The 72089-nt window shown below is 39.8% G+C and overlaps 2 protein-coding genes across 2 annotated transcripts; one reads left to right on the top strand and one right to left on the bottom strand.

Annotated features, from left to right (window-relative positions):
• Positions 1 to 45280: 45280 nt before the first annotated feature.
• Positions 45281 to 56068, top strand: POU1F1 (POU class 1 homeobox 1). Its single transcript, XM_050333348.1, is given in 8 exon segments — positions 45281 to 45422; positions 48175 to 48324; positions 49239 to 49356; positions 50344 to 50485; positions 50487 to 50586; positions 52300 to 52464; positions 53888 to 53948; positions 55813 to 56068. Coding segments are annotated over 8 exon segments (1092 nt in total). The 3' UTR covers positions 56027 to 56068.
• A 3499-nt stretch (positions 56069 to 59567) lies between these two features.
• Positions 59568 to 70456, bottom strand: CHMP2B (charged multivesicular body protein 2B). The gene is made up of 6 exons (XM_050333349.1): positions 70317 to 70456; positions 67613 to 67704; positions 64565 to 64759; positions 62657 to 62759; positions 61524 to 61630; positions 59568 to 61383 (listed from the first exon to the last, which is right to left on the bottom strand). The coding sequence occupies exons 1-6, from the start codon at positions 70348 to 70350 to the stop codon at positions 61270 to 61272; spliced, it is 645 nt and encodes a 214-aa protein (XP_050189306.1). The 5' UTR covers positions 70351 to 70456; the 3' UTR covers positions 59568 to 61269.
• Positions 70457 to 72089: the final 1633 nt, after the last annotated feature.

Consider the following 72089-nt stretch of genomic DNA (forward strand, 5'->3'; position numbering starts at 1 on the left):
ATACTTATGGTTCCATTTGGTTGAAGTTCTTTGCAAAAACGTTTCTGCTTTGTTCAGGAACCTTTTATAATTTATGACTGAATGCTGCTGTATTTTATAACTGGACTCTGATGAAATGCATTAAACAAACAATTCTGGTGGTTGCTCCAGTATTCACTGATGCCACAGAAGTACTGTTGTTTTCAGTGGTATGACTAAAAACTGAGGCTGGTGCATGTCTTACCTGTATCCCTTATGGTTGAGTAACATCCTCTGTTCTTGGTTAAGTAACTCCACAAGTTCCATTGGGTAGTATCTGCTGGAGGGTGAAGCAAACAGGATCTAGCCCTTATTGATCTGTGGTTCTGTACCTTGGACTTTTGCCAGTAGCATTTAATTGAAAGGAAGACTGAGATAAAATTATAGCCCTTTGAATGCCAGTGTGTGCTTGCAGCTTTGTTAAGCCACTTGCTTTGAATCTCAATGAAGATTTCTTGCGTAACACACTATTATAAAATAATTGATGCACAAGATGTATTTTATGAAACTAAATAAGGGATAACAAATTGGACTTTATTAATGGTCATATATGGCTTAGCTATCTGAAGTTCCAAAACGAAAAAGTAATGTATGTGAGGAAGTTCCTTGCCAGGAACAGCATGAATAGAAAGGTTGCAGATGAAACAGAAAAATTTACCTGAACAGTTTATGTTCTTGAGTACTCAAAATTAAACATGATAATTGAATATTAAGCCAAATCCTGACCATCTTTTGTTTGGAAAAATTTATCTGGAACAACTGGCAGCTTTGGTACCAAGAAGCCTGTCATGGCTTAGATCCTTTATGGTATATTACCTGAATATCAGCTCTTTACTAGTCTCTTGAAGGACAATCTCAGCTATTCCGTTCCTTTACTTAATAATAAGACCACCAGATGGCTCTAACTGAAATGATGGGTGTGGCATAAATACATAAAAAGAAGGCAAGAGGGGAGGGAATGCAGGGAATTATGGAGCATTCTTTCTCCTGTTAACTTTTAGGCCTACTTTAGTTCTTGAGGACAAGGAGTGTCAGATCCATTTGATTTTAATGGGACAGATAAATGTTATCTTACAGATTTAGCATGGCCATCAAACAAGTCTGACACCTGATATGAATCCCAACCTTTGTCATTAGAGGAGCCAATCCAGCTTTGTAAAAATGGTATTTCGTTGTATATCACATGGCCTGGAAGAGTATCTCCCTGGTACCAACCCAGAGTATCGGCACAAAGGCACGACATACAGCTGTGTTTATGAGGATGCATTCTCTAGTCTGAATTTCTTGCTTAATTAAAAGGTGAATTAAGTGCGTACCATATCTGTTGTTGTTTTTAGCTACAACAAGTAGAGAACACTGAAGGCCTTTGAAGAGATTGGTTAAGAGTCTTTGCATATAATAACATAAATTTTATAGATAAATATTTCAATATTAGCAAAACTGAAATTACTGTATATATAGCATTTGCAGTCAGTCATCATGATTTATGTTAATACATAAACAAAAAAAAGCCTTCAGCCTTTGAGACTTTAAGCTGCTTGTCAAAACTTGAGTTGTAAAATAAAGAAAAATAGTAGATGAAGATAGAAGATAAAATAAATGATAGTATTTTTGTAAAGCATACAATCTTTGATCTGCGCTGTTACAAATTCCAATAAAGTTTTTTTTGTCATGTACTTGGGAAGTCTAGAAATTGTTTTGCATGAAAGCAAGCAGAACTTGACCAGTGTTAAAGAAAACAAATATGTAGGCCTGGGGCAGAAGGAAAAATCTGCCTTTAAGTACATACAATAGATTTTGTTTCTAATGATCCCCAAGAGTACTGGCAATTAGGCAGGTTGCACAGAAATGTGCAGTTGGTTCATGTCCTAACTGCAGCCCATAAATCAAAGAAATATTGCAGAGTGAGTTGCTTAGTTGTGCTATTCAATAATTGCAGCACACGGGACAGTCTGGATGAACTTCAGGTCTCGGAGAACAATGTATTTAGCGATTTAAAGCCACTTTGACTCTATTTAAGTATACGATGGTTAGAGAACCCTTGAAGAAGTGAATGTACAGTGTGTAACATAATTGCTTAATGGTGAATGCAATGTACTTGATAGAGACTTCTATTGATTAGTGGGGAGAAAAATGACACTTTTATGAGACTTGTCCTCTAAATGAGCGCAATGAGGTCTCTCACTTCTTGTTCACCGTAATGGGCACCTCTTCCCCACACATCTGTCCTTGCCCTCTGAAGGTGTGCAAAATGGTCTAAAAGTCTAATAAGGATATGCAGCATTGCAGGTGTGACTGAGAGGAGACCAGGAGAGGGAGAGAGAGGGGCTAAAAGTTTATTGAGAAGAGAAACTATTTTCCCATACATTTTATAAACTTCATTAATATGCTTGTTTACTATTTCCCCTTTCCCCACAGGAATCTTTTCTTAAACGCTGTTCAGACTAAACTGCTCAAACATTTATTTAATGAAGGCTACTCCTATCTGAAAAATAGCTCAGTGACTTTTTTATCACAGCCTGTTTCAAATTCTGTTTGGAAACTTCCCCTGAAATTTACTTGTTAGAAATTTACCGTCCCCAAATCATGGACAAAGCAGTTCCACCGTTTCTGAAGGAGATGAAGTACTACTGCTCTCTCATCTTAGAGACAAGGGCCTGAAACAGAAAAAGATTTACATCAAAAACATTTCTAAATTTGAGTACCTGATGAAGATGACTTTTTAAGCGATATTATTGCTAAATAACATGTTTTATGTTCACAAGGTAGCTGTTACTGACTTTCAGTGCCCTGGAAAAAAAAAATCTCAAACAAGCCTGGTAATACTGCTATAACCTTCCAGTTCTGATGGTCTGCTGGTTCTGTGTCAGAATCCTAATTTTAACTCTTAGATCTCTCCCTCTTCTCTACAATAGGCTCAAGAAGCATTACATAACTAAATGCAGGCATTTACAACGGGATCTTTCACATCTGAACCAGCACTGATGTCCTCTGTGCAGACAAATGAAATAAATGATTATGATGCAACTGATCTCTCACAAATGGCATCTAAAATATAACAAGGGAATTGAATTCTAGCAGCTCCCTCTGAAAGAAGGGTGAGTTAATCCACAGATGGACATCTAAAACTAGGTGAAATTAATCCCACATTCTGTGTCTGGCCCAAGTGGCTCCTCACTCATCCACCTGTGCCATGCTTCATCTCCTTGGCCAGCCAGAGCTGGCTTTGTCACCAACATGGCCTACGTTCTTTTTCTCCATCTGTCTGCTTTGCCATCCACATCTTGCCTTTTATTAATGTAAGGTATCCTCTTTTCCCATGCCTTGCAGGGGTCCAGAAGTGGCAGACTAATCAAGAATGTGAAATGGCCTTTGTGTTCCTGCTTCTCTTTCCCAGTTTGTGAGGGTTGTAGAGAAAACCCTGCCCACCCCTCGCAGCGCTGCTCACTGCACTGCAGGGTAGCAGTGTGTGTAAAAGGGTCACTCTTCAGCTTCCCCAGAGAGCTGCAGCTTGTCTAATGCTGTTGATGGCTTCTGAAAATGAGTTGCTTTTTTCGTGTTGTCTGCTGACTATGTATGACCTCAAAGTTTTGAAAGTCACTTAACTTACCAAATTTGAACAGATAAAATGATGCGTTTTCAACATCAGGGACACACTCTTTCTGCTACCCATCCTTCAGCTGGCTTTAAAGCAGACATGAGAGGTTTTCAAATTAGAGAATATTTTATCCTTCCTAAAAGAATTGGAACCCTTTTCTTCTGATTTTTCTCTCTGAAATGCTTGACTCCTTTAAAAATAACCCCCATCTCTCCCAAGGGGAAGAAAACAAAAGCACTTACCCCAAAAATTCAATGTTGGGAAGCAGTATGATACAGATAGCATCAGCCTCCATGATTTGATCTGTTAGATCAATAAAATAAACAGCCTGACAAAATCCTATGATAAAAACAGGTAAGATCTCTCTAGATTTGATTTTTTGTGTGTGTGTATGTTTATAAGAATGGGCTGCCCAGGGAGGTTGTGGATTCTCTGTCCCTGGAGGTATTTAAGAAGAGAATAGATGTGGCACTTAATGCCATAATCTAGTAACTGTGGTGGTCATGGATCAAGGGTTGGACTTGATGATCTCAGAGGTCCTTTCCAACCCATCTAATTCTATGATTCTATGCAGTGTCGTAGTTTTTTGAGCTGACAGTCATCTCAGTCGAGAAACATGGGCTTTAGGTAATGTAAAACTGCCCATTAATTTAGGATTATGCTTATCAAATAGTTTTAATTAGGAAAGAAGTCTTTACCAGAAGATCAAGTTTTACCACATACTCAGTAAAGGATATTGAGGAATACTGAAGTTCAGTGTCCTTTTGTATAAGAGGGTTTTTTAAACTACTGTTTTCTAACTCCAAGGAAAACTCCCTAATCTCTTTTATACCAGATACCCTGGTATCAGTTGTTCTGGCATTTCCAATTCAAACCACTTCATTTTCTCCAAATTTAGCATTCTTTTCTATTCAGCATGAGTAGTGAGGGCAAAGAGGAAGCTGCTGCTGCCTCCGCCTTATCGCTTTATTTCTTGGCTTCATTTTGTTCCAGGTGGCTGAAGATGAAATGCTTTGATTCAAGTCAAGCAAAAATACATATTGAGGAGAATGCCCTTCCATTTTAAATAGTCTGTAGTATTAAGTAATATTAAGATAGTGGAAGTGCATCTTCCATTAATTTTTTGGAAGGTTTGAATGATAGATGTTCTCCTGCAAATGTACATGATGAGAAGCTCCCTTTGGTCTTAAGAATATTATTTATTGTATTCCTGAATAGACATGCATATCTCTAAGTAAGTTGAACTATGAAAAATGACTAATTATCACCTTTTGATGGTAACAATTAATCATTGAGATATCTTCTGCTAATAAGATGTATTTGCAAAACAATTATGTGTATTAAAAACTTTTGTTGAATCTTTTAATTCCAACTGCCCCCTACAAATTTCTATTTGCACTGAAATTGTGGAACATAATTCATTCAAAAAAATTTAATCAATTCTTCTGTTTAATGAGAAGCTAAAATAAAGCCCAGAGGAATCTTCTGTTTTTCTTGTGCCAACTTTTTCAAGTTCCTTTCTTTGTGATTTGTTTACCAGGATTAGAATAATGTTTGGTTTTGTCATGCATATAGTTGTTCACTATTCCAAAGAATTAACACAACAATATCCTTTTCCAAACAGCAGAATTCTTGTAATTGCTTCAGCGGGACTTTTGGACAAAGGTATCTGTCTGGGAATGGCATTTTTTTTACACTCATTTCAAAGGCTGGGTGTTCCAAGGCACTACACAATCACTTGCAAAGTGAGACTTACCCTTTGGCAGTGTACCATTAGCTTTATATACAAATACATAAATAGGTGTGATTTCATTTATTCAACAACATATGCCAACAATTCAATAGTAATCCTGGTAGATTCAGAAGCTTATTACACTTAATTGGTGACTGTGGAGTATGTTATGCCTACCTTATAAACCAGTCTTCTATGGGTCAAGCATATTGAATTAATTTGCAATTGTTTATCTTCTTTTGGGACACTCTTTTTAAATTATGTCCTGCTGCATATATTTGTATTGTTCAGTTGTCATACCTGTGGGACAAAAGACTATTTGCTTGTAGACAAGCAAAGAAGAGAAAAAAAAAAAAAAGGAAAAATATTTAATCAACCCTTCAAGATAAGGAGGTTCCCCATGAATTTGTATATCGAAGGTACAAACATATTGTGGGCGAGTAGGTTGAACAGCTTCTAACAAACTGTTAATTCAGCCAGAAATTAAGCTGTAGAAGTATGGAGTGAGACAATGATCCGTAAGGCCTGAGTGGAAAGCCTTCCACCGTGGCCACATGCCTTGCAAATAGTAGCTCTCTTGGTCAATTGTGCAGACCTCAAACTCTCAGCTCAGAGATGAGCTCTGTCCCTGGGCATCAGAAGGCACTTTCTAAGGTCCACTAGCAAATGCCTCAGCTGGCCCTATAAATTTTGAGGTAAAGGCTTCTATTACTCTGTAATATAATTATGAGCATAAGGTATGAGTCTTGTTTCCTGCAGACTTTATCATCTCTGGCTTTAAGAGCACAGCATGCTACTTATAACTAATTAAATATTAGGAGTCTTGACTCCTAATAATGAGCATACTTTCACTTCTAATGCTGGAAAATTATCATGCAGTAATTTTCTTATGATAACGCCTCTTTTTCATATACTATGAAAGTAATCTACAGTAAGGAAAGTTATCTTGAAGTGTTCCTTAGAGTTTTGCGTAGATGAATAAATTGTCTTGGACTGTTACTGATCACTGATGGCTTGTGAGAACTTTGTGGAAATTCTCTTGGCTTAGCAACAGAGTAAGAGAAAACTTTAGTTGCTTTCTTTTCAGTGAAGGGCAAGTAGGCCATTTATTTTCTTTTTTTTTTCTAATCTGAAAATGTCAGCATGGTGGAAGAAAATATGTGAATTTAATGTTTTGATGAAAACCATTTGGAAAAGCTTTTCAAGACCAGAATATGAGTGTATGTGAGACATTTTTCCTGCAACAATCACCAAATATTTATAACTATAGTATTTGCTATAGTGCTTTTAGAGGCTTGTCTAGGAAGCAAGACTGGAAACCCCCACAATGTTGCAAAGTGGGGACTAATGGTCTCTGTCAGAGCCAAAATGGGCTTTTTGGGTCCATGGACTGGGGCAGGACAGTAAGGCCTGGCAATGCCCTCAGGAGCCTGATGCTGGATTTCCCTACCTTGGAGAAGAAAGGATTCAGAGAGTTTGTAATTGCTGTCCTTAAGTATCTGAGGGGTATTGGAGAGATGGTGTTGTCAGGTTCCCCTTGGCAGTGCACAGTGAGAGGACAAGAGCAAGAGTCATAAGTTGTGAAAAGGCAAATTCCAGTGGAAAATAAGAACAGAAGTTGGGGATGGGTGGGGGAGGCCTAGTCACTGTGAAAGAAGTTTAATACTGCAGCAGATGCCCAGGGAGGCTGTTGAACCTCCATTCCTGGAGGTGTTGAAAACTCAACTGGATGAAACTCTCAGCAATTTGGTTTGACTCTAAAGCTTGTCTTGCTTTGAGCAGAAAGTGGGACTGGATGATACCCTGAGACCTTTCCACCAGAGTCATCTGTGGTTTTGAAAGAAGGTAACTCTTGTCTCAAATACCTGGACAAGTGGTCGAGTCCCCTGGTATGGAGGGAAAGGGTATATAAACCAGCATGTTCTTTCTTTGAAAGTATAAGGGGAAAAAGACAAGACAGAGTGGTTAAAGGTCTCACTTTGTCCTCATGTGAAGTAAAAGTGTGCCTGAAACCAGACTTACAGATTGAGAAAACTGTTTATTACTGAACTATAGCAGCAAAAGAAACTACTGAAATCTCAGCTTGCTACTCTCTACCAAAAGCAAGCAGACTTCTTCCTTACCCTTTCAGTGATTGCTGCCATTCAGAATAGCCATCTGAACAAAGAAATTGCTTAGATCTTCAGTTTTAGCTCATTTTTCAACGTCCCTATTCAGCCATCATCTTCAGTACTGGTTATCCTATTTCTTCCCAAATCCCTTAGCAAAACCTAAAAGAAAATAATCCTCCCCAGTATGGCTCATTGCCACCTGTCGTTATCCCTGGGATTAATAGCATTTGTGATAACTGCAATAAATTGGACCATTTCATGTTACCATGGCAGCCAAGTTGAAAGTAGCAATTTTTTCCCCAGGTTGGCTGCAGATGCTGTTGCAGGTAGAAGATATAAGCTAATATTGATTAATGATTTTCATCTGTGTTATACCAAAATATCTTTTTCTAAATTTCTCATTCTCTGTGATAACTACCTAGGGTGTAGGAATATCTCATTAAAGAGTAACTGGAGATAGAAGTTCTTCCTGTTTGAATGTATCAGTGATTAAATGAATTTGAAATTTTGTCTTGAATGAAGGTGAATTTAAAGTACTACTGTGAAGAACTCTTACCAAGCATATAATTGGAGATTGTCAAAGAAAACTTCCTTATATTGTTCTTTAAAAAACCAAAAAAATCAGGGTAAGTTCTAAATTAAAGCAAAACAAAATGGAAAAAAAATCATCCAAAAGACAGAATTTGTAATTAAAAGCCAGCTGTCTTTTCTTTATGAGCAGAAAAAACCCTGAAAAGTCTTAAAATAAATCTCATAGAATCTTATACAGATGATTATAATCTGCCTGTTCTATACAGTCTCTAGTCCTCTGTCACAATTTCCATAGAAGTCTCTCTTAGGTCATGCTGTAGTAGCCACCTTCATGTATAAGAGACCCTAAAAGTCTGCCATTTCTGCAACCAAACATGTAAAGTACTTTCCTTGTGCATTCAACAGAACTAAAAAAAATTATCTGCTTATAAAGAGAATTTTTTTTAGGGTAGTCTATTGGAAGAGTAAAAAGAAAGAGTAAGAAAAGAAGTAAGAAAGAAAGAGTAGTAAAAAAATCCTAATGAAATATTAAGGTAATAACTTGATAATTGGGGTATTTCTGTAATTTTTAATTACTTAAGTAGAGTCTGACCTTAAGGCTTCCAAGTTTGGAAAGGGCTGAGAAGCTAGAAATGCTTATGATTTTACTTAAATGTGCTATCAGTATGATAGATTTGTATGTGCTAAAGAAGTAACATCAACCCCAGCAGCGGGAAGGCGATGGTTTGATGTGCACGTGGGAAAATAAGTGAATTCACTGCAGTGTAATGTCTTTGCAGTTCTGGGTTCCCTTCTCTTGTGCAAGCAGCGTGTCCAATGGCAAACTGTGGCAGTAGATACAACGTGCTGACACAAAGCTTAACCGGAGATTAAATGGAAACATCAAACTCAGATGATTGCGTGTTCCAAATGTTTACCTGATGGCTGCTGTTCTATTTATTAGCTTCCGAAAATCCACTGTTTGGGAGAAGTGGTTCAATGTTTAGTAGACATTCAGCACCAGTAAAGCAAAAACTTCTGAAGTGTTTGGGTCAGTCTGGCTTTCTCAGGAGTGCAGTGGAAGGTTTTCTGTGCTGTTTTGCTAATCCCTTTCAGGTTGGCTGTGGGGGTTCCCTTCTCATAGTGGTTTTTAGCCAAAGTGTAAAGCTGTGTGACTTCTCAGCCTACGTGCTCTCTGAGGTAGGTGGCTGGCAGCTCTTGGTGGTAAGCACCAAGACTACTAGGTGCTTATTGGTGCCCTGTCATGAGGGTGTCAAGGCCCAGTCCCACTCTGAAGATCTGCCTTTAGAACAGAGTCAAGTTGCTTGTTGTTTATTATGTAATATTGATCACAATGCACAAGGTCTACATGTAAAATTGTGTTTCCTTTCCAACACTGTCTGCTCCTTGACCTTCTGCATTCTCCTAATCTAAAGTAAAGACATGGTTATCAATTGACCTGTATATGTGGGTCTGTGTGTCTGGCTCTATATAAATTAAGCTCCATCTTTACATATATGTATATATATATAGACTATATATGTATAAAATATACATATATATAAAATTTTATATATATGTTATTTTGCTTCCTACTTCCTACCTAAAAGATTTGTTTGGGAGTCTCATTATTCAGATCAATGGAAAATAAATTTTAATTTCTGATCTAAACTTGATGTCACCAAATCCATGCCTCTACTTTTTGTCTTGGTCTTCTGCCATGGACATTGCTGGTTTTTCTTTGTTTTATTTGCTGGTTGTGAGCGTAGCCACTCTTACTTATGTTGACTAGTCAGAGAATCATTTCAGTGGAAAGGCATCTCTGGAGATCACCTGACCTAACTCTTTGCTCAAAGCAGGATCAATTAGTACAAGTTATACAGGACCACTCAGGTTGTAAGTAGACTCTTTCAGAGCTCCTTCACTTGGGTGACTCAGAGCCTGTTGGAACAGTTAGAAAACTCAGGTCCTGTTCCTCAATTGTTTTCAGACAGTAAAATCCCATTTTATGTTAGATATTTTCTCCAGTCCCTGGGTGTCTGTATTTAAGAATCTGTAGCACTCATCATGCTTTTCTTCCTCTGATCCAGCCTCATAGTGGAGTTTGTCCTGAAACAGAATTCTTCTTCCTGAAGAAAAATCAAGATTCATTTTTTTGGGGGAATACAAGGGATGAGTGTGATGGTGGGACTGAAAAGAGGGGAAGCTGCAAAATTGGTGTGGGAGAGGCAGGAGAAGAGGTGCCTGTAGGTAAGATGGATGTTAACTGTGGCTTCTGTTTCTATGATGAGTTCTTAATGATGTGCCTGCTCTTTAGAATTATGCACTTCTGATCAAGCCTTTGATATGTGAAGATGGGTGTCTGGTGTTAGCAGTACTACCTAGGTTTATGCATAATCCTAAACACCTTTTTTATCTGTGCCAAAGTTACTGGTGTAAAAAAGCAGGATCCCGCTGGCTGGCCCTGGATGAACAACATTAATGGTCCTCATCATACCTTTCAATGCTACTCTAATCACAAACAGTGGTGGAAGGAGGTTCTCATTCTTGCATGAGCTCTGCTGCATCCATAGCTGTGATATTTTTCCATTGTCACAACTGTTTTTAAAAATAACCACAAAATCTTTGCTTGGTATTCAGTCAGTTTCACCTGATTATATTTGCCTGCAGTTATTATATCTCCATCTTTCATCAATATATTCTGTGGTCTTATGTCACTGGAGCTCAGGATGTTTAGGTTGCTTTGAACAGAAGACAAAAAAATGTAAAAGCTGACTGATAGGGTCACACATATCTGTCTCATATTATTATGTAAAGAACTTTGGTTGTTCTTGACAGCCCTTTGGTCTTGAATTCATCATTTCCTCCTATAGCTGTTTCCAGCAGTGTTTTTTTTAACTCTCCTCCTTCAATATCGGCATTTTAAACATTTGCCCTTGTGTTTATATGAGAATGCTGGGAAACACTCAAATAGTTTAAGATCCTCTGGGAACTTTCTAACATCAAGTGTGCTTCTATTTCAAGGCCTAGCTGAAATCTTCCTGTCTGAGCTGCAGCTTCCTCATACAGCTGTACTTTTTCCCAGGTTGTCTGGCAGGTGCTGTTCAATAAATGTATGTTGCCTGCCATGATGCCAATTTACTTTCCTGCTTGTCTTACTAGTAAATATTTTTCTCAGAAGGTGACAGTTGTTAGGGTAGAGAAAGATTGCTGTATTTTGAACCGATTTTGCATTAAGTGTCTTAATAGTTTTGGTGTTCCTTTGTTTAAGGCAAAGAAATGCCCCTGCATTGGGTTTGGATGGCAAATCTTGCCTGGAAACAGTTGCTAGGTGAAACTTACTTTTGTTGATGAATAATTTTGGTGGGAGCATCTATCAGTACGAAAATGTGAAGCAGAGTTGTAGGTGTGGAGGCAAGAAGATGGGAACAGTAGGCTGTGAGTAGTATGGACTTGTGTAAAGAACCACCTCTAATTATGGAGAATGCTTAAGGCTAACTTTATCCTGAAACTACCTAGGCTCATCGTTGATTTTTTCTTTTTTCTTCCTTTTTTAGGGAGTGGCTCCACTGACTATTGGCAGCCTTTGCTCTTAAGTGGCATTATTAGGTGTTGGCTTTTGTTGTTGGATTTGTTATGTTTTGTTATTTAAATTTTTTTTAGCAATCTTTTCTTACCAGTTGTCTCAGTTGAGCTCAAGTTTCCATGCTTCACAAAGAAAACATCCTGATAATTTGACAATAAAGTGACAGGCACATGTGTCCAGTGGATTTGTGAATAAAAGGCACATACATCTGGCATAAAGAGCTGTCATAATGTAAGGGGACAGAGGAATAATAGGCACATAAAGTGTAATATGAAGATATCATCTCTAGGTGATTCTGTCAGCAAACAAGAGAAAGACAGCATGCAGTGAATAAAGAAGCATTTGTTAATAGGCCAGCTCTGAAAAGGACTTTTTCTGACTGCCAAGGACAGAAAATCTCACAAATAGCTCAAAGTAGCAGTGAACAACTGAACTATAAGTGACTTGCTGTAGAGGGTCAGCTTTAAGGAGCTTCTGAGGTGACAGCCGTGACAATACTTGATACTGGAACTTTATCATCTGTAGCCTTTGCTATGTGGAAACTGAACCTAATTACCTTTCCTGCCAGTGCATGCCAGTTCTTCCTGCCTAACTTCAAAGTGATCCTGAAGACTGCCAGGTGAGAAAGTGTGTAATTGCCTTCCCTCAAGAGGCAGCAGCTCTTCAAGTGTAAAGAATTTACACACACAAATTCTTGAACTCTCAAGGAGTCTTTCTCAAGCGTTTCCTCTCCTTCTCTGTGCCATCTGCACAGTGGTTTCAGCAGGTCTGGGGTTGTGGTGCCTCAGGATGGGAATAAGAGGAAAACTTCAAAATGGATTGCAAAGTCATCATGGCCTCCTTCTCAGAATGAGGGAAAGCAGAGTCTGTCTTCCCACTCTGCCATGGTTACCCAATCTGTAACCTACCTGCCTTTTCCCATCCCACCTTCTCCTTTATGGTTGGTTCTTGGATATTTGCAGATGAAGTGCCACTGAGACCAACATTTGTTTCCAGTGGAAGTATATGAGCCTGGGGATTCAGTGATACTGTTCTGTTTGTCTTTCAACTTCTGGAGGGGATAATTTGGCCATTTGAAGACCAGTTCTCTTGAGAATTACTGTTTTTTAATATCATCTCTGTCTGAGAAGGTTCATTCTTACTCAGATTTGTAAGCAACCTAACTTATTGAGACTTTGGGTATGAATGGAAGTGATCAGGATCTAGACCATGCAGAAGCATCAGGACTGTGCTAATGATTTTCTTCAAGAGGAAATATCACAATTACATAATAGTGACCCTCTCCTCCTGAGCAAATATAATGTGCAATTTCTTAACCTGTGACAGAAGGTAACTCATAATATATTATAAGTTTTTGGTCTTTTGGGAATCCTTCAGAGAGAATTTTTTTCACTGGAGATGGTAGAAATATTTAAGGAGGTTCTGTGTGACTAAAAGTGGCAAGTTTTATTTGTGTATTTCTCTTCAAAACAAATCAGTACTGCCATGCTCTTGGTTTTATGTAGGGGACCACAGACTTGAACAGGGACAACTTTCACTGGCTTGATGCTCTACAAGGCTTTTGAACAACAAGGGGAGATTTCTTCATCCATCAGAGATAGCATTACTTTTCTGTGTGCTGATATCAGTGGGAGAAGCTGACTTCTTGTTTCAATCATTTCTTAAAAACAGATGATGAGTCCTTGTGCTGCCTATATGTGCCTTTTGGCCTTTAAACATCTTTTGGAAATTGGGTTTTAAACTTCTAAATATAGTTCAGCTCACTTGTTTCCAACTTTTAGGATTTTCATGTATCTCCTTACATGCGATAGAGAGGGCAAGCTCGTCGAGAGAACATTTGTGTGTACAATGTGAAGGCTATGCAGACTGATATGGTCACATTTCTAACATGTGGAAAAAAGTACTGAACTCAGAGATTTGGTTTTTAAGATGTTGATAGGCCAGCTATCAACAGACAGAAGATGATGGTCTTTTGTTTGGGGTTTCTTTCCTAGCAAAACTAGAGCTTCAAGTGCAGAGCCCTCTGTGTGCGTGTATGAGCGAACGGAGCCCCTCCTGTGTGGCCCATTGAAATAGGCTAAAATCTCTTAATCTTTTAGGGATGCAACCACCCTTCTTTCTTCTGCTGTCTGTTCCTCATTTTCTCCAGTGGTCCCCCAGACACGTTGCGTGTTTGCAGTTTCTTTCTCCTGACTTTTTGGAACGCCATAAGGGCCTACCAAATTACAAAGGAAACAGGCTTTTCATTGCAGCCAGCACTGTCCTTGCTTACGAGCATATTTCACATGGAGGTAGAAGGGCAATGTCTCAACTCTACAGACATAGAAGACTATGAAGCAGTAAAAGGCACAGGAGCACAGCGTGTCTCACAAACCTGTGTGTGAGTACAAGGCTCAGCAACGTTTCTTACGAGTCGAAAAAGTCCTTAGCTATAGCACATAGCAGCCTTCCAAGCTGCACAGCATAATTATTTTCCTCCTTCTCAGTCTTCCCCTCCCTCATCCCAGCACATGATATGTTGTATTTGACATTTATGAGGGAGAAGATAGTCAGCAAAATCTCACGTTTTTTCTATTTAGGGTATTTATGTCTTGAGCAAAATTCTTTGAACATTCCTGTTAAAATAGAATATTATTTAAGTGCAGAGAAACCTGCAACATATCCAATTTAGTGTCTTACTCAGAACGTATGTTTTAAAGCCTTTATGTAGTTAAAAAAAAAAAAGAAACTGAGAAGTTGAGAGAGCTGTCATAATCTGTAGTATAAATCAGTAAGAAGAATTCTTACCACATGTGTATGTGAGAATGATGTTTAGATGTCAGTCAGGCTACTTAGGTTGCTTGCCGTGGTATTTGAAGCAAAAAAAAAAAAATCGCTAGCCAAACAATTAAAAAATAGTTTCATAATCTGTGTATAAAGAGCCCACCATTAACATCAAACTGGACTGAGACAGGAACTCTGATGCAAGAGAACCCAAAACACTTAAGAACCTAAGGGTGTAACACCAGGGAACATGTTCTCACTCAGAAGACTTTGCAGTAAGTAAGGCAAGGGAAGAAATGTGAGAAGACCAACATTTTCTGTGTGCTTGGTGCACAACTAATTTATATCCCGTTCACTGTCGAGAGGAGAGACCTTGTGGAAGACCAGGGGGTAGGTGTTTAATGGAAGGTGGTACAGGATAATATCCAGAGTTCAGCTTGCACAGTATTTTCTTGTGTTCTAGCCCTGGATGACCTGTGCGTCTGACTTTGTAACCAAAACAATCTCTGACTGTTTGTGTGATTGTGCTGGGTGTTTTTTCTTCCCCCCAGTGGAAGTGGAGTGCTCCGGGAAGTGCAAACTGCCTATTTTGCCTACGGATAAGCAGTGCTCAAGTAATGTTACTCTTTGAAATCTTTCTATGCTAAAATGTGTGAGTTGACATTAAAATTAGTTGATTCAAATTGATCCTGATTTGGTGGATCTTGTTTCACTGATGAACACACTTAAGACATTGACTAAATATTAGTATACCACTTGCAATTTCCTTTCAGTGCTGATGGTGGAAGCATATTTCAGAAGCAGGGTATCAGCAAAATTGTTGATTGATATTTGCTTATAATGAACTCACCAGTAGTAGTGCATTAAAGAAGAATATTTGTTAGAGAAGGTAAAAAAAATTGGATGCCTGCAGAACAATTAATTTAGGAGAAATTGTTGTTAGCAAGACCAAGAGCGTCTTTTTCAATAATTACAGTTGTCCTGGAAACAGGTGGATGTTTTGGTTCTGTTTTCAGTCATTTGAATTGTGTCTGCAGTGATGTATATCTCATGTGAAATTCAGAGTTCCAAGGTTAATGTGCAGGGCTTTATACAGTATTACAATATAAACTTTCAGTATGACACTGACTTTTATTCTTGAGAATACCTGAGCTTAAAAAATACTATCAATCTGAGAAAATTTTTTGCATGGTGCCTGTTTCAACTACTGCCTATACAGTGAGAGGAATACAATGCACATGAATGATTTATTGCTAGAATTTGAGTTGATTTTCAATCACTTCAGAATTCAATGCAGACAGGTAGTGGGTTGGGATTTTTTGTGCCTTTTTTTTTCCCCCTAGTCTGAATACACAAATATGTTTGTAGCTTGTATGCTTGAATTTGAGCCAAGAAAAAAGAAGAAAGAATATAGCCTGTAAAAATGCCAATTCTGAGTTTCTTAATTGGTTATGTCATTCATAATTTTCACTGTTGGTGGTTTGCAGCATAAATAGGAGTAATTAAATCAAAATAGTAATAACCAGAATACTGTGCAACTTATCGAGGAAATCAAATCTAAGCTTTATTTTATTTCTGGTATGAAGTAGGGGGTTGAAATTTCAGCGTAAGCGTGCATTTTGAAAGTTTTGTATTTCCCTAGTAAATGAACAGAAGTAAATCAAGATATATTCTAAGAAATTATCTGCGTTCTTTTGATTTTGTGCCACTGTTTTAGGTATGCTATAATTTTTTAGATTATGGTACATTAAGAGAAGACCAAGATTATTCTGACAATTCAAAGCAGAAATTCTGTAAGAGATTTGACTTCTCATGCTATGAAATTATCCATACCAATCAACTATTAATTAAATACATATTCTTATACAGAATCTGAACCTACATTCCAAGAGGGACAGTTTGGCTTTAAAAACATAATCTGCTTAATGCTAGATGGATAGATCTGATCCGTTCTGCTATGCTGTGTGGGAACCATAGTATGGGGGACACAGAGTTCTCTATGGTCCATAGAATCACATTATTCAGGGAAACTTCCTCTCCCAACGGGATAAAATTCTGACTTCTAGTACAACCCTAAAAAAATTTAAAAATCCAATAAAAATATATTTCCAATGTTCATCTGTGTCTCCCACAGAATGGATCAGTAGTGGTACATAGTTCTGCACCAGTACCAAGCGATTGTGTAACCTTCTTTGTCGCGCTACATTATATTTACTGCTCAGAAGTAAAAGAAAATTGTCGTATTTCAAAATCACTGTGTTTCTAGTAACGATTTCAAGAAGAGTGGGAAGAATATCCACTTAAGAGATATGTATTTTCTACCATTGACGTACTTAGCAAAGTATGGATTAAACGGCAAATTGCTAGGAATTTGGGTAATTTAAAGCAGTGTTTTAATACCTTGTGGAGGAATATATTAGCACCTGTCTTTAGGATTACATCTGATATTCCCACCTTTGATTTAGCCTAATAATGAACAGGTGAATGCAATTGCACCACGAAAACAGGGCAGGATGACCTTGCAAATGTGATGAACAGAATGGTTGTGAGGTTGATCCCTGCCTGCTGCTGCTGTTATTTACGGGAATGTCCAGAAGAGACAGAAGCTGTTATTTGTGCCTTTGTTTACAGAGCATTTTATAGACCTACAGTCTAGGTATGCAGTTAAGGAAAGTGTCAGCAGACATAAAAGCGACATGTTTGGTTTGTTATTTCTCTAAAACCACTGCAATCTAAGTATGAATGATTTTGAAGTCTTCAGTCAACTTCAATTCTCATTTCCATGACAAAAGCTCGCTCAGTTTAAGCTGTCCTCTCTAAAGAAATAACCTGCTTATTTAAGGACAAGGTTATTTTACCAGTCAAATAGGAATCTGTGGATGTCTTCCCATTCTGGCCTTGCCCATGACACCTGACACTTACTTGGTGAAATATCAGTGAACTAATTAATGTTATGATCTGCTTCCTACAGTAGTCAAACTTCTCTCTCTCAGCTTCTGACAGTCTCCATTTTGTCCATGAAGTGGGTAGATGTCCTAAGCACCACGGAAAGAGTTGAGACACTGATATCAATGCTACTTGACCTATCAGCCTTTTTTGCATCTATTTGTGCCGTCAGGAATTTTAAAAATGGCACTTTCTAGTTGTGTCTGCTGTTTCCAGTATAGCCACAATGGCAGTGATTAGTAACTGGTTGTCTTATGAGCTCTGATATATAAAGTCCACAACAGCTCTGTCCCATCACTGTTAAGGCTTCTTAGTCACAAACAGCTCTCAAGTGAATTATTTTGTCCAGCCTCGTAGAAAATGTCTTGAGAGGGGTGTGTGGGTGTTAAGGACAACCATTTCAAGGTAGGTAAAAAACGTGCTTCAGTGCAGGCTCTTAAGACCAAGGCAAGTTAAGGAAGGTAAAGGGAAAAATTTCTGCTTCGTCATCCTTCCATCGTGAGTGTTTGTCACTTACACAAGTGCTGTGCCATGGACAGAAGACAGCCACAGCTTATCCAGACACAAAGAGCTCATGGCAAACAGAAAACCACCACGTGTTTGGCTCCTAGGAGGCAAGTGAAATACTGTAGGAGACATCTACAAAAAGTAATAGCCACAATGCAGGCAAAGTTCTTCCTGTCCAAGCACCTGAATATCGACAGCCTGGGAAGCAGGTATCGCTCATCATACACTGACTAATGCAACCACTTCACTGCATTTGCTGCAGTTTGGATTCCAGGTTTCAGTAGGGCATGACGGTCTTTTTTTAATGTGTCATCTATTGCATAAAAATGAAAAGCAGAGGCTTTGACAAGCGCATTTGCAAAAGACAGGATACACCTTTTGGGGGGGGGGGGGCTAGAAAGGAAAGTGGTTAAATATACTTTGATTGAAGTAGTTGAAATTTGAGGGTTATTCAACTCCTACTTTTTTTTCCCCCCTTTTGCATAGCATGGAGATGACTATTTGAAAGGCAGTACTCTTCAGTACAAAAGGATAAGTACTCTTTGATAAAGCCTGTAGTCATTTTGTACTGTTCAGTGCTACAGGACAAACAGATGTGTTTTTGCTGTGGGTGTTGTGTTTGGGTTTGTGGTGTTGGTTTTTGGTTTGTTGTTTTTTTTTTTTTCATGGAAACACCTACATAGCTTTTCTTGCTGGCAGTAAGGTGCCAGCAAGATACACATCAGCAACGCAGGGACTTCTCCTTACTGGATGGATATATATTTTTTTGTTATTGCTCATACTGTTTATGCTTGGAATTAGGTTCTTTCTGTATGTACAGGGAAACAAATAACTAGTGCAATAGGAATTAGAGGCCAGTAGGTGCCTTGGGGATGAAATAATTGTCTGAAAAAAGTTTTGACAAATAAGTCTCTTGAAAAGCTGGCTAACAGTGAGGAAATAAAAAACAACTATATATATATATAATGGCCAGTCTTCGCGAGTGAAGATCCGGGGAAGGTCTTTACACCTTCCAGCCTGCGCATTGGATTTTTTAGGTGAGACACAGTGTGCGCGGAACTGAGCCCACCCTATAATCCTAAGGTTCATCTGCCGGGGCCAAGCGAGCTTGGACGGTGGCAGCGAGGTCCTTAGGACGTAGGTGGGTTGCCTTTAAGGGCTAACGAGCTCCACCTGCCCGGGAGTGGCCCTGACCGGGAATCGAACCCGGGTCTCGGCGCTGATAGCGCGGTGCCTTTACCACTAGACCACCAGGGGCTCCAAAAAAAAACCAAAAAAACAACTAAGCATCTTGTAAAGATATTTGATGTTTCTAGTAAAGAGCTCCTCTTCGTAGACTAGACATATTGATTTGTTGTACTTAATGTACTTCTGAATTCTGTATTACTTCATGTTCCAGTATAGTTGACTTCAACACAAAGTACAGAGTTGTTATAAAGCACAAGTAGAAGAATGTTCTGCTTGGGTTTTTTTTGTTTTGGTTTGGTTTTTTTGGGTTTTGTTTGTTTGTTTTGTTGGGGTTTTGGTTTTGTTTGGTTTTTTATTTGTTTGGGGTTTTTTGTTTGTTTTTTTTTTAATTTGGGATTTTGAGCTACTGGTATTTTTGGGGTGGAAATACTAATGGGTGAATTCTGATCCACTAGAAAGAAGGAGGCTCTACTTGTATATCAAAGGCTGTGTTTAACAATGAATACTTTTTTCCTCTGGAGTTGCAGGCATACTTCAGCATCAGGGAAACACAGTCTTCATCTTGAGAAATTGCTCCACCAGGGATAGTTCTAGGAAAAAAAAGAAGATCCAAATTCAAAGCTGTCTTTGCCACAAGCCAAGATTGTAAAAGCAAAATACTGCACGAAAGTGATTCCTGTTTAATCACCTGGAATGCCCAGCAATGTGATGAGAATGACTTTACCAGAGAATTAAATGAAAATCCAGTCCTTGAAACTGCCTCCACCACTCTCCATCATGCCAAAATGACCAAAATAGTGTAGCAGATCACAGAATGGCTTGGGTTAGAAGGGGTGTTACAGATCACCTAATTTTTAACCCCACTACTGTGGCCAAAGATCAGATTTCTCAGGGCCCCATCCAGCCTGGCTTTGATATGTGCTCTCTTCCTGAAACGTTAATTTAAAATAGCTGAAGAACCATCCTGTTCTGCTGGAGTCATCCCTCTGATGGGAAGCCCTGGGATGACTTTGTGTTTCCTTTGCAACTTGGGGGGGGGGAGTAAGGGCAGAGAGCCCAGGGTGAGGGGCTGCCCTGCCTGAATGGGATTTAGCAACCTGTGGGCCAGAATCCCTCAAAGATAAGGGATGGGCTCATCTGCTCATTAAGAGAGCAGTGGAAGACAAAGTGTTGCATTATTCCTCTCAGAGAATGAAAAAGGGTGTTTTTGAAATCTGTAGTTCTGAGACTCCAAAAGGGAGAGGGTAATTTCAGGGGATTTTTTGTGGTGTTTTTTGTTTGTTTGTTTATTTGTTTTGTTTGTTTTTTTATGGCATCCCACACAGAAGACAATTGCAGGCAGATACCTGTCACTGAAGCTGGTCATAATTTCAGTTCCTGACATTAAACCAGGATTCATCCTAAGGCTGTTTAGTATATTTTTCTTTATTTAAAGGGAATGACAAGTTATTTTGCAGGCTTATTTTCTGGCATCAACTGTAACAGACTTCTCTGCAGGTTTATCTCTGTTTATAGAGAATTTCCTGTTAGGGCATGACCTGGCAAAAGAAGGTAAATAATGTAGGGCTAAACAAACTTAGCAGTCAGCATACCCAGAGCTGGCACTTTGAAATCTGCAAGCATGCTCAATATTACCGTGTCTTTTGTCTTGGTATATCCATTTTTAACAAGATAAAGGCAAATAACAGAACAACAACCCCTTAAAAATATGTTTTTATTCTTTCAAATTGATGAGTTTTGGAAAATAAAGAAAATAATGTAAGTGACCGATGAAGGGGGAAAAAAAAAAAAGAAAAAAAATAGAAAAATTATTCACCTAACATTTTCTGTGCAACTTCCTTGATATGTATGTATATATTTGAATGACTTTCATTCAAAAGGAAATCATTACAGTATTGAAGTTGAATATTTAGGAAATTTAAGTTCCATAACAGTGAAGGTAGTAAATCTGTTTACTGCTTTGCTTTGTTTCCCCATTTCTTCCCAGGTCCTGAGGTACAGGAAAGAGCATTTCTTCTGCAGAAAACAGAAAATGTGGACAGATTTGTAGACCTGTAGGCTTGCAGAAAGGGGAAATTTGCTCTACTGAAGCTAATAGCTCCCTTGAAAGGAGCTTAAGAACAAGTGAAGCACTAGAACAGTGCTTTCATGAAAATAATGAACAAAGCAGTCAAGGTAAATAGTATGAAAGTGACACTGATCCTCTGAGCACGAGGAGATGGATTCTTCAGAGACAGGCTACTGTGTCAGGAAGTCAGCTGCTTTGCCATGGAGGAAGATTGCAAGGAAACATTTCCGTAGAATTCCAGTGGTGTGAAACTACAGCAGCTCTGCAACACGATGCCGAGTGAGGGTTGTGTTCATCTCTTCCACGTGCTGCCCTCTCACTGTGGTGATGAACAGAGGTCTAGGACAGGAGAACAGCAGCTAAGCCCTGGAGATGCACTTTGAAGGCCCCCTTCTTACGGGGCACCTACTGCTGACCTTGCAGCTTCCTCTTCTTCATTCAGACCTAGAGGATTTGCAGCATTCCAAAGTCCAGCCTTGTGCTGTTCTCTGGTGAAGACACCTCTTCCATGAGTGAGAAAGTGAATTGGAAAAGGGGGGCTCCAGGACCTGGGGTTTTTAGCCCATTACCTGGAGGGGAAAATGCTCCCCCCTCCCCCCACCACGTGGTCCCCAGGGAGCCTGACAAGACTCACAGCGGAGCGAGAGAGCGATTTATTGGATGGGTAGGGATATATCTGGGTTTTGGGGGGATTACAGAATAACCAATTAAAAGTTCAGGGGGGTCTTGCAGAACTACCAATGGCAAGGAAGGGTTAACAACCAATAGAAAGGAGTAGATAAAAGCCAACGAGAAAACTTCCTGATATCTCCTCAGGACATTCCTGAACAGAGATAGCGCGGGGGACTTTGGGAAGAAGAAAGTGAGTTAGCAAAAAACTACAAAAAGCCATTTTGAAACTGTTCACTTAAACAACATTAAAAACTTCTGGTTTTAGTACATTTGGGCTGGTTTCTTCATTTTCTTCACAAGTCCGTTTCTGACAGGACTCTTTCCATTCTATATATTGCAGGTCCATTGCCACACATGAGTACAGAACTTTTTGGAACTGCCATTTCAATCTTTCTGCTGTTATTGAATTTATAATCTGAATTTTATGTCTTACATGATCTAATTATGTAGTTAAGGTTGTGGCTTGACCACTGTTTTCAGTATCCTCTCTTCTACTGCTTCATAAGTAACAGAAAAGAGTAATTTTGACAGTTATAGTACTCTTGCCTTTTCCTCTGACAGATTTCAGTTTCTGGAATGTAAAGAACAGATGCTCCTGTTGATTTGTGTTTTGAGTTTTGTGTGTTGAGGGAGAGGAGGAGGGGTACTTGAGCATTTTCCTGAAAACCCTTTCAGAGTTCATCCAATGTCAGTTTTCCCTGTTCCAGAACACTTCAGCAGCACTGAGGGGTCCCATCTATGAGTTATCAGGTGTTTTTCCCTGTGTTTGTCATACATTGTTTACTTCTTAGCAGTAATTAAATATAAATTATGAAAATAAGATAGCAATAGGTAAGTGTCCTACCTAAAATCACTGAAGAAATTAAACTTTTATTCTTTCACTTAAAAATAATATTTTGGTTTCAAATGGCTTTTCATCTAGGGATCTTAGAACTTGTCAAGCATATACAACTCTTTTCAGAGATGGAACAACTGAAGGTCGGACACACAGCTAAAATCCCATCCACAGAATACAAGAAAAGTTCTAAAAACCAATGGTCCCTAAGTCAGGTGCCCATCACCCCACTAAAGGCATTGAGTGGTGCTCAGGAACCTGAAACTTTTAGAGGAGTGTGGAACACACAAGCATAGGTAGTAAATATTTTGCTTTTTCCCTTGGACATGCTAATTCCACATTCTGGGAGAATATCTGACTGTATTTGGGATGACCTGCAAACTTTCCTTTCTCTTCTGCATCTCTGCTGAGACGACTGGGGAGAATGCCAGCATTAATTGGGATGCAGTTTTGTTTGTGATCTGGATACCTGCCTGTCAGGAAATGAGTTGGAACAACTTGGTCTTCTAGGGATTGAGCTGAGGGAGGAAAAAACAATCTGTCTGTTTCAATCATATTTTTTGCTTTGTACAAGAATTGATTTTCCTAAGTCCAGATTGTGAATTAATTGAGAATAACATTTATGGGTTTCAATGACAATTTTTCAGGAGCAAAAGCCATATTTCTATATATCACATACAGGGAAATGTGGTTGCAGGGTAAGACAAAATTTAAGAGAAGAACTTCTAAAATGTTTCCTTTACTGTTTTCCTGGAGAGGAAGAAGTTTTTCAGAGACTTGATAGACCTGAAGTCCAAGAGTTTGCAAGACATCATTTAAGGGCAACACTGTCTTATACTTTATGCTTGGGTTTGTGGTTGTTGTTTTTAATCTACTGAATAGTTTATATTCTGGAAAACACATGTGTTTGCAGCTTTGCCAAAATGTTTGCTTTTAAATAAGAAAACATTAAACAGAACTCGAAATATTCTCTTGTCTTTATTTGTTCCTGTTTTTGCTTCTTTTCTTTCCTTTTTGTATGAGTATGTGCGTTTGGAGCAGGGGTTGATTTAGCAGGCATTTCACAGATCACCTTCTGTGGTTTTATGAACCACCAACAGTTCATGAACTACAGACTGAAAAACAATTTAGTGCACTGGGCTGGAGCCCTGTCCCTGTTTAACCACGCAGAGCAGTAGGATAAAATTCTGGCCTGATATTCAAAACTGAGGGGGGAAATAGAGGGAGAGATTTGACTGGTCATTTTTTCTAGTGTGCTATGAGTCCTGTTTTCTTGGCTAATGGGTAATAGCCAACTTATTCCCTGTACAACTAGAGGATTTGCTGCATAAGCTGAGGTGCCTGGTGGAAGGTATACACACGTTTGTGTATGTCTTTGTGGCCATTTCGCTATGTTTTATGCAGCTTATGATCCAGAAGTTGTGAGCATTGCTGTATAATTAATTCCTGATTCACATTCGTTGAAGAGTATTTCTTTTCTAATTCTCTTTCTTTAACGCATTCTGGATACTGGTGCAGCTCTCTGGAATGTTAATTATTTTCTTCACAAGCTTGTTATTCTGTTAAATCACTGAGATTCAGGAAACATTCTTAGGGTTTGAGATACTCTGCCATTGCTACTACGACATTCACCTTCGTGGTATTGTTTTTTGAACTCTAAGAACATCAATGAATTTCCATGAGAGTCATTTCTATTGAAGATCTGCTTCCTGTGCTCAAAAGAGATGATGGTTTCTCACTGTGTAGTTGGGAGGAGATCACAGTGCTAATATGAAAGCAAAAGCAAAATAAGTACCTAAGGGAAAGGACTGGGGAAAAGAGCCAAGGTTCAGGAGCTTTCAAGTCTAAGGAAATCCTCAACAAGGGAAACCTGAGGATCAGAACGGTAAAAATAGGGACAGATGGTCTTTCTTGTTAAAACCCTCGTAAACTATGGATTTCCTAGCATCTGATCTCTAGTTATTATTCTGTTCTGTGCCCAGCAGAGTGCAATACTTTCCTACTCCATAACTAGAAATCAACATGCAACTTGGATGGAGTGGCCTGCCAGTAGAAAGAAAACTGACTGGACTTCCTTAAAACAAACCCAACTCTTTCAGCTAGTCATGCTCTTTAAAATCACAAAGATAGCCATCTGGATGAATTAGAAAGAAGTCTTAGAAAGCATAAGATTTCATTAAAATGTTCATTCAGGTTAGTATGGTAAAGCTGCAAAATGAGCATATTTGGTGTTAGACGTTGGGCAATCAAGGGAGGAAAACAAATACTACCATATCAAGGAAAGTTTCACACATGAACCAGTAATCCATGAGAAAGCAGATTAAATTGTCTTGCACAAGAAAGGAGTTGGGTTTTTTTGGAGAGGCTGTAGTTTGGTGTCATTAGAATTGGACCTCTTATTTTATTAAAGTTGCATTTGAAAAAACTCAAGGATATGTTGCTTGATGGATGAGATGGAGGCTCAGGTCAGGCATGAGATGAGCCTCATGCTCTGCTCCCACAGATTTACTCCATGACACTGAGCTGGGGCTTCTTCAGTGGAGCTCCTTCCCCAGGGCACCCTGTGTAGGAGTGTAGTGTAGCGTAGGAGTGAGAGGAGAACACAGAACAGGTCCTTGCTCAGGCCCAAGAAGAGAGTTTTGGCAGTCACTGTGTCATTCGGTGTAACTTGTGCCTCAAGGGTCTCAGTTAAAAAAAACATTTGGGGTTATAGATTTTCCAAACTGCTTCCAGGCAGCACTTAGCGTTAGGAGAAAGGATTTTGAGAAGCACAGGTGACAAAATCTGAGTGGCTATTACACCTTAACTTATGTTTTCAAAGTTTTCTTTTTGTGGAGGAGAAAATCAGATGTGTCAGAGACCTCAAACTGGAGGGAAGCAGCTACCACTGTAGGTTTCATAGTTTGATGGCATCCCCTTAAAATGACTGTTGTTCTTCCCAAGTGATCAACCACTTTCCTCATTTGATGTGAAACATCTCTTTTTTTGACAGTGTATTTCTGTACATAACAGTGGGGATTTTGACTTCTGGGCTCCAGCCGCTGTGATAAGAATCAAGCAGTAAAATTGCTGCTCATTGCTTTGAAACAGTGTTTTGTGTATTCTATTCTGTCATATCTCTGCTCAGATACTCTATGATTATCACCCACTTCTCTGCTACAGATGGACACAGAGGTGTATCAAGACCTGGAAAACAGATCTATTAATTTAACCGGGTAAACAGCTGAGTGTGTGGTGGCAGCCACTGCACGAAGGTCTGTGAGATCAGAGGATGCTTTAGAACTGATGTGAAAGTGTGCTGATTCCTTCAAAGAGAGGTCAGAATGGAAGTTCTTGCACTTTTCTCCTCAAATCAGCACACACTAATCTTTGTTCTGTGCCAGTGCAGGAGGTTTACAGAGTGGGAAAAGCGGAGGTGTGAAGAGCTTAGTCCTGAAACAGAATAAGGGCAGCACATAAATGTGGCACTGCAACTGTTGAAGTCTGAGTTGAACACCCACACAATGTCTTACGTGACACCTGGGTTGGGATGGCTTTTTCCTGCAATGTTCTTGCCCAGTGCCTAAGTTTGGAAGCAAAGCCATAGTGACATAGGACATAGGGGGTAGAGGACGTGTCTTCAGTCTGAGTCAAGAGAGGCGTTCAGGTTGAACATCAGGGAGAACTTCTTAACAGAAAGGATTGTTAAGCATTTGAACAAATTACCCAGGAAGGTGGGGTAAAAATTACCACTCATGGAAGTGACCAAGAAGCAGTGTCTCTTAGTTGATGAGGTGGTGATCAGCTGAAGGTTGAAATTGATGATCCTGGAGGTCTTTTCCAACCCTGATGATTCTGTGATGCTGTGACAGTGATCCCTGTAGTGATATAGTGTCCTTTCTTCGACCCACATTAAGTTTTATTCAGCATTTAAAGTTCTTTTTCTGTTTGTCTGCAGAACAATCAGTCAGTGCTGACCAGTGTTTGTTTATGCTTGTAACAGCCCTCCTACTGCTTTTAGAAAATGAAGAACTGTACACCATTCACAATACCACTCTCTCCTTGCCCTTGACTCTTCAATATGAGAAGTCTTTTGAGTGGTTCACTGACACTTACATGATTTGGCTAGTTCAAAAGTATTTGATTCTTTAAGCACTCTCTTAAAAAAAAAGAGTATTCACAGTGCCAACACATTAAATGACTGTGTGTAGAAACCTGGTGGGGAACCAGAACCATATCTGCCAACTGGTGTTTGGGAAGTCTTGCTGGTTATGGCTAGAAGTCTTGCTAAAAATTCTCTAAGAGAAAAGCTAAAGAATACACAACTCTGTAGCAGAAATGTCTTTTATTGCTCACACCCCATCCTTTTCTAGGCAGAAAATGTGGAAGAAACTACCAGGTAGTAGCTTCCACTCACTAAATGAACCTTTTGCTGGAGCTATTAAAATTTTGACTGTTAACTGCACTATGGATGGACTTAAAACCACTCACATCTTTGGGGGAAGACATAACCCACATGTACTAGTTGTTCTTGGAACTTCTATCGTGAAATGATGATCCTAGCATTATGGACAAGATCTGCACTAACAATAATTGTTGTCCCTAACTGCATTAGAGCTGGGACTGACTTGGATAAAGGGTTTACAGAGCACTTAGGTCATCTTTAAATGATGTTTCTAAGTGATTCTGTGATTAGAGTAAATACTATATTAAAATCTGAATGGACAAAGAATTGTAATTGTGGTGTGGTTGAGATGGATTAAACTATTCCCACAGGTTTATCAGCTTATACTCCATGAGATAGAAATTAATGTGCTAAGCTAAACATTGTGAATGGAAAAACTTTTCCTCTCAGTGAGCAACATGCTCATCTAAGAGCAATTATGGTTCAGTTCTGCAAGACACCAATTAGATCTTTGAGACCACTCATGATGTTTAAAACTTTAGAGTGTTGAACCCTTTGTATTCAGAACATGGTCTAAGGCTAAGAATTTAGCCCAAGAGAGAATTAAGTTTGTCCTGTTGTTCTTTCACTACTTTTACTATGGATATGTACATGAGACACTTCTATCAAAGGATTAAATGAAATACTTAGAGGCTAAATCTCTCAGCTTTACTGAGGTAGTCAGCTTAATGTATTGTTCTTGGCTTATACAGATAGTAGTTCTCACCATTTAACTGATTCTCTCAATAGGTGGTCACATAATTAAACTGGATTTTTTTATTGCAATGACAGCATGGAATTTTTTGTGTCTGCCCGTAATCATTCATATTTTAAATCAGTTCATGAGAGCAGTAAAAGTATTGGCGTGGGGGGGGGGAAAGGGTGATGGAAATGGCTTAAGACTGTTGGAGAAAAGTTTTCTTCCTTGGAGCATCTGATCTCTGCACATGAACTGTACTAATTCTTCTCCTGACTATCACACTGAAGTCTCTGTGTTGGTTCCCTTGGCACCTCACCCGTGTTTTGCCTTGGCTGAGCTGGTGCTTGCATTGCACAGATAAAATCACACTGTATTACAGGTTCGCTTGCAAAAGCTGCAGTGTTGAATGACTGTTTGTACACAAAGTAACTATGAAGGAGTTTGGTAAAGAAAGAATCAGTGCCTATTGACATATGCACTGTGCATGTCTATGAATAACCTCTCAATGCATTATGAAGATTTCATGGAAAAGCTCTCAAGGCAAGTCAGGTCATCTGGAGAAAGGCGAGAAATCTCCACCTGCAAGATGTGAGTCTTATGAAATTATAGAAAAGAGATGTGTTGTATCCTGAGACAATTGCCCAACACCACACTGGTATGCCTTGAGTAGCTTCCTGAAACACTGTGTTCATGTCCCAAAAAATAATGCTAGGTTTACGCTATCTTGATTTAAAAATACAGGTGGTGCTTTCATGTGCCTCTCTTTCCAACTGCAGACCTCTTCAAACCTTATCTGAAGATGCTTGTTTTTCTGGGGAGATGGAGAAAGGTTTTACAGGCACGTGGCCAGGTTGCTTTTGAACTGATGATGTTAATTGTGCAGAGAAGTGTTAATGGCTCTTCAGAGCTCCTGGATAGGGAACAGTTTTCACTGAGAAAATGTGTACATAGGCCTATTATGTCTGACCCTGTTGTCCTGCATCTGTTTTATGGTCAATGGAGAGAAATGGGCACTTCTTGTTCCAACTCATCTCATCTGGGGGGGGGAGGGGGGATAGTAGTTTAAAGTGGATCAGATAATTGGGCCCTGAAGTACTTATTTCTCACTATTGATTATGAAGAGAGTCTGAGGTGACAGGCTCAGCTACTGGCACCTTCACTGTAAATTTCTAAAAGTAAGTGAAATAAATAGGCTTTAGAAATAAATGAAAAATGAATCTGCTCCTCTGGTTTTTTTTATCTTTCTTACAGTCTGTTAGTTTCTTGTATTGTAGGGCTTGAAGTGGCTTTTGTTTGTTTGTTTGTTTTTTTGGAGGTTTTGTTGGGGGTTTTTTTGTTGTTTTGGTTTGGTTTGGTTTTGTTTGGTTGTTGCTGTTGTTGGATGGTTTATTAGTTCGAACAAATCAATTATTTTAAGGCCTGGAAAAAATTTAAGAATTAAATGGATTTGAAGGTGGTAACATTGCCTTTGTGGTCAGAGGTCGTTAGCACAACCCTCACCTGTCAGAGAATCGTAGAATGGCCTTAACGACCATCTAGTTACACCCTTCTGCCGTGGGCAGGGACACCTTCCACTGGCCCAGGTTGCTCAGAGCCCCATCCAACCCGGCCTTGGACACTTCCAGGGATGGGGCATCCACAGCTTCTCTGGGCAGCCTGTGCCAGGGCCTCCCCACCCTCACCCTGTCCTGAAGGCTGGGGACCAGGAAGCACCAAACAGTCCCGGGAACAGCTGAAACGGCGTGTGCTGAGCTTCAGATCCGCGTCTGGCGTTCGAGACGGTGAGTCCTGAACGAGCTGTCGGGTCCGACGGGCTGAGCTCACGCCTCGCTCCCCTCTCCCCCGCGCCCAGCTCTGTGCTCAGCTGCCCGTGTGTTCTCAGTGGGACCGGGAATCATGTGCAGCACCGAGACGGGACCCCTGACGTGCGAGCAGGGGTGCGCAGATGTGCTCACACGCGGAACGCCAGCGCTCTTCCCGCGGGCAGCCCGGGGCAGCGCTGGGCTGGCTGCTGGGGGCTGCTCCCTGCTGCCAAGGACACGGCACGACTGGCTTTCCTGCCTTCCAGGGGGCAGACCGAAGCACAAACGGGCTGCAAAAACCACGTGGGCATCTCTTCTGATTAATTAATTAATTTCTTTTTAAAAATATATTTTAAGTGTGGTTATGGTTTCTTTTTTTTTTTTTTCTCAAATATAATTTGCGTGGGTGTTGCTGCTAGGGTTTTTTTTGCAGATTATGCAAATTGCCAAACTTTTGAAAGCAATGCTTAAATTATATAAAATTCCAAGGCTCGGTTCTCATTTATTGCGGGTCTTTTTAATCACTTTAACAACTGCTTTTTTTCAGAGGGACCTAAAGACCTGAATTCAGCAATCTCCTTAAAGCTCTAGAATTTCAAATTGCCTGTAGGTGCTTTGGAGAGCTCACCCTGACATACCTTTCAAAAGCTGCTAAGGACGAAAAGAGCACTTTTTTTGTGCCCAGAGTTGAAGTCAGCATGCAAAGAAATCATATAATACACAGCCTTTATTTTGTCTAAGGAAGATGCCTGTCTTGTTCATTTTTCAGTTTTTCAATGTATCATTCTCCAGAGCATGACTAAGATGACAGGAAGAGGTAGGTGCTCTGGATTTCCTCCTGGGATTAAGTGTGACCACTTAACAGCCCATGTTGTTTCTACCTCAAACTCAAACGTGAAAACTGTGTTGCAAATTGCCATATTAATATTGTAGTCACTGTGTCTGTTCCATCAGCTCCCTTTGCCTACACAGCCTCTGGCTGTCTTGAAGATCTTATGCACCACAAGGCATTAACAACTTGAATTTCTGCTGTTCAAATTCAGAGGTGCATAGCAAACATGACAGATGGGTGAGGAGGTGTTCTTTGCTCTGAAAGGTGTCAGGTGTGGTGTGTGCTACAGCTCCCTGCTGGCTGCTGCGAGGTCAACACAGACCTGCTGGTTGAAGCAGGTCAGCTTTGAGAAACAGGCAACTGAGAGTCCCAGGGAGGTGCTGGTGGAGTTTGGTTTGGAGTTTCACAGGGGGCTCTGCTAGCCCCCAGTGAAAGGGATGTGCATGGGAGAGGGGGCCTCAAGCATCACATTGCTGTCTAAATGATTACTTGTAACTCCCGGCTTAGTGTTGCTGGCCTATTTCAGGAATTAATCTCATTGTCTGCTGAATAACATGTACTTTTGCACAGTACAGTAATTACCAGCTCTCTCCTGGCAATTACTAATTTAAAATCCTGTAGAGTGTGTACCATTTGCTGCTTGGGCAGCGATTTGATAACTTGTGAAGCAGGAGCTGGGGATGGGTGAGGTCTGAGACATCCTGTGGCAACCACAAGGAAGGGGAGACACCTCAAACGCCTCGAGTGAGGACCTGCAGGTCAGATGCTTGGAGGGGACCTGCCATAGCAGGGTGGTTTTATTGAAGGCCACAAAGTCTGTGCTCTCTGGTCCTGCTCTGTGCCATTGCACACGCCTGTCATTTGCCTCTGAAAGGCACAAAATTAATTTTCAACTGGATCTGTGCATATGGGCTCATAGGGCAGTTCTTTCTACAAGGAGACCTACTTTCCCTCCTTTCTGCATGGGTTCAGGGACAGGGAGCAAACAGGTTTCCCTCTGACTCTTGCTTGTTTTTTTTTGTTTGTTTGGTTTTGGTTTGTTTTGGTTTTTGGGGTTTTTTTCTACTTCTCTACCCACTTTTCTTAAAGTGTCTGGGTGCTGGAGGTGGGGAAGGTGATTCCTTGGCTTTCAGCTTTGTTGCTTTCAAAGCATTAAAACAGATATCTATTCCCTTCCCTGACAAAAAATATGTTGATTTACAGCTCAGGCTGCCTGTTATTAAGGCTACCCTGCCTTATTTGTGTGTTGCTATCTATAGCTGTCAGGCTTGCACTGCTCAGGATGAAATTATTTCAAATATTAATCCAGATTTAATTTGCGTCAGTGAAAGAGGAGTAAAAAAACTTACATGACAGTGAAGTACAAATGGATATTTATAATCTGAACCAGTTACCTACCATATTGCCCTAACATGCACTGGTATCAGGGTATGTTTTTCATGTTCTGTGCTTAATGCTACGACCATAACATGTCAAAGGATTTTTATTTTATAACTACCACTATGCCTTTTTTGCTAATACTTTCGTTTCTTCAGCTTTACTCAGAATTGTTAATATTCAGGAAAACTATGAAATTATTAGTTCAGGGTGTCCTTTCATGGAAATAAAAACTATCTTAATTTTGAAAGGGGCTGTAGAGCTGTTGAACAGCTTCTGTATTTCAGCTCTCTGTGTAACATAAGCACACAATCAGCTCTCTCTCTCTGTCCAAAGCAAAGCTGCAAAGCATGTGTATGCATTTGTATAGAAACAAATGCACTTTGCAGACTTTTGCCATTTTTGCCCATGGATTTCCTATGTTTACAAGATGATTCTTGACCTGATTCAAAATTCTGATCTTGCACGAGTTACCTTCTGAGAGCTGGCAGGCCTGCAGTGGGAGATAAGCATGCTACCAAAACTACTACTAGATTAGTAGCCTTATTTTTAGTTCGAAATTTACTGTAAGAACATGGAAACTCTTTCTGGATTATTTATGTGTTTAAATCCAAACACTCTAAAATGGTGTCTTGCCTTCCCCTTCCATGACAAATAATTTTGAGTCAGCATGTAACTCCTTTCTAATATCATTGTAGTATCTTTGACTAGAAAGGTGATTTTTGAAACAAACATGACCCCATGTGGTAATTTACTGGTTTATATTATTCTTAACCATTGAATAAGAGAGGAAATTAAATAAGAAATCTTTACCTAAGAATGATTATTTAAAGCTAAGGCTATTAATAAAATCCTCTGACAGGTGGAGGTACTTAGTAATATCAATTAGTTCTCTCTTTAGAGATGAAGTATTCATTTTATAAATTTATTTATTCTCTATATAAAGTTTGTTGCCCCTTGGAAAATGGCTTACTATTGGGAATACATCATGCTATTCATTTGGAAGAATATTCCATAGATGACATGGACATGCTTTCCACAGTTTGAGGGGCAAAAAAAGAACAAGTGGTTATGTTTTGCAAACATGAAGATGAGTCTGAGTGTTGGATTAAGACAAAGATTAAGAGATGGCTTTGTGGAAATCTTCCGCTCAGGTACCGTGTTTGCTGTGTGGAGATGAGAGGTTATCTTAGGCATTGCTAGCATCATATGGGTTTTTTTCTATAATACCATATTTCTTAGTTATCTTTCTCTGTTAAAGCTTTTGTGAACTCAAAGGTGATCTGTTTCAGGCTAATAGAGAACAGCCACCAAGAGCAGAGGCAGAATTCTGCCTCTAATTTATCAGTCAGATTGCTTGGCTGATGATCTGTATGAAAGCTGTCCAGCGAAATAAATAATGATAGCTGTGATTCACATCAGTATGGGGATGTTAAAAAAATCAAATGCTTTTCTTTTCTTCCCCAGGTATTTTAAAAAGTCATCATGCTCTATGTGCTGGAATAGAGATGAATGATCTGATTTCATGTTCCTTTTGCTCTGTATCGGGGTGCAGGTTGCAAAGAGGGAGGTAGACGCCTGCGTGCTCTCTGCAAAAGAGCAGTCAGGTAGTTCACCAGGTATTTTGAACAGTTGCAGCAAGGCTGAAATTCAAAAGTGTCTACTTGGATCTAAGGAAGCCTCTGTCCTATGGGAAAAGTAGATAGTGTGGGGCAATACAAAGGAAACTTCTGGAAAAAATCAACTTACTGTTTATAAAAATGTTGCTTTTCTCCTTTACTACAGTTTTGCGACAGGGGTTGTGCTGGGTTTTTTGTTATTTTCTTATTTTCCTTGAGGAAACAGTAATACATCCTCCCAAGTAACTGCTAGTTAAGTGTAAAAAGATTAGACTGTACCTAATCTCTGAAAAAACTGTGCTAATACTGGCTTTCTTTCAGATAGGGCAACTCTTTTTAATATACTGTATATTTTTGTTTAACTTGTAAATTTTAGTTTTACTGGACAAGAAGAAAAAGGTGGTCCCCTCCAATGCAAGTGAATTTGCACCATGAGTCAACTGAGTAGTTGAAGAGAGCTTAAAAAAGGGAAGTTCCAGGTTGGGTTGGGGTGTGTGTGGGGGGAACAGGGCCTGAAAACAAGTGGAAACAACAAAGAGAAGTAATAAGGTCCAGAAATGGGAAAAAATTCCATGTCTTTTGATGAGCCAAAGGATGTAGGGAAGATGCACTCAACTGGATTACGTATTGCAGGGTGACATGTTTCATATAGATGCTTGGCTTGAGGTTTTTCTTGTGGCTTACGATAGATCATGTTATAGAAACGTTAGTAAAAGTGGCCTTTTTTCCTTTTTTTTTAATTTTCATTTTTTAATTTGTTATTTACTTTAGCTCACAACTGTAAATATATTTCATAGTGCAGTGGTGGGGATATGGCACGATTATCAGTGTGCACCTTGAAACTGTCCCAAACTCAAAGATGCTGTGCTTGCTTTCCCTTTGCTTCTGAAAATACTCATTTGTACTTATCTGAAGGAGAGAGAGAGAATGGGGAGGGGAATTCTCTTAGTGCTCTTCCTGGGCTGTGTTATGTGAATAAGGAGTTCCTGTTATTGCTGTGTCTGCACAGCCTTTGTCCAGGTAGCATGATTAGGAAAGGTTAGGATTTCCTTGTGTATAACCCTTTTGGAGTGTGTTGTCTGCACAGAATCCTCTCTATTACTGGCTTGTAATTCAGCATTGCACATGGATAATTATTATTTTTGTAAAAACAGCCTGAGAGTTTGACAGTGACTTACAAAGAAAGTTATCCTTGTTAAGTCTTAAGTTCCTGCAAGGACTGGCTTATGTCTTCTTTGCAATAACTTCCTTATTTCCCCTCATCCACTGCAGGATTGTGGTAAATGCTGTAAAAACTGTAGAGAATGATGGTCAGTTACTTCCCTTCCCCATCCTTGCTCTCCAGGAGAGGCTGCAATGGCAAATGGTGGAATTTCACTGTGGCAAACTCCTTCCTCTTACAGGAAGGAGGGCACAGAGAAAAATCATGTTTAAAGTCCCTAGATTTTGTGTATTGTGCTCCGTACTATGGCAATCCCCTGACTTAATGCATCTTTTGTGAGAGTGTCCTAAGGGAGACTTCCTTAAAATCCCAGCTCCTGAAATGCTGTGCAGTCCCAAGATGGCCACATAAGGTGAAGGAAAAGGACATTACTTGGCAGGACCCTTTAGGTTCCTTGAGGGGTCCTTCAGGCACTGAGGTTTAACAAGCTGGGGAGCGTTTGACTGCTCTAGAAGGGAAAAAAGTCCCTCTCCAAAAGGGAATTCCTAGTAAGTTATCTGAATGCTGCATCTTGCACATGAAATGTAAGAGTTGTTAGGTGTCTTGTGCTGATGCTCCCTGGCTGCCTGCTGGCCTCATAGGCTGGCTAACAGCCCTGGGGAGCAGTGGAGACTGGCCAACTGTGCTTCTTCCTGATGGTGATGGAGCAGGAGGAAGGTCACCACATTGCATGGCAGCTCCAAGGATGCCACAAAGCAGAGGAGCTCACCCATAGCCTGCTGCTGCTGTCCCTGCAGGGCTTCCTTGCATGAGGAGAAAGGGAGATTTCAAAGGTGTAAATGCTGTTGAGTTAAACTTGGGATTTCATTAGCCTGGAGTGATTCTCTGCAAAGAAGCAGAAGGGCTCCCCCTGTTCTGCTTCTCCCCCTCTCATGTACATGTTTGCATGTTTGAGTTGCTCTTTTTTGTTTTAACACCTGGAAAATGGGATGATGTTTAATTTAAATATTTACTCCTTCAGGCCAGCACGCTTGCTGGTATGGTAAGAAGCTTTTAGCCATATGTTACATGTATATGCTGTCAGACTAAAATGCAGTGCTGTGATTTAAAAGGGAATTTCAAAGCCCGGTTGTGCCTGCCTCTCAATATGGTTTCTGTGTGGTTGGGCACTTTAAAGGGAGTTAGCAGAGCAGTGAGGTTGGGAGAAGGGCTGTAGATGCAGTTCTAAAGAGAAACATTAAAATATTTGCCTTGGGAAGAAGTGAAAATATCCGAATGTTTTCAAATAGTAAGTAATTCTTGTAGACTCGTGCAAATTGTTAATGACAATTGGTCCATCAATATTTTTTGAGTTGTGTTTTGTTCTGGGAAGGTTCCCACTTTCTGGCTTTTACCTGAGTAATATTTTAAGATGGGTGCATATATAAACAAGATCATTTTACTTCTCACCTTCAAAGAGGTCAGAAAGCCCCATCTCCCAAACCCCCTTCTCACTTATATTGGAAATGAGAAGAATGATCCCTCAGCTGTCATCTTACATGGAGACTGAAACAGCTCAGGTCTTAGACAGTGGCTTCTGAATTTAGGACTGGACAAGTACGGTCCTTTGCCCTTGGATGCACCATGGAAGGTGCAAGTGGAATTTTTGAGTTCTTCTGTCAACCTAGTGAGATATTTCAGACTTTTCCCCCATGGCACAGGAATATATTTAATAGCTGTATAGTTTTATAAGGCAAGCATTGATCAAAATGTCATTGATAGTTCTGGCCTATCCCTACACTGGCCACTGATTTTGTATTTTTTGGGGCAAGCTACTTAACACATCATTTCCTCACCCATAAAATAGAAGCAACACCTTTGGGGACAATGACGAGGTTTTTAGATGGAAGGAGACACTGAAGGGCAAAGTGGTGCTATACCGTGATGATTACTCTTTTCCTGAGAAGGTGCACTTTTCAATTTTAACACCACTTGGTAATGATTAATTGAGTTGTATGGATTAAATTTTCAGTGAGAGTTATGAGATACTTTCCTGAAGAATAATGTATTTTAAATGTTATGTGAGATTTAAGAATTAAAATTTTATCTTGTATTTCAAAGAATTTTAAATGACCTTCAGACTGAGCCAGTCAGTGGTTTGAATATGTTAATGAAATCACTTTGCTGGCAAGATGTTTTGTTTGGTAATGAAACACAAAACTGCTGACCGTGTTGAGCTGATGATGTTTGTCTGTCTGATACAGTAATATTCATCAATGCACTGTGTGCAGGCAAAGTTCAGGTATGAATATAGATGACTAGGATTTTCTGGGAGCTCATGTAATAGTGTCTTTTAGGTTTTGATCTTTGTAACCAGTTGATGACCTTTATTTTACACCGATAATGAAAAAAAACAGCATTACTTTATCACTTAGATACATGAACGCAAAAATAATTCAGTTCTCATCACTAATCAGTTCAGCAAATTACAAAGTCCCATTTGACCCACATCTTGTTAGCTGTACTTGCACTGAGCAGTGTTTCTGAAGTATTCTGAGAATGTTTACTGCTTAATGCACTGCTCAGTGAGGATGTCAAGGTCTGACCTTAATGTATTCAAGGTATTTCAGAGTCTGGTTTTGGTTTTGTTTTGTGGGTTTCTTTTTTCCTGCTTGATTGTTCCTGTCACTTTCAGTAGACTGAACTTAGAGGAATACAGGTAAATTTTCAGGTTGAGGTATGAACATTACAGTTAAGTTGGTAAGAAAGAGCAAAATGTATCTGTGGAAGTTGTGATCTGAAGTATTAAGGTTGTTTAAAAAGATGCAAATCTAGACCTCAGAAAGATTCAATTACATTTAGAAAAAACCACAGATTTCTTTTTTATCTCATGCCTTTACTACTGTAAATCTTATTCAGTAATACTGTAATCCTATAAATTATCACAAATCTGGATTAATTTCAAATGAGTGGATGTCTAAAGTTGCAGGTTGTCTGGAAAGCTTTCCTCCCACAGTTTATTCTTTCTGTACTGTCTATCTCATACAGCATTCATAATTTGGCACATTGAAAAACTTTGAATATTTTTTCTAGAATAAGCTCAGATAGTTTAAAAAAATAAATCATTTAATTTATGAAAGCTTGTGAAAGATGCACAGAGCATTAAGAGAGAAGCTTGATACAGTTATTGAAATTCCAAATGACTTTTCTTCAGAGTTGAACATTTCCATTTAAATACATTGATTTAATTTATTTTATGCCAAACCTTGTCGAAACTGAAGATTTTACTTTAGTTTTGAAACAACTTTAGAGGTGAAGAGTGTTCACCAGTTCTACTGGTCACATATCCAAGTGTAATTGGGAGCATATAATCCAGATTCTCTTTCCTGTGACACATAATGAGGGAGGGAAGAGTGGGGAGCAGAGGAGGGAAACAGATGAGCACATCAGAGAGTGATTTTTATGCCAAAGGGAGAAGAAAGGAGGGGGGGGGGGAAGATTCTTCATTATTCAGTAGATTTCCTGTGGGTTTTATCATACCCTTGCCCCAAGTTTCCAGTAAAGTTGAGCAATGGGCAAAAGTATTCATCAGTCTCACAGAACTTTACTTTGGTTGTTGTCTACTGCATGGCTCTCACACTTCTCTGGAGAGGCTTGGGCATGTGAAGCACACCTTCACCTCTGTCTGTGAATCTTGTGATGTTGCTGACACCTTATAATAAGTGCCTAGGCTTCCAAAATTTTTTTTGTATTCCTTCAAATTAAGTTAATTGTAAAGGCTTGGAGATGAGGTCACATACATGACGTGAAGATGCTCATGAGGATTGTCGTGCTTATCACAGAAACTTTGCTGTGACCCACCAAAAGCTGGGCCTAAACCAAGATCATGAAATCCATTTCCCCAGGAAAATACAGAATGGGTATGTTGTTCAAAGATGGCACAGGCTGTAATGCCAAAGGCATCTCGCTGTGATAAATGTTCATGGAAGAATTTTTTGAGCCTTTAAATATACTCTGATCCTTTCAGGACTTTTGACCTATAGAGGGAAATTTCTGAAATCTTTTCAAAAGAGAGTAGGGCTGATATTCAACAACCTCTCTAACAATTAAAAAGAAATTTTGATTTTGCAGACATGTGAAGTGAAGGATACTTTCAAGAAAAGTAATTGCTTGCTTGTGTAAGCCCAGTGTCTAAGAAGAAGTTCTGTTCAGTAGATTTTTGCACTTCGGATAGGTAAAATTTGTATTGCTGATTAGGTTCCAGCTTTTCTGACAGATCTTGTCAACTTCAATAGTAAATGGACTAATTCATAGGTGATCTGCAGAGGCAGATGATGTGGTCTTCGGCTATGGGTGATGTTGATGATATTCAAATGGTGGATCTGGGTGGCTCCAAGGCATTTTCTAGAAAAACTTGATGATCTCAGAGATCTGGGTTAACAGATTTACCCTGGGAAGCTGTCCCTCTTAGATCTGATTAATTTGCTGTACTTTTTTGCCCTGACGCTCTTACACTCATACCATTTTTTTCTTCCTTCTGTCTTTGCATTGTTTCAAGTTATGTGTAAAGGAGCATTTCAGTAGCATTTCAGACCTGGAGATTGTCAATTCCCTTTATTTCCTTTTTTTTCCCCTTTTTTTTAATTACTTAGTTTTTAAATAAACATGACTTTTTAATAACTGCATTTGGGGGAAAAAACTGTTTTGCTAATGGGAGTATAAACTGAGAAGCAGGGGATGTATATTTTTGTTCAATTTTGATTAATATTTAGGCACCTTTAAAGTGCAGGTGAATGTAACTCATTTCTATGCTACAGTAACATTTAAATGCTAGTTTCTCAAATATTCCATGTTACTATCCAGGAGGCAAAAAACCCTCCAAAATATATAACCATTATTGTTTTGCCAGGCACCTTGTTGAGGGCTTTTCTCTTTATAGGAAAGTGCTATGAAATCAGTGTCTTAGCAAGTGATACCATTTTTCAGTGTTTGATCCTCACAAAACTACTCTGACTTTTTTTGTTTGTTTTAACTAAGCTTTAGCAAACATATACTGTGTGATATGGGTGAATAATCTGATCTTATGGAGGTAGTTATTTTACAGTTGGACTCTCTTTTGAATTTGAAAATGTCAAGAAATATGAGGTCTGACTGCCGAAGTTTATTTCATAATTGACAATTCAGTTTAGGTGCAGCCAGGTAATGAAGTCAAGCACTTTGAAGTTGTCAGGCAATGTTGAATTTGCAAGATTCACAGTATAATTTGGACCGCATTCTGTGTACATGAATATTTACCAAAGCTTTATGAAAGCAATGTTTATCTTGTAACATGAAAGAGAAAACTAGGAAAGAATTAATGGCCTGGCTACTGTAGCAATAGCCCAGGTTTGTATGATAAAAGCCTCCTGGGGTTATAGACACTCTTTCTTTCTGAAATGACATAAGAGAAATGGAAAGAAGTCATTTGGAGAGGAATAAAAGCACTCCCTGAAAAGTTAGGTTGTTAGAAATAACATTGCGTGGATTTGAGTTCACAACCAGATATATGAAAACCTTTCTTTGTATGGAAAAGTCTGATTTTCCAGAGGAAAATATGCAGGGGAGAACCGACTTTTGCCACTAAAATTGTTGTCACGTGGTCCTGAATTAACTGAAAATGAGGCAAACTGAACACATGTGAGTTTTATACCTGGCCTTTAACGATTGTGGAATAATTATTAGTCATAATATTTTGTAAATGCTTTAAAGATGTTAAGTGCAACTTGGGGGTTTTTTCCACCTACTTGACTAAACTCATGCCTGGTATATCTCCACTGGCTGGCCCCTGTCATAGCTGTTTGCAGCCTCATCCTATGCTGCTTTTCACTGGAATTACACTGGAATGAGCTTGGATCACTGCCATGAAGTGTAGGGGTCTCCCTCTCTATTAATACATTTGCAGTGTGTATTATTTCGAGAAGCACCAATCTGTCTTCTGGGAGAACGAAGCAAAGCAGCAGAACTTACATATATCAGTCACTTAAATTTGTAGACCTTCCTATCTCTAAGTTTAGACACATTTTATGGTACAGGGCACAGGTTGTTCTTTGAGAGCCGTGGGAACAGCACCTTTCCCTGCAGATAACAGATCATGTCTGTGCTGTGTGCTCAGGGGGCTCTTTTCCACAGAGATGATCTAACGTTTAAGGACAGGTGGTTCAGAGAAACAAGTAATCTTACGTTCTTTATGGTCTTTATCAAGTAGTCCCACTTGGTCTAAATCAGGCTTTAAGTCTATTGTTTGCTCTAATGCAATTACACACGTTTTTTACTCAGACTCCAGTGAGCCAGACTTTGGCAGCAAGACCATGTAAGCTTTCTATAGGTTTTTAAAAGCAAATTGCATTTTACTGGTCCCTGGGAAAGTGTCTTCCTTGAAAATGTTTAATCCACCCTCCTTTGCTTGTCAGTTGTGAATGAAACTATCCATGGCATACACTGACAGTTAGTTCACGTCTCAGATCAATTCACATCTTACCTAAGAAAGATTTTTTTCTGTTTTCCTGTGCACAGTGTAATGTACTTAGGTATGTCTTTTTCATTTACAGTGTGGGAAATAAACCATAAATCTGTGATATCCCTCCGTCTTTTAGGTATTTCAATACCCTGAGCATAGTCATTTCAGTTAAAGACCTTTCTGGATAGGAAAGACAAGGGGAAGAATTGTGTAAATGTGCAGATCTTTAGAGGAATTATGAACTACTGAAAATACTATAATGCTGCAAAAGTTACACAGCATCTCCAATTATATCACTATTGCTTATTTCCATCCAGGTTGCTGGTTTTGTGTGATAATACTGGTAGGTGTAATACTTGCACTCTGAGACATACTGAAATCCCTCTCAGACTTGCCTTTTTGTGATGCTCATTGCTTCCAGCTCCTTTTGATACCACCTGTCACTGGGGCTGCTCACTCTGTGAAGACAAGTCCCTAAAAAATAAAGGGCACTTGTGATACTGAGGAGCACTCCATGCATCTGTATTTAAGATGCTACCCTGGCCATTCCTGTGGCCTTCCCAGACCAGCTTTCCAAAGTAGCCTGTGCAGTGACAATGAAGTATTTCTGCTCGAAGGGTTAAGGCCTGAGTGTGCTATGATAGTAAGGTGGAGAGAGGAGGAACTGTGCACTTGCTGTTCCAATAAGAATCTTTCAGAGTCTCTTTGGACGTGAAATAGCCCCTAACTATGTTTTGCAGATGCTCTTTTTACACAGCCTCGTGCAGGAAGAGGTCAGACTCCCCAGTTTTGCACAATTGCTGAGCAGTGAAGAGTGTCCCAGCAGCAACATGAATTCAAAATATACCCTACAGAGAGGAATGATAAAACTGAAAGTCCTAGACTTGGGACTCTGAGAATCTGGAACGCAGCTGGATCATATGCAATCCACTGTTTTATTGTGAATCTGCAAGAACGCCAGAGGAAAATCAAACAGTATTTTTCTTTTCCTTTATTTATTTTATAGCTTATACCCAGCCCACAAAATTATGGATTTAAAAACTGGGAATTTGGGTATTCTGAATAAAAATGGAACACGACAGATGAATATTTACATGCAAATACATTGTGCAAAAGTGTATGAGGTGACAGGCTGCAAATTGCATTGGTATTGGAAATAGAAAAAGCTAAAGGTCCCCCACTCCATGTGCAGTGAAGGCAAAAGTGAAGCTCACTTCCCAAAGAACCACAATTTCTCCAAGATGCATTATTGGGAGAGAGATATATACACAGATGAGTATCTGTGTAAATATATGAATGGATATATATATACATATGTATATATACACACATACTCCTCTCTAGCATGTAAAATACATGAGTGATTGTTTCAGAGGGACATATTTTCAGCTGTAGGAGTATCACAGTAATTATGCTTGTGGAGACTTCCATCTCTACAAGGTCTTTATTTAAACAAGCCTTGCATTTTTCAATTCATCTAGAAAAGGGTTTGGAGACCTGGGAAAAGGAAGGAATGAATGAATGATGGTGCCAAGACCTGCACTGTGCCAGATTTTCTTTGCAATTATGTAGCTCTTGGCAAAGGTGAGATTTAAAATCCATGTTGTTGATCAGCATGGGATCATCTCTTGGGAACAGAGATGCTGTGCTCCCATGGAGCAAAATGATGGTGTTTCCCGTGGCTCTCACAGCCAGTTCCTGAGAGCCTTGAATGAAATGCTGTTTCTAAGCTGAGAAAACCATGTGAAGGAAACTTTTTGCCATGAAAACTGATAGCTTAATGCTGTCTAAACAGAAACTCAAAGGTTTTTTTTTCAAGGTTTTCTTCAGTATTTTGGGATTCAATCAGAAGAGATTTAGTGGGAAAAGAATCAGTCTACTAACATGGAGTAAAGATTGGAGTTAGGGGAAAATATTAAGGTAAGCTCAGAGTTATCCCGTAGTGGATTGTAAAGAAGAGCTCAGTCAGTAAAATCTTCATTTTCCCCACTCCTCTTTATGGAAGTAACAGCCACTCAAAAGGCCAGTTTAACTGAAGGTTCAGTAGAAAGCAGATGGGTTTTACTGTTACATTTACTGGCATCATATCATCATCCAAATGGAGAACGGGGTCTATGTACCAGGGCACATAGTGCCCCACTGAACCCTTGAGGGTATTGGTAAGCGTAAACAAGGAATTATCTCCTTCAGCCAGTGGCCACAGGTCTGAAATTCCAGCCAGCTGAACTGTTCTGCTGTGAGGCAGTCTTAGAAATGCCCATGAGATCACAGTGTATGGAACCCTCAGGTCACTTAGGGCAAGGCAATCTGAAGCCCAGCCCAAGAGCTGAGTGTGGCTGGTGTGGCAGGAATTCACCACCAAGGTATTCTTCTTGGCAGAGCAGATGTAGTAACAGACCTAGCACAGCATCCAGGGAGGGTTGTAACAAAGCTTTAAGAGAGGTGCTACTCTTGCTAGAAACGAGCTTTATTATTCTACTTGATCTACATGAAATTTGTCAAATACCTGGTATTTGTAACAGTCTAGCTGATCAGAATCCTCAAAAATTATGCCAAGCAACTTTATTTTAAACTGAACACAACTAAAGAAACTTGGTCATAGTCAAAATGAAAAATAGTGAAGTTTCTACCTTAATGAGAAGAAAGTGGTATAGCACAAACCCACAAAAATAGAAATCCTAGTCATTCAGCACTATAAAACACAACACTAAATAGCCATGGTATGAAAAACTCGTTTGAGTTGGTGACTAGAAGGGTGTCACCTCAGGAAGAAATGAAAAATGGAAGTGAACTCCATCTTGTGTTTGGGGACAGGCTACAGCTTCTTTGCATTTAGACATGAGTTTGCAGTGATATATTTGTTACCTGTTGGGATATGGGAAAAAAGAATTGTCATGGACAGGGCTGTAAAGTTATTCTTAGTGTTTCTTTTTCTCCCATAGCTTCAAAAGGCCAGTAGGGATGTGGACTGAAGCCTCTGGTAGATGTATCATGCTCCTTACCAAAGGAGAAAAGGAGCTCAGAGGTGAATATTATTAAAATAAATTTTAATTTCGAATCCATAGACACTAGTATTACATTGGGCCAAGCCCAAAGTAATACAGATGGCAGCTTTCCCCAAAACTCATTTACATATAATAACTGGGCTTCTACAGAATGGCTCAATGCAATAGTTCTTTTCTGCAATAATAAGTGAAAAATGGTGCAATGACGTGTATGATTGCTCCCATCTCATGTATCTGAAGTTCGTGTTGTCAGAATTCTAGTTCAGACATTTGAACCAGTTAGGAATACCAAACACACAAAAAGTATCATCATCTTTACATAAAATAAGACCAACCACCTTTGGCCACAAAACCCAAAACAAACCTAAACCAAAAAGCCCAGAAACAATGAACACCCCATCATTATTGCATATACATAGAATATGTGACTAGGGTATACTGCAGAAAATTTCATCATTTTTAGGGTAACCCAAAGTAATTCCAATCTCCTGCCAAAAAAAAAAAATCATTCAACTTTTTTGAGAAAAGATCCTGGGTTTACTCAGGATCTTCTGGAGAAGACTGAAGATGCTGTGGTAGTATTAATTGGTAAGAGGAACTATAAATGAACTTTTTGTGATACTGTGGGCTCTTTCAAGACTTCACCTTAGATAAACATTTAGCTCATCATGCTTATGTAAAGCTATATGTTCAAAAATATCCTCCTGGGTACAGCTGCTCCATATTACATATCTCTGATTCGTACTATTGTAGGTTAAGACAAACAATCACTGTGCAACTGCACTGGGAATTAGGTTAATTCAGATTGCTTTGGTATAGATTCTTGACCATTGCAGACTTCTGATTGAGCTCTCAGACAGCTTGCCTTCCAGACAATTGCTTGGATGGGATTTTGGGGGCAGGTGTTAACTGTGGAAACTTACTTAGCAGTAAGCTTCTCTGTTGCTACTGACTTTGATGATACTTTTATATGTTGTTTTTTTTTTTCTTGGTGATTGTCCTTTACAAAAGACCTAATTGAAAATATCTGTCAAATCATGTCTCTGGTTTCCCTCTTCTTCCCCCTCCACCCCCTCAGCCCCCCGTTAATTGGGCGCGTATTGTGTTTGTGTGGGAAGGAAGGAGGCTCTATAGCAGCATGGCAATATTGCTGGGAAAGGAACATTAAAATGGATAAAGGGATTTCCTAGTGGTATAAATACCTGCACACGACCTCCCTGTGCTCTGGAGCCCTCCTGTATATGCATATGCAGGTGAAAACCGGGAGTCGGGTTGGAGCCGCCGTTGATTGCGCAGGATCCGTTCTGACAGAAAACGGGGGACAGGCGGCTCTCTTTGCCTGTTGGAGGGTATGAGTTGCCAAGCATTTACTTCATCTGACACCTTTGTACCCCTGAATTCTGACTCTTCTCCCTCTCTGCCTCTGATAATGCATCACAGCGCCGCAGAGTGCCTGCATGTTTCTAACCATGCCACCAATGTTGTATCTACAGGTACTTTTTAAAAATAATCTTGCTCTCACTAACTCTCGTTTTTTGCGATGCTTTTGGACGATCTGTGTTCATCAAGTTCTGCAGTATTGAAGGTGTTTGGTGTCCATGTTATGTGTGATTGGGATTACGTTAAAGCAGAAGCAATTTCACAAACTCTGCATATGAGTGAATAAGGAAAATCATCAAATGTTTGTGTTTTAGCTAAATCAGCAGCTTTCTCTAAGTTTGTTACGAGATTAGGCTCAAATATGCTGCCAATGCACTAATTTAAAACAGCTTCAAACACTGTCACTGTTGCTATGACTGTATAGTCTTCAATGAGAAGTGTCATGTAAATTAATTGAAAGTTTATTATATAACCACAATTTAAAATAACATAAGTTACTTTAAATAAGAAATACATATAAAGCAGCTCAGGTCTAAATATCACTTGGGGAAGCTTTAAAGAAGGAAAAACATTGCTTTTCAAGGCATGTTGCATACTGAATGAAGACTAAGATTTAAGTGGGGTGTTCAAAATTGGTAGTAGAAGCCTTGACAATATTTTTGAATTTTGTATGTTTGTGTATGTAATCCAATTAGATACACTGAAATACTTGGCCTATGTAATCACTGAACTATCTGAGAGAGAGACAAAGAGAAAGAGAGCTTTGTCTATCTTCCTTAATATTGCAGAAGTGGGATTCTGAAATGCAGGAGTTGTTGATGGAAAGGTTTCAAGAACAGAAGAAGACATAGTTTGATTTATCTGAAATGGTATTGAGGTTAGAATTCTATCTGGAGTCTTAAAAAGAAACTAGCTTTCTCCTGAAATACATTGGTAATAAAACATTTTAATGAAAAGCAAAAGCAGGTAAGTGGTGAAAACTGATCACTGGTAATAGATAACAGGCTCTTACACATTAAGCAGGAGGCTCAAACTATCCTGTTGGTTGGCAGGAGTAGTAGGGAATAGGAGAATTTAAATTTTGTATGAGGTCAGATTTGTGTATCTGTATCACAGTAGTATTTTCTAGATTCATCTGACTTGTAATAAGAGGTACACAATGACAGGCAGTCAAAAGCATTTGCTTGCCTGCTTCATGTTTAGGTTGATATTTTATAGTTGCCTCCCAAGGACAAAATGACCCTGCAGTCCAGGGAAATTTTGATTGCAGGATCTCATCTAGCAGATGACCTTGTAAAAACAGGGTCAAACACTGTGAAAAAATGACCCTGTGAAAGCAGCAATAACTCTAATGGCTAAAGGCGTACAAATTTCATACACAGATTCGGAAATTGTAATAAACAATGCTATTCTTGTGAAAGCATATAAGGAGAATTTGTGCTCAATAAAACAGTGGAAGAATTTTGAATAACAACTTATTTTAAATGTCAATTTTTTAAAAAATTTGTTGTAGCAATTCTGCATCACAAAAAGGTGAATATACTTCTTTTCAAATATTATGCCATGTAATTCAGCTGATGTTCTGCGTTATCCTCAACATTTTAATTGTTATTATTTAATCTGAACGAGATTATCCTCACTATTTAAGTCTTTATTAGCAAGTTGAAAATTGTATTTTCATGCATAAAAATAATAGCCGGTGGATTATGTAATAATAGAAAAAGACAACCAATAAACACTTAGATCTTATCTCAATAGAAAAGTTGCATCATTCTACATGCATTAGAATTATTAACACAGTCTTTATTTTCAGTGCATTTATATCAGTATAAGCATGTTTGTCTTAGTAGATTTAATATCCGTATAAGTGTATCTAAACAGGACATTTTACTGTCATGATTAATGTTGTTAAAAACAGAGATTCTAATCCCTAATTAATTATATGGCTTTGAATGACTGGAATGTGTTCTCTGAAATGTGGTTTTACGTATCTGAATGCTCGTGAACATTAATTTTTAATATTATATTTTATAGCAGTTGTTAGAGGGGACAGTATGTGCATTTTTATTCCTCCTTATACATGAGAAAGAACCATAGCTCTTATTTCACACTCAGCAAAAAAATGGTCTCGTTCTTCAGGCCCTGGCTATTACTGAACAGAGATCTGAAACAGCCCTGTGAAAACATAAGAGATAAATTAATTGTGTGTTTGCTGGAAAATGTTTATTTAAGCCTAACTTTTTAGAGGAGCCCAGAATCTACCGTCCTGTTTCTCTACCTCCTTGCCAAAGCACTCTGAAATGTTTTTTTGTGTCTTGGCACTTAAAAACTTTTGACTTCTGGCTGCCTCAAAGCAGACGTCCCAAACTGCTGCCTTTGGAAACTCATGGTCTTAGGCACACATAAAATATTGCCTTCCTTGCTGCCTTCATTCACAGTTGGGTTTGCATGACAGTGAAGGCAAGCGATTTTCTGAGAACATGGAATTAGTTTTTATGTAAGACTGAACGAAACAGTGTGTGAAAGTTCTGTGAGGAGAGGAACTGGTCTCCTCCAAAGATTTCGATGCTTCCCTTCCTAAGCAGGGTACATAAACTGGGTTATGGTCATGGAATATATTAAAAGCAATGCAACAAGACCCCAGCATGGCAATTTCGGGTCTTGGCTGGGAGGGCGTCTCACTATTTACACAGCAGCAGTTTACCTGCAGTGACCTGGCCAGCTGTCTGGACTTCCAGCAGTGTTACCTGATGGTTATGGCCCAGAGTTAAAGGCTTACTGATTACACACTAAAACTGCATGAGGGCACTGTCTCTCTCTGAACTTAAAGGCTCTGTCTTGAATCCTCACATGTTTTCTTACCAGTCCCATCTGTTTTGTCTTTGGTCCAAACTCATACGTTCCTGTGCATTCACTTTGGCACGACGACGCTGGGACACGCTTTGGCAGGACTTCATTACTCTGTGCCCTCCTGTCATTATGGAAACCAACCATCTACCTATGGGGTGATGGCAGGTAAGAGAGCAAACCTTCAGCTGGGGTGAGCTATCAGCATGTTGATTTTTAGTCAGTTTTCCTTTAGAGGGACCAATCCAAGACAATTGTTTAGAGGAGATGGGATTTGGATTAAGGCACTAGAGAAAGTGTTAGGAGATTAGGGGTCAGTGCCTAGAGTTTCCCGAAAACCTCTGCATCTCTCGTGAAATCACTCTGTATCTTACATCTCTCTACAAGCCTGGGAGAGTGCTGCTCTTTTTGCTAACCTATGTCCACTTTCCCTGGCGATAATCACTTTCTGAGGGACCAGGAGTGACATACCCAATATACCTGTGTATTACCAGTACCTGGGCTGACAAAGCCCTGCCCAAAGATATAAAATAAAATGGGACATAAGGCAAAGATATCTGAATTCTGCAGGCAGATCAGACAGATGGTCATGGATTTTTACAGTCACAAATATATGCTACCATCCTGCTCATTTTTGCATGTGCCAGGCTCAGTAAGAAAGAGGAACTCTTATTCTGTACGAATAACTATTCAAGTAGCAGTCGATGAGATAATGACATGAACCAAATTAACACAACTCCCAGGAGGTAACTGTGGTTTGGAAATAAGCCAAAATCAAACTCAGAATTTTGTTTCACTTAAGAATGAAGGAAATATTCAAATTAGTCATCTTAGATTAATATATCTGCATAGGGACAGAGTGTAGATTTCCTTTATGATGTACAAACGTCCAACTGCTCCTATTACATAGTGCACTTATCTACTTGTTGCAAACATTCCTTGCGTTGTTCAGATCTCTGGGAAAAGTTAATGGATATTAGACAAAATATATTGCTCACAAGTTCATTTTCTTTCATTCCAGAATAAACACATCTTTATTCTTCTCCTTTCTTCTTTTCACCTTTACTTTGTTCCCTTTTTAGGCATCAAGCCTTCAACTCCAGAGATGCTGTCGGCAAGTCTCTCCCAGACTCGCATCTTGCAGACATGCAGCGTGCCCCATCCCAATGTGGTAAACAGTGTCAGCACCTTGCAAAGCAAGTCCTTCTCTTTTTAAGTATTTTTTTTTTTTGAGAAAAAAAAGTCCTTTTTTTTTTTTTTTTTTTGTGGTTAGCCTGTCTGAAGTGTATGAAGTAGCTCCTATGGGGTTAGAACCTCCAGCACTGATGAGAGCATTCAGGATGGTGAAGACAACCCTAACCCTAATAAATGGAGGAAGCAGTGGAGGTTAATGCAGTTCTGAGTTCTTCTACAAACTTTTGTATAATTTAGACAATTGGAAAGGATGTCCGGAAAACCTGGAATTTACTGGCTGCTCCAGATATACTGAAGAATGTTAATGATTCCCTCCACCCTTCCTTTAGGTCATAGACTCTTTAGCTCTATGTACAATACCAAGTGAAAAAAACCACCTTCATTCTTAACTGAATCTCCTTGTTACTTCTGATATTTGTGAACAGAAGGTAATGCAAGGCAGTTCTTTGCCCTTGAGTAATTTCTTTTTAAACCAGAAGGGTCATTTTGAATGTGTTCTGGGTTTTTGGTTGTTAGGGTTTTTTTGCCTTTAGGTCTTACCTTTGCTCTTTCCCCAAAGAAATTTTATGCTGAAGCTAAGCCAAGGTAGTATCCCATCCGAGCATCACACGGCATTGACACGGAAATATTTTGTGTACCAGAAAGTAGAGACTGGCAAATTTTAGGTGACTCAAAATGATGTAGATCTGTCAGTCTGGATGTGCCCCTTAATTCCAGTTTAGACCTTGGATTTTATTTGTTTAGGTTTAGACCATTTGCCATCTTATTTAAGTGCTTCTGTTTACTCAGTAAGAGCATGGTTGTGGCTGCTGGTTGGTTTTCATGAGTTTGGACAAAAAAGAGACGGTACCTCCTAGGAGATCCTCACTCTTGGGTACTTTCATATTTTATGTAATGAATATTACAGGATTATGAGATGGTGAAGGGAAGTTTTCACTGTGTAGTGGTAGAGAATAACTGTACTGAGTTTTCTCTTTGGTGCTGCTCAGGTAGTCTGACCCCTTGCCTTTATAAATTCCCGGAGCACGCCCTGAGTGCCAGCTCCTGTGCCCTGGGCCACGGCTTCACTCCCATGCACCAGCCCCTCCTCACAGATGATCCCACTGCCACGGACTTCAAGCAGGAGTTCCGCAGGAAAAAGCAAGTCCGTTGAAGACCCCGTCGACATGGACTCCCCTGAGATCAGGGAACTGGAGAAATTTGCTAACGAATTTAAGCTGCGGAGAATTAAGCTGGGTATGTGCTTTTTTTGCCCACAAACAAAAGGCTGAAAAATTCCAGTGAAAGCCCAATTATTCCTGAGTGTTTTATAGTCTGGCCTCTTCAGTTGCCTGATCATAACTCTAATCTTGCCTTGTACTGCCCAACTTTCTCCATTCCTAGCACACTTGATTGGAATTAATGAACTTCAGCTTTTTGCAGCTTAGCATGCAGAAGGGGACTTAAACTTTCCTGCCATTAAATTATTTGTCTTAGGTGCAGAGGAAATTATTACTGTTCTGTAAATTACATTCAGTAGCAGATGAAACATTCTGCACAGCTCCAAATTATCTGCAACTTAGGGCTCTAACCTCTCATGCCCATCCTCTTCCCCGTGAAGAGTTTCATCTGAGGTTGTGGTGTCATTTCTGTGACAACCATGGGAAGTCTTTCACACAAGTAGGAAGCTTCCCTTCCTGATTTATTTTCTTGTGCCAAGACACAGGTACAGCAGCAACTGATATATTTGTTGCTGTCTGATTCATGCAAGATGGATCACCTTTGAGAGTCTCCAGTGAGCTGCTCGTCTTTCACCGGCCAATCTTAGCTGAGGGCAAAGGTGGACTGAGCCCAGTCTTTCTCACCTGTAGGAAATAGGGGTTCATTGCAATGTAAAAGCCTCACCCTTTCTTGAACTGTACTGAAAGAAAAAAATAACATCCAGCAGTGCAGATGGAGCCTGCAGCCCATTTATGAATACTGAGTACTCTGAAGAGTTGCGATTTTGTCATTATCACTTATTACATTTGAATCAGAGGAAATCCTTCTAGTTTCATAAATCTATAAAATAGAAGGTGTTTAAAGGTATCTATGTGCTATCTTAACAGTGGGAAAGCTAGTGTGTTTCCTTTTCAGTCTAAACGGAAATAAAAGAAATCAGGGTTTAAAAATATCTGGAACCTGGTTTATTTTCCCATGTATCATGTTTTTGTTGTCAGGCACAGCAATGGAAAGTGTTTGCTAGGCCCCACGTTGTTAATCACTGCATCTTCATCCTGAATTTTTGAGGGAACAAAACTTCCTTTATTGCAAGCAAATGACATGGAGCCTGGGCTTAAGTGGTCTGATGGGAGAAATGCAATGTGCTCAGGGAAACTAATCTGAGGTTGAGCTTTACACAGGAAGACAGACTTAATATGGGTTGTGCATCTGAGACTGAGAGAATTGGAGTAAGTGCAACCAAAATAGAGGTAAAAAGTTGCCTCATGAGACATTCAGTGTCCAATTAGATCCTTCCTGTTCTGGTGCAGAGGCAGAGAAGAAGGATAATGATCCAGCCTCCTGAACAAGGCAGATACATGCTCAGAGCACCAAACAGGTTGCTGCTGAGACAAAGTCAATGTCTGCATGGAAACTGCAGCAATTCTCTGACCATTTCACTGTAGTTGTTGCAACAGATAACTGGATAGCAACCAGGGATTAGTTTATTGCCCCTGCATCATCTACATAAAGAAAGATTCTGGGTGTTGGGATCCTTTTCAAATCCCTAATCTTGGAGTGTAAAACTCCACCGAAACCTACAGGAAACTGAACACGTTTCTGAGGACAGCTCAGTCAGCCCCAGAGACCTCTGCAGAGAGCCCATCCTGAAGGCACTGCAGGCACACACTGTCCACAGGAGTCAGAAATGAAGGTCTAAACATTCAGGAAAGCTTCAAAGTTACTTTTTTTCCTCTTTGTTTTTGACAGGTTACACACAAACCAACGTTGGAGAAGCACTGGCCGCTGTGCACGGCTCTGAGTTCAGCCAAACAACCATCTGCCGGTTTGAAAACTTACAGCTGAGTTTCAAGAACGCCTGCAAACTGAAATCCATACTGTCCAAGTGGCTGGAGGAAGCAGAACAAGTAGGAGGTAGAGAATTGAAATCCTCTAAATTTTGATTTGCATTTGAATCGGAATGCCATATATATGCCCAAGGACTAGTAAGTGTAGTCCATAGCCTAAAGGGTTTTTTTTACCAGATTTAGATGCTAAGGTGTGCTTGTATTAAATTTTAGTTGTTTTTTTTTTTTTGGGTGAGCAGGGAGGGGCAAACTGAAATGTATGGAGGGTACAGAATAGCAGAAACATCACTTGGTGATGGGAGAAACTTGGTGCTGGGAGAAACTTCTTTCAGTCCCATCTCAGCAAGCTAGCCCCAGTCCTGTAGCATATTATTAGGATCTGCAGGACTGCCCCTTTAGCAGCAGGGATTTTTCATTAGTAAAGGAGTCTTCCTTCTGACCTTAGGCATATGAGATATGGCCATGGGGAAAAGGATTTGAGTTCAGCTGGAGCAGTGGTCTTTAAACCCTGAAGAAGAATAGCATGCCATAGAGTTTTTTGTTGTAACCTAAAATGCTCCTTCTTTTGCCCAGTTAATTTCCAGTCTCAGGAAGAGCCATAGGGCTCGTTGGGCAAAGAGTACTTTAGGACAGGCTGGCTGACTTAAAGAAAGTAGTTGCCTTTGAGAACAGCCCTTTCAGCTGGATGAATGGCAGAGCTGAGAAGCAGCAAGCCTGGAGGTGGCAGCGAAAGCACGACCACCGGGCAGCACTTGCTGAGCATGGGAACAAAGGGAAGGTGATCTTCATGCTACTTTTTGGGTTTGGCATTGTATTCAACTGCAGGAAACGTTATTTTGCCACACACTTCAGTTTCCTTTGAACCAAAGGCTTCCTTCCCCTGTAACTGTGCTGGAAAGCAGAGGCTCTGCTATTGCGGCTGCCACATCACAAGAATCGCTGGTGGCGGGCTGTGGTGGCAGCTGCTGAGTGCCTGAGGCAGGATCATGTTTGCAGACCACTGTCTGACTCTGAGAAGAGAACAGAGACTTGTCCATCAGAAGGTGGAGTGGACAAGGCAGATGAATAAATGAGGTAGGGGGTCAAAGCTGGAGGGTGAGATAGTAAGGAAACAGACTCCGTCTCCCTAGACCGTGCCCCGAAGGGCAGGAGGAGCAAGGTATGTCCAAGGAAGGGATATGAGTACTGCTCCTCAGGTATATAGGCACAGAGCCAGTGCTGTTTGCATCTTTACTGGTGCCACACCATTTTTGCTTTTAACTATTTACATCTGGAGGTAAAACAGTGACCAACCATCCTACACAACAAAAAGATCCTGCGTGTGGTGCTCCTCTCATTCAGCAGCACTGTCTGTTATGCTTTCTTCTCTCGTCAAAGACTCTTCTTTGGTTTTTTTTCTGGAGATGATTCTGCTTGTTTTCCATTCCCTGTAGAATGTAACTGCCAGGTTTTGTTTTCTTTTTTAAAAATATTTATTTATTTTAATACAGCTTTATACAATGAAAAAGTTGGAGTGAATGAGCGGAAGAGGAAGCGCAGAACCACCATAAGGTAATAAATATTTAGGGCTTTACAGGTTAGAAAACCACTTTGGCTAAGATGCTTTTTCTTCTGTTCAAAATTGAAGTGTTATTTTCTATTAATGAATATCTGCATCTAGTGCTTCTAAAAGTTTTAGTATTTGGAAACATGCCAGTGGAAAATAACAGCATAACCCTCCAGACCCCAAATTATTCCAAAGATATTATTTTTCCCAATCAAAGACTTCTTTTTCAACAACACACTAAAGTATGAAAAGACATTTTATTCTAGATCTGTCCAAATTTCGTTATAGCTATATATCAAGGTATCAGAGCACTCTTGTTTTCATTTTGGGAGATTCTATACTATACCAAAATAAATTGCATTATTTTGGTATCATAAATAATTATATAAATTGTGAAACAATAAAAAACCCCCAGATATAAATTTGCCAGAAACTTGAGGTCTGGTCTTAAAAGCTATTGATAAAAATCAGTCCTCGTATTAAGCATTTTTAAAATTATTCCTGCTTTTAAATGTAACCCTGCTGCAGTGGGAACATCAAATACAGCAGGTTGTCAAGGACACAGATAATTGAGAAGTTCAGGACCAAATCCCATATAGTAAGAAAATATTAATTACTCCTTTGAAGGCATAGAGGACCCCAGTTTAAAGACATGAAACTAATCAGGGAGATGGGCTTTCCATGAATTCTGGAGCCTTACTCTCAGCCATTCTTAGTGCATGTTTGAAGGCTAACTAATGCTAAAACAAAAACCCTAGTAACTAAATTAGATTAGTCATACCCAGAGCAAAAACTACTTAATTTGAATGTGTGGAAATTATTTTATTATATACTTTGCTCAAAGCCTTAGAAGCTGTTGGTCCAAAATAATGATGCTTCTGTGAGTGCAGAAGACCATGCTATTAATTAGGTAGCTTTTGTAACCCTAGTAAGTATTGCAAAGTTGACGTGTAAATGTGAGACCAACAGCATAACACACATGAAGTAATGAAATAAGTAGAACTCCAGCAGACACCGTGTGCATTTTTATAGCAGAAATAGCATCACCTCACTTTCAGAATAATGCATGAAGTGCCCTCTTGTGCCCAAAGAAATTACAGCTACTGCTGAAGCTGTTCTGGACGCGTCCCAGTGGCACAAAAGCATGTCACAGATGTTCCATGTTTTCTGAGAATATGTAACAAAAATTGGAAGGAAATTCTATCTGGAAATAAGAAAAATGAATAGTATTAAATTATTTTGTTTAGTGAACCACTCAACTTTTGTCGCTGCTGACTTTGAGGAATAGGTTAAGGCAGACTTTTGGAAAGTGTGGTGATTGCTGAAACACCTTGCCATAATCTCTGTGATTTCTAGAAACACTCTAGTGCTCTCTCTGTATACACAGTGAGATGCAGAATTTGATACAGCACACAACTTTTCCCAAATCTTCCCATTTGTAAACCCAAATGATTTGACACAACCAGGTAACGCATTTGCTGACCCCTGAGGCTCTGCTGTGATTGGAGCAGACTGTTCTAATTCCTCTGCCCTCGTTTATGACTAATTAATAGTTGTATCTCCTAAAGAGCATCAAGAAGCACAGATATTTCATAATTAACACTGAAACTGCACTGAACTTCATGCTAGTTTTGCCTTTTAATTCCTCTCTGCTGAAATCCTGCATGTCACGCTGCTCATGTCAGCGTGAATATAGCTGTCAGAACTACAGTGTACTTTCAGTGCTCTGGGGCTCCTTTATGTGTAAAAAGAGGAAGCAAACCAAGTCACTGCCTTCAGTGCTGTTCCTTGACCCTTCTCCTGAACTAACAGTGAAAGCTTGACTGCACAGAAAAGTTTCTAAAGGTGAAATTTTATCCATTTATCCAGTATTGCTGCCAAAGAAGCCCTAGAGAGGCACTTTGGAGAACAAAGCAAACCTTCTTCTCAAGAAATTATGAGGATGGCTGAGGGGCTCAACCTTGAGAAAGAAGTTGTAAGAGTTTGGTTTTGCAACAGAAGACAACGGGAAAAAAGAGTTAAGACGAGTTTACATCAGAACACCTTCAGTTCTATTATCAAGGAGCACCATGAATGCCGGTAAAGCTTTTCCATGTATAGATGTGGATTTCTGTTTTGGTTTTTGTAAATATTGTAAATATTATGTTGTTTAAAAAAGAAAAAAAAAAAAAAAAAAGAAGAGAAGAATCAGTAAACTAGTTGTTTCTCTAGGCAGCTTCAGATGCAGTGTGTTGTGGAGGACCTAATTTTAAATCCTACAATGTATATTTGAAGCCATAATTGCTGTCATTACTTATGGTAGGGTAAGTTTACTAGTACAGAGGTGTCAACACTGTTCCTACTGTGTGCTCTGTCTCAGCATAACATTTGACTGCCTTAAAAGGGTAGCAAGTAGAAGTGACTTTTTTAATATTTGTTATCAAAGATAATTCTTGCTAATTCATTATGTGCCTTGAAGTTTGGTTTGGATAGGTTTAGCTATAAAAATGGGAATACAATTTACCTTACCTTAAGACTTTGTGACCTAAAAGGAAGAAAATAATTATCAAGGGGTTTATTATGTTGGGCTTTCTCTGCATTGAACTTTTTTCTGATTAAAACCATGTGTAGACATACTTACACCAGAGACAGCGTTTTAAGCTAAAAAACCCACCCAAGTATCCAAACAAAGCATTTATTGCACTACACATTCCCACTCTCTTAAAGCCCACTAATTGAAAATAATCCCATATTTGTCATCCTCCAGCCTAGAGAGATAACCTGGGGAAAAAAATACCAGTGTCAGAGCTCCACCTATCAGACAGGCACTGAGAAAACTGAATTAATGGCTCTAGTACTCACCAGGGATAGATTATCCAGCCCTCTCATCAGCCCTGCTTATTGCTATTGGAATTAGCCCATTATCACTTATGTACTTTTGACTGTTTTCCCAGGACTGAAATTAAGTGAGTACATGCGAGTAGTACTGGCCACATACATTTTATTTTTCCATAAACCAGACCTGATGATTTAGAAAACATCTAGATAATAGGCCTCCAGAAAGCAAAAGGGGTTTAATGTTCAAGACCTCTTAGAAGCAGCGTGTACAAGTTAAGTGCTCGCTCTCTCTCTAGTGCACGTTAAATTACCTCTGATACTTATTACAGTGACCATGGGCACACTCAGCTATGGAAATCAGGCTCCTGGATTTTTAAAAAAGTATCTTTTTATGGATGAATGCACCACTTAATTTAGAAGAGGATTTCAATTTAATAACTCAGAGGGGAGGAATTGCGCTATGTCCTGTCTTCAGGCTGTTCTCATCACCAGCATAGCTCACCCACTACAGCAGAGAAAGGCCAAGCTGGAGACTTTATCCACCACATGTATCAACAGAATGTGGACTTCCCAAGAGCCTGAAAGATAAATACAGTTGAGAAGATTAGCCCTCAGCAAAAGTGGTAGTATGTATCTGGCACCTTTTGTGTTATGTGGTCTAAATGCTATGTATGTATGTTGAAAATCCTACCTGATATAGCTACATTTTATTTATGTTCTAAATTATTTTCTTAATTATGAAAAGGGTTCTTAGAAATGCTATATAAGCCTGTATTTCCCAAGCTCCCAGCCCAATAAAGTATTCTTATACAGCTGGCACTCTAGGTAATGGTTTGTAGTTCTGTTTTGGTGACACCTTACCCTTTTTAGCTGTGTATCATGCTGAGGTGCTGATGCATTTTAGCCTGCTGTAACAGTTAATTCAAAAGCAGCCTTACCACAACACAGTGGTTTCTTGTCCTACAAAAAGTCTCACAAGTGAAGGCTAACTGCAGAAACAGAGAAAAAGAAAATGAAAGGTGACATCTAAGGCCATTTTCTTGAAAAAGGAATTACAAAAGGCCAAGTGGGGGAAGCAGCCACCATTTAAACACATCTAGCTGTTGCCACGGAAATATAAAGAAATTAGAGCAGAATTGTTTAAAGAAGAAAGGTTGGATTAAATAAATTTCAACTGCTGCAACCATTACTTACAGAAAGTGGCACTGCATTTTTTTTTTCTGTAGGAATACCTTAATTGCCATCAATCACTCTTGACTGGGGGGAAAAAGCCCACCCTAGATGAGATTTCTGAGGGGTAACTTTATAAACCTGCAAGAGTTTAGTTGGCCATTCAGCTAAGATGGGCTGTACTATTTTTCTTTGAGATATTTCTGTGTGGGTTTTTTTTTTTAATTCCTCTTCCCATGGCGACTTCAGGCAGGGTGTGAAAACCACAACAGAGGGCAGGAAGAGGTGTTATCACAACTTGTAAATATGTGTTCACTTCTCTCCATGTCCCCTCTTTGGAAGGACACAACAGACACAGTGAAGGCCAAGATGCTGATCAAAGGTAAAGTGAGTAACTGTTGAAGCTACTGACTCTCTGCTGGATTTAATGTGTGCACTGGATGTTACAGATGTCTCCTGAACTACGAGCAGTGCTGAAAGGCTGGATGGAGGCAGGCTCTTCACCATCTTGCCTAACGTAGGGACCAGGAGTAAATATGTGAAGCTGGGAAGAAGCTTAAGAAAAAAAAAAAAAAATAGGTGGTTCTTAACATGGTTGGGGAAAAAAAAAGATCTGGGGAACTTCTCTACTAAAACATGTGGGTGCCAGAAGTTTACTGACATGGACAAGTCCTCAGGTGGAGAGACACTTGAAGTTGTTGTGTGTAGAAATTCTATACGGCTCTGGAAGTGCTCTATATTGAATAGATTGGAAGAGTATTTGGGGAGAAAGTGCCATTTATGCTCATCATGTTCTTGTTTTCCGGGACATCTCTCCTGGGCACTGGTGGAGTGGGATTCTGGGTGAGATGGACCTTGGTCTGCCCCAGTGGAGCCCCTCTTAGGTGTGTGCACAACTGTGTCGCTGTTCTTGGATGGAGGACTTTCAATTCCTATTAAGGAGTTAGCAAGGATAAAGGAGTTTAAGGATTGAGTGGTTGTTGGTCGGCTTTTTTGTCTGCTAAGAGTGATTCGAACAGAATTTGTTTCGAAGCAGGGGATGCAGTTTTGTTATAGCAGATACAACATACTAATTACAACCAAATAAAAAACAAGCAAGCCTGCAAACTTACAACACTCAGTCTGGTACTGAAAGATTTTCATAGAGATTAAAGCTGCAGGATCTCAAACGTAACTTTTAACAAAACACCAGAGTGATATTGATAGTAGCAGCCCTAATGACTCTAAAAAGCAATGCCTTTATTCCTGTTCATCAAAGACCTGTAGAGAAAAAACTCATAATAGAATTATGCCCAATTTTGACAGTTATTAAAAGGATAAAGTGCACACCTCACTCAGAAAGGACATAAACCTTGGTGTTCAACTGAACTACAATCAATCAGTAACATTCACATTATCATTTCTCCTTCTCTGCTTAAGAGCAGCACATGGGCACCCAGCTACAGACCAGGGAATGCAAACTTGGAAAAGTCTTTACTGAATGCTCAGTTTACGACAAAGGTCCAAAAGCAACTATTATAAATTTTATGGTGCTTTATGGCTCAAGTCAAAGACGTATTTATCAGAGCTCATAGGAGTACACAGAAAGCCTGCTAAGGGACAGTTGTGCAAGACTAACCCTACAGAGGACAAAGTCATTGTGGAATAAAAAGCATTTTATTAGATTTTTACAAAATAACTTGTAAAAAAATTCACCTTGTATTGGATATATGAAATATATTAACTTACACATTCCTACCCACATTCCTACCCACTACCTGACAAATTCAGAGTTTGTCCATCATTTCCTTGAAAGAGCAAGAACACCTGCATTTCCATGCCCAAAACCCAAAGAAGGCTCTCCCATGAATTTACTTTCTCTGCTGACGTCAATCCTAAACAGCAGATGGTGTGACAACAGTCGATTCACTGAGGTTTCCTGCTACAGTTTCTCTAGCAGCAAAGTCTCTATCTGAAGTTTGTCCCCCCACAATTATCCTGGTTTTGCTACTAGGAGGTATTTTGCTTTTCTCTTTTTAAAGCCAAACCCTTTAAATCAGCACAACTGAGGGGCAAATAATCTCCAGCAGAGTCAGGGCTCAGGAATATCTGGGAAGTCAAAACTGGGAACTGCATACTCAGGCTTTGTCATCTATTTCAAGTATCAACAGTTCTTATTTCATTAGCCCAGTGCATATTCCACTTAAAGCTAGAATCATGCTGATGCAGTTCAGAGACCATAGAAAAACCTTCACGGAACCAGAACACTTTTATTATAGTGTTTAGACAAGGAATTATCATTTATGATCCAAAAGTGTTCTCAAAACTAAAACTTAATTTAGCTTATCAATGTGATCAATTGCTTCTTAGCAAACAATACAGTTATGCACAGTTATCTTCCATTAAGAAATACTGTAAAATATATACAAATGTTGCTTCAAGTGCACAAGTTGCATTTTTGAACAAGTGCATTTCTCAGCTTCAGCACTGAGTCCCATCAGGTGCACAGAGAGGTCTCACCATAGTATTTTGTGAAACCATCTTAATTACAAGTTTACTCACCTCTCAAAAACTCATTCTGAAAGAAAATCACCAAGGTACAAGATTTATATACATAAAGGCACAGCAATTCTGTTGAAACCAGCTATGTTACAGTACAATGGAGTTCAATCAGTGCCTTTCATGCAACAAAGTTCACTAACAAACTTAAATCCTCTTCCAGAAAAATTAACTGCACAAGGAGCATATCCTTGCCTTCCAGTAAGAAGAATAACCAGTTATTATTTAATCAACTCAAAAGTTGCTACAGGAATTTGAAAGAATTATATAAAATGCTTTTTCCTTCTGCTTAAATTTGCTAGACTTTCAAGGTTACTTCTCATGGAAAAAATAGTTTCTAACAAAGAGCAAAGGTGAACTTTCATTTGTGCTAAAATGACAAAGAATGTTTCTATAGGCATAGTTTTGTAAAAATGATAAATCTAACATAGGTGCTGTCCTAGGAGGTGGCATCACCAGCCACAGAACAGCCAGTTCTAGAGAGATATCAGGAACTGAGATAGAAGAAAACTTTGAATTCGGAGAATAGATATGGATGGGGTATAAATGAATTTATCATTAGAACTACACCCCTGGTTGATCCAGAGTCAGAGTCCATGCAATGAACATACCAAAGGTACTTCTCTCTGTAAACTGATTTAATACATTCTCCCCTTCTCCTTCCTCCAGTACCAACTTCAAGTTGTCATTTCTGAAGCTTCAGAGTTTTCCTAGAAATCAGTTGCACTGAAAGAGTATTTGCACTTTGTACATCTGTCTACAGCTGAATAATTAGAAGGCAGACTCTAAATTGCCATCAAGCTAATCCACTCCCAAAGCTTTGAGTTGTCGTTCAATCTCTTCATCTGATATGGTGGCAGCTTTTGATGTTGATGCAGATGGTAAACCTCTGGCAGCTGAGGGAGCTTTGGCCATCTAGAAGAAGACAGAAGTTTTCTTTAGCCAGAATATTAATACATTTTATGACAAGCTGACTTTTAGAATAAAACTGTAAAGTAAAGGCTGCTAGAATAGACTATTTAAAAACCACATCAACTGAGTAAAAATAGCCATACCTTGCCAGAGATTTCAATTCCAATCTCATCAAGCACTTGATTAACAATATCTTGGCTTTCTTCCTCTTCATCAGAAGCATCAAAAATATCATCCAGAGTATCATTAACTTAGAAGAAAAAAAAAACCACATTAAGAAAAATATAACTAATATAACCTAGTACCATCTTTCTGCCCTCCTAGAACACAGCACTACCACTGCATAGTAGCAATACCACTGGTAGTACCACTCCCAGTACTAACAGCACTGCTGTAAGACACCAACAGGAAGCAGGAGAAGCTCTCTTACCTCTGCCTTACAAAGCCTGTGAGCACAGCCAGGGAAACAACAGGGTAAGGCATTGATAAAAATACTTAGTTCCACCAAAATAGTTTGGCTGCTGTATATCCGACCCCCCCCCACACACACACTGGATTTTAACATTTTTGAAAAGCATCCTTTTCCTCTTCTTCCTCCAAGTTGTAAAGTTTTTAACTACTCAGATAACTTTTCTGTGATGTTGAGGTATTCACATCTTGGTCAACAGTACTGGTTTGAGTCCACACCACTTAGTATGACCAACACAGTGGCAAGGATTAGGACAGGGAGGAGACTCTGCCAGCAACACCAGGAAGTTTGGTATCATTTAGTTGACAGTGGACACATGCACTCAGGAACAAGAAACCTGCTGCTTCCCCAGGAAGTTGTCTTGTGGCTTAAAATAAAAAATAGGAGACAAAACCAAACCATACCCCTGTGTAGGTGAGGCTGAGATTATCAATAATATCTAAATGAAGTGTCCAGTCACAGAAAAAAAAGCATGTGCAGCACTATCAGCTATAGAATCCCCCCACCAGTTATTCAAACAATGTTTTGACCTGGTTTCAAACCCTCTTCCCTTCCACTATATTCTTTCTAAAAGTATGGTGAATGTTTTGCAGGAAGGTGGGAAGGAACGGATCCTAGATTTAATACCTAGAGCTTTTAAAAATCCTGAGACTCAGTCTCACTGTTCAGAAATCCATTATTTTGTTTGCTCCTCACTTTTGCTGTCAGTCTCATTAGCTTTAGAAATAAAACTTCAAGCATCAGTATTTCCAGACTGGCTATACCCTTCTAAGAGCAGCTACCTGTTCCCTACAGTGCAGAACTTACTCATTTCTTCAGTCATTTCCATCTTCATGTTCTCCTTCTGGAAATTCTGCATAGTTTGTAGTGTCTTTTGTGGATCCATTTTCTTATTAACTGCTTGCATTGTCTATTGATATGGAAAAAACTCTTAATCATACAACGAGACATTGTGAAATACCAATATATTCATTTAGAAGGAATAAGAGTTTTCTAACAAAATCACTTCGAATTTCTCTTTTCCTGTCTCTTTACATCCCATGAGAACTGTAGATACATGACAGATCAATAGTACAGTCTGCACGTAGTAAGAAATATTGCCACCAACTACCCTAATAGATATACTTTTAAATGTCTGCATCTTTCTTGTACCATGACCCCCTCCTGGCCTTATATGAGTTAAAAATCCCCGATCTGAATGAAAAGAACAGGAGAATATTTACTAACCTGAAGGCTACACACTTTAAAGAAGTAAATGGCTGCAGGTTCTAATTCAGAAAGGTACATTCCTTTGACCCACCACTAGAGGACATCAAAAATATCTGCACTGATACAGAGTTTATATATCTTCAGAAAATAAGGGTCGGATGCATGATTAAAAGAAACAGGCAACTTAAATGAACTTAGTACTATGTCCAAAGTTAGTGCCATCCATGCTAAAAAGTATACTGAAAATACTTTGAAATCTTTGCATTCATATATTTGCCTTGTTGTTGAGACAATTATCTCATGTATCTCTCACTGGTGGTTTTATTGGATAAACAATTCTTTGAGCTTCTCAGTTGATAAGGCTTTAAAAGTGACCAAAAGAATTAAGGCCTTCCTCTCCAATATCGTTACACAAACTAGTTTGTGTACCTGCTGTGTTTCAAAAAACATAATTTTGCTGGATGCTGGGTAACTTATTTAATATTTTTGTGTTTTTTTTTTTTTTTTTCTACTGACTTGATAAGTAATCTAGTGACACTTTGGTTTGGAGAAACTTAATTCAAGAGATATCATAGATAAAAACAAGCCAACCATGTAATAATTAAAAAGCAGGGCCAACTTGTTCACAAGAACACTGCTGCAGGAATACTGTGTCAGCTGTTGAACCTGATCAGTCAGACAAGTCCCCTGTGTAACTTTGCTACAGAGCCATGACTTTGTACCACTGAAGGGCTGGGATTGGCATTGCTGTGTTTAACTGGCACCTCACTGGATTTAACTTGGACTGGGATAAAAGCACAACTTTGTTCTACACTGCTGAACTCTAATTCTGCTTCCTACACCTCAGGCTGAACAATCCTCCTTGTCAAAAGCAAAGTCCCTCTTTATCAATTCAGGGAAACAGGGAAAAGTTCACAACCAACTCAGATAACTGAGATTTTTCACGCTCCTTTATGAGATGAGATCTGTGAGAAAACTTAATGCAATACTATTTCCTTAGAGAGCACAGAGAGAATGATAGAGAACTCCAGATTAGATTTCTTTAGGAACTTAAGATCCAAAGCAATAACCTACTTCTTGCCCAAGCCATAAAGCTATTGTGACACACTGCCTTGATTTCTAGATGAAGCATGCCCTACTTTTTCCCCAATAAAAACTGCTTGTGACAATACAAGCAGGCAAGACATTGTAGCAGCATGGTTTGGTGGGGTTTTTTATGTACTAAAAGAGTTCTTTCACTGGCATTAGTTTATTTTTACCATGTAAACATTTGACAGACATCTAACCCAAGAAAATATGCTTGGATAGGTGGTAAGTGGCTGGACTGACTAAACAGAAATTCAACACTATAAATAAAATTACATTTCTCTACTGAATCCTCAAGACCATTTGGGGCAGTAGGCAGTAAGTTCTACCCTTTCAATTATCTTAAACAAAGCAACACAACTTAATTTTTGCAACCATGTGCTGCATTTTAATGTGAAAGAATGTCTTGTAATGCCTTACTTTGGCTGTAGTTGACATAGCTCCTGCCATCTTCATCTGAGAGTTCATGACCTTCGTTTGAGTCGACATAGAAGTGACTTTAGAGCTGACAGCATATGTCCGATTCTTCTGCTTCCTCAGCTGCACAAGCTGTTTTGCCAGCACTTTACAGGCTTCTTTGTTACCAGTCTTAGCCATTTTCTTTATTTCCAGTTCCTGTTAAAAAAAGGTGTAAGATCACTTCTACAGGATTTTCATTCGAAGACTATAATTAAGCCTTAACACTAACAATGAAATTCCGAAAGTGAGCTGTCCCTTAAATCTTTTCATGACATTTAAAGTTATATAAATAGTTCCTTGCTTTTCTACCAAGGGTATTTATCAGAATGAATGTAATGCTGGTATGATTTGAGCACAAGAAAAAAAAAAACCACAACAGAACTGAATTATAGTGAATTATAGACTTCCACTTCTGCATGATGTCATATCCACTTATATGTGCACATCCATATCTGGATAGAAGAAACACTTATGGTCAGTCAACTACTAGTGCCATGTCTCTAATCATCTTTGATTTCTTGCATTCACAGGCAATCAAATCACACTGCTCATGTAAGAAACACTTTTGCAGCCTTGAAAGAACCTCAAAACCTTTTTTGGGGAAGAAGTAGATAAAGTTAGATGAGCAATAATTATAGGCTGCTTACCCTCCTCATTGAGATGGTCTTAAATTAAAACACAAGAAAAGTGGTATAATTTGTATACAACATGTGCTTATCCCATAAGAAAGACACTTCTGGCTTACAAATAAAACCAAAACAAACAAAACCCCAAACCCCAATCTGCCAGTTCAAAGAGAAACAATAAGCTATTTAGCCCAGAGGTACCAGGAAAAAGTCTGGCACAAATGTCAGCTGGGATTCTTCAAAGTATGCCTTCTGATTTGTGACTCGATAATGTAAACTTTGTAACTGCTTTTGCCTTTACAGTCCTTTTAAGGAGGTTTTGCCATATTAGCTCAGTTTTTTTGTATACAGCCATTCAAGCATTTTGATTTTTACCATTAAGTACAAGCAGCCTTTAAAAGACCAGCTTTCTCCTGTGATCCTTCAGGAGAACATGCCCACTACTGGAACGCAGTTGCTTCACTTTATGTGCACTGATAATCCAGAAAATTGAATTTATGAGGAAATATGGATATGAAATTATAAATATTAGTCACCAGGACTTGTAAAACAGTCACATTTAAAGTCAAGTGTAAACTGAGCCACTGCATCACCTTGACTACTAGGAAAGATCACTGTTAGTTTACTACAGAGATGGCACTGGCACAAAATCTTCTCTGTAAATTCCTAATTTCTAAAGGGAGTGTCAAACACAGTATTTTTAATCCCAGAAAGTAAAGACTGGCAAATAAGAAGCATGAGACTGCTCAAACATTAGAGGCCTGTAACAGAAGTAAAGCTACCCTAAAATATCTCACAGAGGCCACAAAACCGAATTTCTATAACATGCCCAGAATATTATCATTTTTTTCATACCTAAAGGGCAGGAGGGATTAGTTTGCACAATAGCAAACACTGGTTTCTACCCCCTAATTTTAACAGCCAAGGTTTGAAATCAGGAATTTTCTCACTAAACTGAAGACTTACATAGCATTTATAATTTGATTTTTCAAAGTGAAATACAAACCTAGACCAACCATTGCTAAGTCACTGCAGATAATCCAGCTGCAGAAATCATACATGGATGATTTTTATTCTTAATTAAAAAGTATTTGGGTACATTTTGGGTACATTATTTGGTTTTGAGAGGTTGGGGGCAAGCTTATTGAAGTCAGTTATGTTCTTGTGGAAAAAAACAATAATCAAAATTCATATAGTCATATGAGGTTACTGAACTGAAACAGAACTGTCTGCATCCTTTGAGGTATTTCTATACTTAGAATTAATATAATTGGGTTTTGTCAGAGTAGTACCTCAAAGATAAGGGGAAAAAAGTCTTTCTGAAGGAAGCACAAAATTAAATGTCCTAAGATTGACTGTCAAGCCCTTGGTCTTTCACCTGATCTGACACTGAAAATTAATATTTATTGTACATTGATCCTCTCATTCCAACAGCAAACTTTTAACTTTTTCAAAGACATATTTTGCTGCTCCTTTCTTCCTCTCCTCCTCAGAAACCCAACATTTCTGAAACAATTTACTGTAATAACCAAAACTTCGTCCTGAGTATTCATGAACATTTAGGCAATTTCCAGAGTCAGAATATTTCATACCAAAAAATTCCTTATCAATGAGCAACCTATTATATCTTAAATGGTCAAGGCTTCCAGAAACAACTTCTCTTCTCTCTTTCAGTCTATTATTCCCAGCTCTCGGTAGTCACACAACCTGCTGCCATGAAACATCTCCTCAATAGCTCCTGAAACTGGCTGGATTCGCACAGCTTTTCCCACAGTCTTCATGCATCAAACCCCACCATCTGTCACATCCATTTATCCAATTATACTGCCACACAGGTGCAGCATTCATTCATGATTGATACTTGAAAGCTCACACACAGTAAGTTTTAAATAGATCTTAATTTGGGCAAATAGTTTTACCATTATTAGCTAATTTTAGGGAAGTTCTATAGGAATGAAAATAATCACCCTATGGGGTATTCACAATATCCTATGGTTTTTCAAGTACTCTCTCCCAGTCTTGGTAACATGTGATAACACTGACACTTGGTGTTTCCACCACAAGACCACCAGTTTACAAGCCTTTTAGAAAAAGCCTTCTGAAGGACAGAAAATGTCAAGAACTGCAGGAAAAACCAATGTGGTTATTTTATCTAAACACATTGTTTCAGGATTATCCTGTGTCAAAGACCGAGAATCATTTTCTAATATAAAAATTACGTTGGAAAAAAAATTACTGACTGAAAAATGAAAGGGGGAAGACAAGTTTTTTGCTACTGCAGTACTATACGCTGAGTTGTATCTTTACACTTCACAAGTTTTCTGTTATATCATGTGTGTGTGCTTGTTTTCAAGGGCAAAATAAAGTTCCCTGCCCTACTTACCAGTTGTTTTTCCTGTTTCTCAAGTGCTGCTCTGTCTCTGGTTATAGCCCTCTGTGTACCTCTTAACTCTCGATTTTGCTCCTTTATTATATCTGGAAAGAAAATATTGACAGGGAAAAGTTTTCAATACCACATAAACATCTGCTAAGCACCCTGCAGACATGCAGCATCTTTGACAGCCTCTCTCTGTTCAGAATGAACTGTCAGCTAGCAAAGAACTGTCAGCATTTCAGATACATGAAACATTGCCAAAATACAATTTTAGGGATACAACATGGCTGTGTTTCAGCAGCATAGGCCATATCCTGTAAGATAAATAAATAAATAAAGCAAGCTAATTTACTTGGGATGCTTCTTTGCACCATAACCACAACAAGAATCTCAACCCCACAGGAAGAGTTCGGTACAGACTCTTTTCTGTAAGTTCAACACTAACTCATTGTAATTCTCTTAGAATTTACAATGTCTACTTGGGTGTGATTCACCTGGGCAAAGGCAGAGAGGTAGGTCTGCGTCTGACTCAGCATCCTCTGACCTTTATGGAGGAAAGAAGTCAGTGCACTTAAGAGAGAGATTCCTCTCCTCTTGATGTGTGTGTCTACACAACACTACATAACTTTGGGTGAGAGTTGGAGAGGAGCGGACTGTCACACAAACTTTGTTTAGAGCTCTTTTTTCTAATCCACAGAAGAAACATCATGGTAGGGCACCAGTATTTTACTTACAAAGTCTGAAGCACTTGAAAAGCAAATACATACAGGTAGAGTTAATAACAGAGATGAAGGCAGGAAGGACTGATTCTAGAACCACAGGCCACCCTTTTCATGTTTTAAGGCTTGGGCAATTTTCCTATGAACAGAAAGAAGCGTTCACATTCTTCATTCCCACATTCAGAAATACTGTAAAACATCCATTGCTGAAATTATTTCAACATTAATAGGTCTGAATCAGAAAAAACCAAACCAAACCTTCAGTAGCATTTTAAAGACAGAATACACACTGCCTCCTCCAACCAATTGCTCTTGGGCAAATAAATACCTATTGCAAACAAATTCTGTGAAAAAGACAGCTATTTTTACAGTGCTACTACTACTCTGAGTGCTACACAAAATGCATCTTTAGGAGATGTAGACTTTTTAATAGACAATAACGAAGAACTAAAAGATGACATGGAATATAACACTGTTCTTCCCACTGACAAAGCAGCAGTGGAAATCACTCTGGAAACAATGCTACAGGCAAGTAATTTTGAAGGCAGATAAATGTATATCGCTAGCACAGCTGCACTTGCAAAAATTAAAGAAAAAGCTTAATAGCTACATACCAGATTGGCTTTTCTAACGACATTAACTACTAAAAAAAATAAAATCCCTTAGTGTAGAAAGCTTGAGAGGTAGGAACTTCATGATGGTAAGAAACAAGAACTGTACTTAAGTCAGGAGACAGTGAGGATGAGCATGATGTTTATGTCCATGGTTTCTAGTCTCACAGAGTGGTTCAAACTAGGGATAGCAATAAACTGAAAACAACCACTATCTGCATCTACAGGCCCTTACACTTGTTTATAGAAGTAAAGGCCAAGGTGGGAACTTGGCTGTTGTTTCTCTCTGATAACTGAAGCAAATTCCCAGCTTTGCTTGAGCAGACAGAAGATGACGGGGTGTTCCCAAGCCAGTCTTTTGCCAACAGGCATTCCTGTGTGTCCTGCACACCAAGGCAAGGAGGAAGCACCTCCATTCCTTAAAACAGGTTGGACAAGAGACATCCAGGAAGGGCTTGACCCGGTTTCTGCAATCGGCCTTGGTCACAGCAGCTTAGTGCTGTCTCCCCCCTCCTACGATCTGCCTTGGCCATGGAAGCTTAGAGCCAACTCCCCCTTCCCTCCCTCCCTCCCTCCTCAGGTGTCGCACCAAAGATGGGAAGAGACAAGTGGGAGCCCTACGTGTTCTCCCTCGGTGACACACAATTGGCTGATGCACAGCGTTGTTTGTGGCGAGCCCTTTTCAAACGCCGACCAGCAGAGGTGACCCAGGGCACCCAACATGCCAGACAAGCCGGACCGGGGGCACAGCCACTTGGAGTGCTGAGGGTGGCCCGCAGGACTTGCTGGCACCTAAGTGACCTTTTCTGGCGTTATATTGGAGATCGTTATTTCCGCTCAAGTTTTAGCGTTCTGGCTACAAAGACATCACCACCAACTTGTTTCCAGACCCCCAGGGCCAAGCGGTGGCGGCTCCCGGCGCCCGAGCCTGGACCCCTCCCCGCGGCGCCGCGTCCCGCTCCCTCCCGGGCCCCGGCAACTCCCGGCGGGCCTGCTCTGTTCCCTCGCTTCTCCTCCCTCACCCACAGCCAGGGATCGCCGGGGCCCCGCTCCCAGCCCTCCCGATGCCTCAGAACCCCCCTCCCCGCCGTGCCAGGGCCGGCCCGGCCCGGGGACTCTCCCCGAGCGCCGCCGGTGAGTCACCGCGGGCGGGCCGTGGCCTCCTAGTCCTCCTCCTCCTTATCATCTTCCTCTTCCTCCTCCTCTCCCTGCGAGTTTCGCGGGACGCGGGGCTCAAAGCCGCGACCCCCGCGGGGCTCCCGCTGCCCCTGAGCCCCGGCCGGGACCAGCCCCGCGCCCGGGGCCGTGCGAGGGTCCGGGATGGGGATGGGGGGCGGCCGCTGCCCGGGGGGCCGCGGGGCCTCCCCCGGGGCACCCACTCACCGTCCACGGTCTTCTTCTTGAAGAGCGAGGCCATGGCGGCAGCAGGACCCCCGCAGCCGGCTCCTGCCGCCTCCTCCTCCTCCAGCGGTGACCAGGAAGCGGCCGGGCCACGAACGCCCGCCCGGCTCCGCCTCCGCCGCGCCGAGGGGCGGGCCTGGCCGGAGCTGCCCCCGCCTCCCCTCGCAGGGTGCGGGGATGGGGACACGCTCCGAGCCGGGGATGGTGCGGCTCCTTCTCTTCTGCCCCTGGGTAGAGTCCTTGACAGGGATGCGGCAGGGGTTTCGCTTCCTCCCCGCCACCCCCGAGCCGCGGGAGAGGCGCCCCGGGGCAGTCCCCGCACCCGGGAAACACCCCCAGTGCGGGGGTGGCGGTGTCCTGGCATCCACCGCTAAAATGGGCTTGGGGGCGGGGGGGGGGGAAGTGTTCGCGTGTAATTCTTAAAAATAAATAAATAAATAGATTCAGTTCAGCAATGTGGCGCTCTTCGAGTTCGCCGTTTGGTTTTCCGAGAGCACAGGTTTCGTTGCGAGTAATGAGTTTCCGCTGTTTTCTTTTTTCCTGTGTCCCTTTGGTTACTTTTCACGGCTTGTTCTAGGCTGGAATCCAGTCCGTGGGATGCCATAGGTCCTATGGAAATTCAGCGATGCGGCCGTGGGGATTTGGGCGCTGGGGTCGAGCCTGCCATGAATACACCGAGGGGCTCAGGATTTCTTTATTAAGTTCCGTCCCAGTCTTGGACCCTCACCCCGAGCTGTTGCCGTGCCTGGGGAACTGATTACACATTAGCTTTCTAAGATAAGCCTTTGTCTTGAGGGTCACAGCCACCGTCGTGCACAAGATGTAGGAGTATGGAAGAAGGAATAATAATTTTCTTGGGTTTCAATGTCTAATTACAATTAATTTTTAATAAGGTGGTTTATAAGGTAAGCGGAGATTTCACCATTGGCAATTACCTCCATACACATTATGACCTTAGAAAATAATTAAAAAAAAAAAAAAAGGAGCTATAGTAGAAAATACAGAGCTATTGGTTTGAATACTGGCTAGATATACCTTCGATTACTTTAAAATGGGGGGGTATGTAAATTTGCAGGGAAAAAAAGAAGTGACTGGAATGTAGTAATGCATTTTGATAGCTAGATATAAATTAAACTCAAGGAACAATTGTAAGTTTATGGTAGCGATAGCCTAATAAACCATATTTTTATAACCTTGCATGGAAAAACAATCTATTAGAATATTATAATAGCAGTCTAAAGATGTATGTGACTATAGGAAGATACAGATTTTGTATTTGGTGTCCGTATTCCTTGATTTTCTGAAAATACTGATTTTGTTGTGAATAGCAAGTTTTCATTATTTTTCATGTGTCCCTTTAGTTTTTTTTTTTACAGTGATTGTTCTAGACTGAAATCCAGATCATGTGTGATGGCATAGGCAGTATTGAAGTTTAGTGATCACTATGAGGCAAGCTAAACAAAACACACTTTACAAGTTTATTCCTGTATGTCTGTACTCTTTGTTAAGTCAGATCAGTCAGACATGGGTAGGTTAGCAAAACTGAAATCCTGGTTTTGAAAATGCACAGCTGAAGGGGAGGAGAGCACTTGTAATTTCGATTCAGTTCCCCACTTTCCTTGAGAGAGTGGTTGGGCAGCTTAACTATGGGGTACTCTTAAATTATGCTAATTAGCTATGAGACCAGAAATGTATTTTTCCACAATATTTCCTCATGAATGTTTAATTGTGATGAGGTAAACAAAGATGTCTGTA

Source organism: Myiozetetes cayanensis, unplaced genomic scaffold (assembly GCF_022539395.1).
Source record: "Myiozetetes cayanensis isolate MyiCay16 unplaced genomic scaffold, myiCay2020 scf5-8, whole genome shotgun sequence".
In the NCBI taxonomy this organism is placed as follows: domain Eukaryota; kingdom Metazoa; phylum Chordata; class Aves; order Passeriformes; family Tyrannidae; genus Myiozetetes; species Myiozetetes cayanensis.

Coding starts and splice junctions, on each gene's coding strand:
- CHMP2B (XM_050333349.1), bottom strand. CDS start 70,350: ATGGCCTCGCTCTTCAAGAAGAAGACCGTGGACG. Junction 62,760..64,564: donor CTATGTCAACTACAGCCAAA/GTAAGGCATTAC, acceptor CCATATCAATAG/ACAATGCAAGCAGTTAATAA. Junction 61,631..62,656: donor GGAAATGACTGAAGAAATGA/GTAAGTTCTGCA, acceptor TTTTCTTCTAAG/TTAATGATACTCTGGATGAT.